The sequence below is a fragment of the Cebidichthys violaceus genome, unplaced genomic scaffold (genome assembly GCF_023349555.1).
Source record: "Cebidichthys violaceus isolate CVI_PGR_0920_01 unplaced genomic scaffold, fCebVio1.0.p SCAF_19, whole genome shotgun sequence".
Classification (NCBI taxonomy): domain Eukaryota; kingdom Metazoa; phylum Chordata; class Actinopteri; order Perciformes; family Stichaeidae; genus Cebidichthys; species Cebidichthys violaceus.
Genome location: NW_027176361.1, coordinates 12,473,920 through 12,545,641, shown reverse-complemented (window position 1 = coordinate 12,545,641; position 71,722 = coordinate 12,473,920). Strand labels below are relative to the sequence as shown.

The 71,722-nt window shown below is 42.3% G+C and overlaps 2 protein-coding genes, 1 long non-coding RNA gene and 2 other non-coding genes across 14 annotated transcripts; 2 read left to right on the top strand and 3 right to left on the bottom strand.

The window, feature by feature from the left end:
* The first annotated feature begins 16,852 nt into the window (after window positions 1-16,852).
* Window positions 16,853-23,955, top strand: LOC137874775 (uncharacterized). 5 transcript variants are annotated; one of them, XM_068713714.1, is made up of 8 exons: window positions 16,853-17,506; window positions 17,917-18,267; window positions 18,344-18,534; window positions 18,625-18,723; window positions 18,844-18,952; window positions 19,043-19,141; window positions 19,250-19,269; window positions 19,878-23,955. In XM_068713714.1, exons 1-6 carry the CDS (start codon window positions 17,438-17,440, stop codon window positions 19,115-19,117), a joined length of 894 nt encoding a protein of 297 aa, XP_068569815.1. In that variant the 5' UTR covers window positions 16,853-17,437; the 3' UTR covers window positions 19,118-19,141; window positions 19,250-19,269; window positions 19,878-23,955. The 5 variants fall into 5 exon arrangements, 4 of the variants coding, with proteins under 4 accessions (XP_068569815.1, XP_068569816.1, XP_068569814.1 ...); XR_011103340.1 differs by having other exon boundaries at window positions 19,043-21,238; window positions 21,395-23,955; XM_068713715.1 differs by lacking the exon at window positions 19,250-19,269 and having other exon boundaries at window positions 23,798-23,955.
* LOC137874970 (U6 spliceosomal RNA) lies at window positions 23,470-23,575 on the bottom strand. Its single transcript, XR_011103363.1, has one exon. It is a non-coding gene; the product is annotated as a U6 spliceosomal RNA (small nuclear RNA).
* Window positions 23,956-33,374: 9,419 nt separating the features above from the next.
* On the bottom strand, window positions 33,375-33,920 carry LOC137874790 (uncharacterized). Its single transcript, XR_011103343.1, has 3 exons — window positions 33,837-33,920; window positions 33,539-33,722; window positions 33,375-33,431 (listed from the first exon to the last, which is right to left on the bottom strand). It is a non-coding gene; the product is annotated as an uncharacterized lncRNA (long non-coding RNA).
* An 8,554-nt stretch (window positions 33,921-42,474) lies between these two features.
* On the bottom strand, window positions 42,475-50,286 carry LOC137874774 (uncharacterized). Of its 6 annotated transcripts, none has more exons than XR_011103339.1 (8): window positions 49,630-50,284; window positions 49,315-49,337; window positions 48,869-49,219; window positions 48,602-48,792; window positions 48,413-48,511; window positions 48,184-48,292; window positions 45,924-48,093; window positions 44,842-45,767 (listed from the first exon to the last, which is right to left on the bottom strand). XR_011103339.1 is itself a non-coding variant. In XM_068713710.1 (7 exons), exons 1-6 carry the CDS (start codon window positions 49,699-49,701, stop codon window positions 48,019-48,021), a joined length of 897 nt encoding a protein of 298 aa, XP_068569811.1. In that variant the 5' UTR covers window positions 49,702-50,284; the 3' UTR covers window positions 42,475-42,632; window positions 47,995-48,018. The 6 variants fall into 6 exon arrangements, 3 of the variants coding, with proteins under 3 accessions (XP_068569811.1, XP_068569810.1, XP_068569812.1); XR_011103338.1 differs by lacking the exon at window positions 49,315-49,337 and having other exon boundaries at window positions 45,924-47,886; window positions 47,995-48,093; XM_068713710.1 differs by lacking the exons at window positions 44,842-45,767; window positions 49,315-49,337 and adding an exon at window positions 42,475-42,632 and having other exon boundaries at window positions 47,995-48,093.
* On the top strand, window positions 42,855-42,960 carry LOC137874969 (U6 spliceosomal RNA). Its single transcript, XR_011103362.1, has one exon. It is a non-coding gene; the product is annotated as a U6 spliceosomal RNA (small nuclear RNA).
* Window positions 50,287-71,722: the final 21,436 nt, after the last annotated feature.

The window sequence follows — 71,722 nt, the reverse complement described above, 5'->3', positions numbered from 1 at the left end:
CTGGCAAGTAAAGAGTTGCAGTAGTCCAGACGGGAGATGACAAGAGCCTGGATGAGAACCTGCGCCGTCTCGTCAGACAGGAAGGGACGAGTCCTCCTGATGTTGTAGAGCAGGAATCTGCAGGAGCGTGTAACGGATGAAATGTTTGCCAAAAATGACAGTTGGTCATCCAGGGTCACACCCAGGTTCCTCGCAGTCCGAGTTGGCGTCACTACGGTACGCCAGACTCTTATTGGTGAATTCTTCCCACGGACACTTTAAAACCAGTATGTCTCATATGTTCAGAGACCGTGACGATTACTAAAAGCGGTAATGTGAAGCACCACTACGAGACAAAGCACAACTCTTGAGCAAACGTACCCACTCGCATCTGAAATGAAGTCACAGAAAGTAAAGCTAAGAGCCAAATATGATCAGAATCTTAACACATTAATTCATGACCAACAATGATGTTAACAGAGAATAGAGCTGAAACAAGTGGTTTATTAACCACAAATAAAGTCACTGCACACAGATTTATCTTGTTAGAAGATGAGAAAAATATAATGTGACTCTTTTGATTGATATTACTTCACACCTGAATTAACTGAATTTAAAGCTGCAGGGCAATTCAGTGAAATTAATCTTTCTAAAATTAAGTACTTTATTTTAAGATGCACATTTTTCAAAAGCTTTCCGTTATGTCAGTTATTCTTTAAATCCAGTCCTTATTTTACTTGAAATTAGAACATTTATTTATGTATTTCCATGTATTATTTATAATCCATCCAGTTAAATTTGAAAAGTGAGAATAATAATTGTTAAAATATAATTGACGTGTACTTCACATGACAGTTACATGATGTTGTCTACACTTGATATAGAGCAACATAATGCATGTTGACGCGTGTTGTTTAGTGCCACACAGTGGTTACAGGAAGTGGTGGACTATTTGCAAAGCATAATTTCCAGGGTCAAATACTCCAAGCAGGAAAAAAAACAAAAACGTCTAACTTGTGGTCGCGGTGTCCGCAAACACTCGGCCGAGTAAGCTGAGGTCTCGCAAGTACCCCCAACGTATGCAAAGGTGCTCGGGCCCTAATTAAAGCTGCAAGCAGTGATGAACGGGCCGACGTAGTCGGAGCGGAGGACCTATTGTTCTTCTAATGTTTATTATTATTCTGTCTTTGAAGGGGAAAAGGAGGTGCTTGGGATACTTTTAAGATCCTGAAATTTTGCACGCAAGCCAGAATTTGCGAAGCTCGCAGAACAATTGACGTTTCCAGCTGCGGTATGAAAAATTGGCTCGATAGCGACCGCTATTGAGTAGCCTCAACATTGGGTTTCACCAAGCTGTATGAAATTTGGTACGTAAGTGGAACTTGATGGGACGTAGAAAAAAAAAAAAAAATCCTCTTGGAGTTTTTCAATAAACCAAACAGGAAGTCGGCCATTTTGAATTTTATGACGTTTTTTGGACCGTTTCAAGGAGTCATACTTTAACGAACTCCTCCTAGAGATTTAACCCAATTGCCTTCAGATTTGGTCAACCTTTACCAGATTTCACATGTTTGATGAGACTCCAGTCCTGAAGACATCTACAGACCAATTTTGTATAACAGTCATAGCGCCACCTACTGGTAACAGGAAGTTAAAGTCTTTATACTGGCATGTTTCTGTTAGTAGATACATCTGATCAACATCAAATTAGTTCCACACAAATGGAAGAAGTTCATAATGCCAGTTCATGAAGCTTTTGATGTTTCGTCATACGCCGTTCCCGTGGCGACAGTCTTCGCCGTGAAAAACGAAGGTGTTTTTGAGGGGCTGAAAATACTCAAAACATAATCAAACTTGTCACACACACACACACACACACACACACACACACACACACACACACACAATCCTGTATGTAGTTATCTGATGTGATTTTAATGCTTCAGAGTGTTAAATTGGCTCGATAGCGCCACAGATTTACAAAATTTGGTAGGCACATTTATCACATGTGGAACTAAAAAAAAAAAGTCTCTTGGGGCCATGCCCTAAAGCCAACCGGAAGTCAGCCATTTTTAATTTTGTGTGAATTTCTCGTGGTTTTTTTGGTCATTTTCAGGCGCTCTACTTTAACCTTAATAAGACCTTAGTGATTAAAAGCTATAAAAAGCTTGAGGCTTCATGGAATGTTGAGAACGTGGTGTGGCGGCCATTTTACATGGTTCGCCAGCATACATCAAGCTGTTGTAGCTCGACTGTACTTTTTCAAAACTGTTCCAAACTTGATATGCTTGATGACCGTCATGGCTTTAGAACTTCAGCATGCCAATATTAGCTCATAGCGCCACCTTCTGGCAACCATGGCCGTAAGCAGGATTCTAAAATTACAGCTGTCCAAACAATTCAATTAAATATTCTTGGGCACACCACCAGAAATTAAGACTTCTCTGATCTAAATATGTTCAAAGTGAGATGTTTGGAGAACGTTCGGCCATTTCTCCTCGACTGTTCCCGCTTTGAGTCACTCAGCAGTGATTTTCAGAGCTACCTGCACAAACAGTCTGTTTTGAGACCTGTATTTACTTTGACAGTCTGTTATGTTACACTGAAGCGCATTCACAAACAATGATCTTTTTGTCAATCTTTACAGGCTTAGATTTAGGATTGTATTTAGAGATGCACTCAAATCAATCAAGTCTTAAGACCTGACAAAATTACCTGGCTACGACGCTGGTACCACAGGAAATATCGTCTAACTCGTGCATGCAATGTATGATGGTCACAGAACTGAATGGCCACATCAACCAGAGTCCTGCCAGTACCGTCGACATGCGTGAAGATACGAGGGCCCGATCAATGCTGCTTGCAGCTTTAATTTAATTTGTGTTTCTCAGAACTCAGTGGCTATAAATCTTTAAAAACACAAATTCTTATCATCAACTTACATTTCTGCATTTAGGGTTTTTCAGTCTTTTTATTGTCCAACATGGTTCTATAATTTGTTTACCAATTTATTTTGTCACTTTTTGTTGAATCACTTTGTATTAAAGTTTTTAAATTCCTGCACAAATACATATATAAATTATAACTAAATTAGTTTTTCCACCAGAAACAAGTGTAGCTGCAGTGAAGCTGATAACCTGCTGTTGTTTCATGTCTGTGAGATTCAAACCATCAGCTTGCTTGTTAATGAATGAACTCTTATTTTTAAATTAACTCCATTAATAAACTGATGTCGGTTCATTAAGCTTTGTCGTAATTGTCAAGATGCTGCAGACTTTGGCTGTACGTAGACAAGAATTTATGTCATCAACGTGTGGGGTTAGCTCATGCTACACTATTAAAACTCTCCAGGTTGTATTTAAAAAAGTTTTTAAGAGGTGTGCTTTTTCAGAGTGTTTTATTATCAGACTTCTCTGAGCAGCGGCTAAAATGTTTTTATGTGGTGCTGCGACACATCCAACCTGTTTCAGTCACCATCACAACACGAGTTCATGCAAACTGCAGAGCATCAAACTAATGGTGGCAAAGAGGGAAACAGAATCTCTACAAAGCTTTTACTTTGGCCAGCAGCAGGCAGGAAGCTAAAATCTAGTAAAAGTTTAACATGAAGAGGCGCTGAGAGTCAAACAGACTGAAGCAGAGAAGCTCTGATATTCTCTCTCAGGATGCTGCAGAGACTCAACTATCTACCAGTGAGACTCAAACTGATGCATACTATTCACTCATCAAACTTAACTGTTTAATACAGTTATCTGGATGTGTTGGTGCTGATTTTCCAGACTTCAGCTTATCAGGGAAAAAACCTTGAGAACCAGTTCAAACCACTTAATTCAGACATTTTTAATTGGAGACAAATCTCTTAACAAAAAATTATTTAATGAAAAACAAATGTCTCTTTTAAAATAAATCTGTTCTTTAATATGATCTATAGCTGGTTGCACAAGGCTCTGAATCAGCCTCAGACAGAACAGGTGAGACATTAAAGACATCTCAAAGGACCTAAACAGCACAGTTTGTGTTGCAGTCTGCTAACATGAGGTTTTCATTCAGTGTGCAAAGGATCAAAGAGTCCCGTGAGCCCACTTCTCCTCCTCTCTTAAACCTTAAAGAAAGGACAACATCACAATCTGATTGGCTAAGAGGAGGGACGAACCAAGCTGCTCTCAGGTCTTCGTCAGGAGGCAACAGGTGATCTGAATAAAATCCAATCAGCTCAGAGAACTAAGACGTTCAGCTGAAAGGAGTTTGGAAAAGAGAAACGACAGCGAGTACCAAAGAATGACGGACCGCTACAACCCCCCTCCCCCCAATATAGTAAACACCCAGTCTTCTATCTGTCAGTTATTTACCTTGAAAACATGAATCCATCCTTATAAAATGTGCATGACAGCTTCCCTGTCACAGGCTGGATAACTTCTTCAAATCACACACAACTGCTGTAGATCCTGTCCCGTGTCCTCGAGGACAATTCTGTAATTCACAGGAAACTCTTCTCAACAATGGTATGAATCCTGTGTGGGACAAGTCAGCCATATAATCTTTAGAAGCCTGGAACTGATGACTGACGGTTTAATTATGCAATTATCTGTAAAATTCAACAATTCAGGTTAAATAAATGTTTCAAGGAAAATTAAAACTGTATGACTCCAATGGGTTAATGTAAAAACGCAGAGAAAATTCTATCAATAAGACTTTATTTGTTTAGTAGTTTTAATACAAATTAAATGTAACGCAAAGTGCTTCCCACAATACAATGAATCAAATCAAATCTGCAAATTAAATAAGACCATAAAGAGCTTAATTATATTCAATATAACAACATTAAAATCAGTTCTGAAGCAAACAGGTAGCCAGTGTAGAGACTTTAATATTGCTGTAATGTGGACTCTCTTTCTGGTTCTAGTCAATCCAGCTGAGCTTTGCAGTCATTCTGATTGAGATATATTTATTTTTTAGGAGGACCAGAACGTAGAGCACCGCAGTAGTCAATCCTGCAAGTAATAAAGGCATGCGTTCATGTTTCTGTATTGACCTGAGAGAGAAACGGTGGCACTCTGTCAATATTAAGACGGTAAAATTCATTCTGAGTTATTTTTTTACTTGATGACAGGGGTTTTCACATTAAAAAGGAGTATCTATTGGCACTGAGTCGGGAGACACGGCAATATAAAGCTGTGTGTCATCAGCATAGCGATGGACATTTACGCCATATCTCCTGATGACGTTTTTAAGTGGCAGCATGTAAAGGTTAAAAAGTGTAGGACCACAAATAATTGTATTTTGTGCAAAATGTTCTCTGTTGGTAAGATTATATTTGAACCAATTAAAATCAGTTCCAGAGCACCAGGCCAATCAGACCTTAGAGAATCAACCTGATCTCACAGAAATACATGAAATGACCACGACCTCTTAACAGAGCATTACGTAGTGGTGGCACGTTGTGTTCAAATAACAAGTCAGCGAAACAATGTAATGGAAAGTCAATTTGCATCCTTTATCAGGGTGGAGATAGAAATTAAATCCAAGTGAATATGCAATGCTCAGAGCTAGTGCTGTAGTTTAAAGAGTGACGGAAGGGGAAGTGGATGGTTCAAACAAACAGGACTTTCAACCAGGAGACCGGTGTTAGAGAGCACTGTTCGTGTCCCATAGTGTTTCTGAGTTAGTGTGAAGTCGCATTAGTGATGTGGTTATGTATTTTACCACAATGTTTTTCCTGAACCTAACATAGTGGTTTTGTTTTCTAAACCTCATGTAAAATTGTTTCCATGGTGCCAACATGTCAATTTTAAGACTTTCCGTGCCACCACCACTAAATGTGCTGATAGGAAGTTGTGATGATTTCACATTGAAAATAATGGAGTGATTTACTGTATCACTAGTAATTAAGTCAAGTAGTACTAATACACAGAGTTTTCATATCCCACGGAACGGAAAGTTAATAAAATGAGAGATGTTTTAGTTAGTTTTTGTTGAGGGGGGATGTGCACAAGCATATATGAATAAATCCGCCAAAAGAACACTATCAACTTATTTCAATTCATACTGAGAATACTTGGACTGGGACAGCAAAGACACAGAAACATATTTAATCTTAAATTACATCCGCAGAGAAACAATACAAGCACCAGCGAACAGAAAAGGGTTTGTATCGCTGCGTTAAACAGTAAAAGTTGATACATTTATTAAAACTTAATTGTTTAAGAGAGGGAAAGAGACTATTGGATTGTTTTTGGCAGATACTTGAATTGCGGTATCTGTAGATATCAGTGGCGGGCCGTGCATTTTATACCTGGGCCTTCTGTGCTGTCCTTCTACAGTTGAACTACCTCCTAATAACGTCATTGTGATGCCACAGATACGGTTATTATTTGTTTCTAGGGTTGTAACAATACACGCATTCGTATTAAACCGTTCGGTACGACACTTATAAACCGAACAATACGTTTGAATAATCGCATAAACACGCCCACCCCGGAAACAAAACATCAGCTATGTCTCAATTCAGGGGCTGCATCCTTCGGAGGACCCAGCGTTCGCAGTCTACGTCGGCCGCGTCCTCTGAGGACCGCGAAGGCTAGACCGTGTGGTCTCCGAAATGAGACGGCCTACGCTACAGAGGACTTCCTGTTTGCATCACCAGCTGTTCCAGCCTCCCCCCCCCTCTTGTTGCTCCATCGCAGAATCCCTGCTCAACAGGATTATATATATATATATATATATATATATATATATATATATATATATATATATATATATATAAAAAAAAAATCCCTGTTCAGCAGGATTATAAATGTATATATACATTAAACTAAAGCCTTTTCAGTATATATATACTTTAAAGGTTTTAGATTACTGTTTTTAATCAGTTTTTTAATCATATATTCAACGATTCATTCATAGTTCTTTTTCATAATATTGTTTTTCTAAATGAATCAGTTAATGAAATCAGTTACTATGTTAAATAACTAATTGTCAATCAGTTATAGTTATTGTAATTAAAATAATGTATTTATCATTAACTTTATTTTATTTCATTCACACATACATATATATTAACATACACACATATATATTGCAATCCTAAGGTAGAGGAAATCAATCAAGACAGTTAACATTAACAGCAGCAGAACAAAAGTCAGCAACGTATGCACATACTTAATATTTTTTTATATATTTATATTTTTTGGTCAAATATATTTGATGGTCAAATGGCAATTTTACAAAAGGACTAATGTCTTAATTCCAAGCCATGGTTGCTGAATGTTTGTCCATCATTTTCCACCCTCAGCTCCTGGCTCCCTGTAACAAAACAAGAACAAAATTTGCAAAATACTCAAATTCAGTGTATTCGTTTAATTAATCTCAACGTTTGTAACATTACTGGACTCAAAGTGATATTTCAGGTTGTTAACCTGTCTACCTGAGCTCACGTTGGTCCGTTTAAGGACAAAATATGATATGTATAAATCATCTGTAAAATCGTCACAAACTCAGTAAGATATCAGTGAACCTCTGAAGTTTGAAAGTGAAGTTATAAAAAGTTACTTTACAAGGCTAACTACAGTCGGATGCAGGCAGACGAGCTGCCGCGAATAGCGCAGCGGCTAACGCTAGTTAGCTTGTCAGTTACGAATGTCACAAAATTTAACCGATCATTTTAACACACATGTGATGTTATAAGGTCGCTTATTTTGCTTTAACATTAGTATCGGTGACATTCTAGTGAGTTGAAACCCAATACTTACATTTAAAAGTGAATACTGCTGTTTCTCCAGCTCCCGCATCACTCGCCGCCATGTTGATTCAAATAAAATCTTCATCGGCACGCACTGCATCTTGGGATATGCTGGGCCGCGAAGGATACGTCAGATGTGTCCTCCAAATCTTGGACCTGAAGGCTGCATTCGTCGGCTGCATTCAAAGGAGTCTTCAACAAACTTGCAAAATGGGACAGCCTAGTCGCAGCCGTGTGACGCAACCGGTCTACGAATGCAGCCTCCGAAGGATGCAGCCCCTGAATTGAGACACAGCTATTGTACCCTGCTGAGGCACGTGTGTTCTGGGAGGCGTGCTAAATTAGCTTAGCAGGAAAACCAACACACTACAAATTCTCCCCGCAGCGTTTAGCTGTTCCCTACTGATTCAAACAGGGCTAAAGCAATCGCCACACAATACCCATTTCTCCAGACCATAATTCGTGCTTTGTAAAAGAAAACAAAACCCCACAGAGACAGAGAATCAAATGTCCGACCCTAACCCCACGCATGACGGGATGCTTCGTCATTAACGGACAATGCATATAGTCAAAATCAATGTAATTAACACAATGACAAGAGCAAACTCAGAAGAACCAGTCACATATATATGACAACAAAGCAAGACAAATCAATCCAGCAACACTGCTAAAACACTTATTCATCCACACACTGAAGAGCACGAGCCATTCAAATATGATTCACATCAGAGGGAACAATATTAACCATATCATAAAAACGACACGATAGACTGCAGATGGAAAAACACAAAAGTAGTTCACTTACCAGAGATGCTGTTCACTTTAAGACAAAGTCCATTCTCCTTTCTTTGATTACAAAGAGTTCAATACCACGGTTGTACAGAACATCAGTGCGGTTCAGTTCCAGCCAGAGGTCCTCCTGCGAACGTGTTCGTTGAGTTGTAGATCCAGTCGGGTCTCAGCAAAAGTTTTCAAAAGCACCGTAAGTTAGTAAGTGTAAGTGTCCTGCTGTGCTATGGTGTCGTTTTGCTGCCTTGCTTAGCCACCTCAGGTTAGCGTAGCGTAGCTCCAAACACCAAGACGCTCAGTTGCAAATGAAACTCATTCCCAGCCATAAAATGTGCAACGGTTCTCCGACGCTGTCAGCCAGAAATACTGTTTGTACAAATCCTTTTCCATGCTGGGACAGGGCTGCTTGCTGTGGGGTTGGCCATTTTTTCCTGAAATGTCCTTCTCCAGAAAGGCGTTTGCCAGTAACTCTGCCACCAAATCCGTTTTGTCCTCCAGCCATTGAATCTTAAAAAAACAAAGTTAGGTAAAAAAAAAAAAAGTATCTACACAAAACAAAACGCTAAAAATGTCATAACTTCTTACATATCTTTCAACTTGAACTCTTACTACTAATACTAACTTCTGCTAGCTAGCTTTCCGCTTCACAACAGTGACGCTAGCCCACTGACCTATCACGCTTCACGTTAATGCTGACGTAGTTGTAGGCTACCTAGAATGCTCCGACATGTCAAAGAATACGCCCAACATGTCAAACTAAAAATCTGATTGGTTGAAGACTATGACATTCAACAATATCGTCCCTATTTACTTAAACTGCAAAAATTTCCTAGCAGGCCTCAGGCCTTTCTTCTTACCTAGAGACATAGGGGTGAAATCTGATTAGATAAAACCTCCACTTAAAACAAGCTGCACTGCAAGCAGCGCTGCAGGCTGGAAGCAGAGCAGCAGAGGAAGACAGTAGCTGTGCAATGAGAAAATAAGCTAATGGGAAAAATAATTACAATACATGTAGTGTATTTATGAAAAATTATGAAATTATAAAATAGCTATAACTTTGTGATTCTCTTTAGGCCAGCTGGCCCACCACTGGTCTAATGAGGCTAAACACAGATTTTTTACATTTTCACACCTACATTTTGTACGAATATACAACACAGTCTCACTGAAGTTTATGAAATGGTAACATTTCATAAACATACATTTTTAGCTCATGATTTGGGTACAATTTTTCTTTTTTTTCCCAGTTGCTCAGCACAACTTTCAAACTGATGTATTTCAGTTGGAAGAATCTTTTGTGCCAGAGACACTTTTTTTTCTGCCAGTCAGAACGACATGAAACAAAACCAACTTTAGGTTCAGGCAGCAAAAGCACTCATTTAGGTTCAAGAAAGACATCATGGATGGACTTTCAGGCATCATGGATGGACTTTCAGGCATCATGGATGGACATTAAATATATATATATAAACTTGGGTTTAGGCAACAAAAAAAACAACAACACTTTGATAGATTTTGGAAAATCCCATCACAACCAAGTCTGTTTCACGTCAGGGTTGCAGCTGAAAGAATAAGGCTAAAATATTGTTATACAATTCATAAGAATATCTTAGCAGCACGTTCATTTAACAGAACATGTAATAATAGTCAAATCTATGGGCAGTGATATTATGAGCCTATTTCTTTGTGCATTAACACAGTCTGTGATTTTGTTCCCCCTCCGGAGCAGGTTATGTGTTAATCATAAATTACCATGGTATCTATAAAGATGTAGATTAATGTCACTTGACACTCTTTTAAAATATTGACTCATCTGATAATGTGCAGGCATTAAATCTATTAATGTATCAGCTACGTACAAACAACAGCACACAGGTTTAATGTAATCACTTTTTATTTCCAGGTCACCTGCTTGTTCACTGATAGTTGAAACAGGTGTGCGTCTTTAGGACGTCTCAGCAGGAGGTGATCTGTCAAATGTTGGAAGAAAAGGTGAAACTGTTCTTCGCTACATGACAATCTGTTAAAAGTGCTTCACTTGTGTGTTTGTGCACAGCTTCATTTCAATGTCAGCAGAAACTAAGAAGTCTTATTCTTATTTTATTATGTTTAGTGTATTCTGTTAATCTTTTGCACCTGTCTAGCTCACCCCGCTCACCTGTACGTTCCAGTGTAATGGTAATTTTTTACATAGTATATATTTCTACTCTGTATATTGTATTCATGCATAAGTAATTTTGCTCTGGACTTTGTTGAACTTCACCATGTCTCTGTTGTGCAGAAGAAGGATTCTCCCTTGCCTGTTCACAAAGATAACTAACTGTGTTGTATGAGAATGTTCCATGCCAAGGCCTTTGGGCCGCTTGTTTTAGTTGCTGGCCGTTTGTATTTGAATGTTGTTCCTATCAGTCTGAGACCAAAAGTCTGAGACCGAAATGTCTGTAACATTGGTCATCGGCCCCCACCTTTGCTCATTCTGTATAAAGAAAGCTTGTTCACTTTTTTCGAGGTTCTTCCTCACTGAGACTGTACGCATTCTGTTGTGATGATTGAACCTTCTCTGTGCAGAGAATAAATACTTAAAAGACAACCTGGTTTTTGGTATTATGTATTTCAGCATGAAAAGACTCATGCAAAGCGGGTATAGGATTTTTTTCCACCACACCAGTCAATCTGTAGTAGAGCTGGAGGTTTGACATGTTTAGTGACTAAGTGGAAGAAGAGCAACATGCTTCATCATCCTCCTAAAATGTGAAGATGTAGGCGACACAAAGATGAATTCAAGAAGTGATAATTGTGTTGATGCTACGCGTTAATGATTTTTACAGGAAATTAACAAACATCTACCAGAATTTTATTGCTGAGTAGGTTTTCACATACAAGGAATGTGTCTCTGTGTTTTGATGCATTAACATTAAACATAATGCAAAAAGTAGAAATTTATTTGACATGGGGATATGCAAAAGCTTGTAATATGAAGTATAAAGAAACTAATCTGTGTTTGTTACAGCAGCAAAAATAATTAATGACCTGGAGAAGACCAATAAATATGTTTAATGAAAATGCTAGACATTTAACAGAAAGTAAAAGATTCTAATTATCCACCAAACTGCAGCAGAGTTGCTGAAGTTTCAGGAATAATATCCACAAGCTAACAGGCTAATGACGAAACAAGCTGTGAGTCTCTGCTGCAGAAACAAACCTGTTCTCTGAGTCCATCTCTTTTGTATTCTTCAACGTACAGACTGAACTTTGTCACAAAGTCCTGAGTGAGTTTGTAACACAGGTTGGAGGTGTGATGCTTCCATTTATGTGACTGACAGCTTGGTAACATACAAAAGAGGATTTTAATCCATTTCATGGAGGCAAACACTTTACAAATCAAACTCTTTAAAGTATCCGTAGAAAAGAATTGTTGAAGTCTCCACACATCTGTCTAATGCAGTGGCGGGCCATGCATTTTATGCCTGGGCCTTCAGTGCTGTCCTACTACAGTTGAACCACCTCCTAATAACCTCATTATGACGCCACAGCTAAGGGTTATTATTTGTTTCTAAGGGTGTAACAATACACGTATTTGTATTAAACCGTTCGGTACGACACTTACAAACTGAACAATACTACTAGTGCATTTGGCAAATGCAGAAGCTTAAATTGTGGGAAATACAATGTTCTTTTGGTGGAGCCACTGCACTCAACCCATCCAGCGTAACAGACTGTCTGACCAGTGTTGCCAACAGTGTTGACAGCTATTGGCTGTCCTAAAAGTCGCTAAATGATGTCATTGCCTAATTTGCATAATTGTACAAAGTGTGTAAAAAACACCCTAAATATGTTTAGAACTACAAATGTACTTTCTTCTGTTGATTCTTTTTTTATTTTGCCATTGAAATAGGGCATCACTTCTTGTGGACCCCATTGTTAATCATCGTTATAACGGAGGCATTGTCAGTCCGTATACCCAAGAGTTTCTCTGTTTTTAAAAATATTCACTGTTACATCCCGCTCCGTAAGCCATGGTGGGATCTGCGGCGGCTATGCGCATGCGTGATTTATTTGCAGTTGGACGCGGAGAGTGTCACCTCTCTGCTCTGACTGCAGCTGGTAGTGCTGCGCGAGCCTGTGAGTGCTTTAGGGCGGCCCACGGTAACACCCACTACTAATTTACGACAGTAACTGTAGAACGGTACGTGCTTTCACGTCAGAGTCAAAACACCAGAAAAGTCTCCAACACCACCAGAAAAAGTTGCTAGATTTGTCGCTAGTATCTTTTGACCAAAAAAGTCGCCAAGAGGGTTCGGAAAGTCACCAGATCTAGCGAGCAAGTCGCCAAGTTGGCAACACTGTGTCTGACACGCCCACCACGGAAGAAAAGCATTGTACTCTGCTGAGGCATGTGTGTTCTGGGAGGCTATGCTAAACTAGCTTAGCCGGAAAACAACAGCCGCACACAAGCTACAAACTCTCCCCGTATCATTTAAGTAGCTGCTCCCTGGCTTCCAGTTATGACGCGCAACAGAGCCGACGTGTGGAGCAAGGCTCCGGCGAAATGAATATACTTTACTAACTAAATCAAGCTATTTGTGACCTAAAATATTTCTTAAGATACATTTCACGCGATGACGAAAAACCGAGGGTGTAAATAACCCCATGGAAGGTTTATTGTTTTGGGTTGATTGTTTTGTATTTGTCTTATTGCCTAGATGATACTGTATTGTTAGAAGAATGTATAGACGTTTTATGCTACTTTATCTGTAATAGATAAATCCGACTTGTTTTATGCTTGAATGTGAGCTTGACGGTACGGCTACAGATCCTGTTACGCGGATGCGTGTTTATACAGCTAAAAGTGTTATAGTTTAATGGACCCGTATGAGGCTAAAGCTCTTATGGTGGTGACAGTTTACAAGTTTAAGGAATATATTGTGACCCAACGGAAAACAATAAAGGAGTAATTTCACCAGCAGTAAGTTTCACGCCACTTCATATATGGGGAAATATGGGGACAGAGGGAAAGGCCGACCTCCTAAAGATGACAAAAAGACAGACTTTGAAACTCTACCTGAGGAAGACATGGAAGAGGTAACTAGCGATATGCTAAGCCATGAGGAGGCTAGCAGCAATGAGAGCCAGATTCTATCGGCCATACAGTCCATGAGGAACGATTTTTCCACTAAGCTACATGAAGTAATTTCCTCCAACCGAGAGATAAAAGAAGCTCTAGGGGCATTTTCTGAAAGACTCACAGAAGCAGAAACTCGCATTAGCACTGCGAAAGACCAGATCACTTCGCTAGCAAAGCAAGCCGACACCACGTGGAAAAGAGTCCACAAGTTCACCTCACAGATGGAAGAGTACTGAGAAGAATGAGTCATTATTCTCTGTCTCAAATTCTCAATTGTGTGTCAACTTTCAAGACCCTGTGTCAATTTCCAGGAGCCAATCAGAGTATCCAAGTTATTGGCATCCAATCAGATGGCTGCGTTGTGTCAATTTCTAAATCTGGAGCCGCCATCTTGGATCCTCGCTACCGAACGCTCAGTTCAAGTTGAGACCTGTCAGCTATTACCACGTAAGTACAATACTTTCAATTTTATTCAATTGTATTGATATAGCGCTTGTTAATTTGTGTTAGATATGAAAGTGAAACACAGTAAAACTCATATAAACGTCGGACATTGGTCACACTGAGTTTACTGCACTGCCGTTATCTGAGTGATGGTCACAAGACCATAACGTTACAGTCGGAGCTTTACAGGTCCTACTATGTCAAACTTTAATATTAATGTAGCTGAGGGTTTATATTGCGCCTATACCTTAGAATAATAATAAAATAGCAGACACGGGGCTCCGTATTCGGCGCCAAGATGACCGCCACTTTAATCCTTCTCACACCCTTCTCAGAAAACACTTTCCTCTCTCTCTTTCCGTCTCCTCCTCCACAATAAAAGCACAAAACACATACACCGGAACACTCAACATAATAGCTTAATAGCTTAATAGCTCCATAAAGAAACGTCCTCGTTTCTAAACATTCTGAATGCAAAAAAAAAAAATATCACATTTTCCAACCCTAGTAACATGTCTTTCTAACACAACATTTGGTAATAAACAACATTATACATCCTTCTATCACCCAACTGCACAGCCTCCAGAAAATATGCCCCACTAACCCCAATAGACACCAGACATAGCTGATACCCCATAGTGTTTGGACACACCATCCATATAAAGCATGTCCTGCTACAATGAAGAAACATGTTAACAGACATATTCACTCATCTATCACTCAAAAAAAAAAAAAAATCAGTTAGTGATATGTGACAAAGTCCTTTAAATATGCTGGTTGTCTCATAAATCTCTTTGAACGAGACACAGTCTGTTGTGGTTCACTGGTGCCTGTCACCAGAACAGTCTCTGTGCCACCAATGACCCATGGCTCCTCAACCCCACAGTCCTCCTCTGGAGACCCCTCGTCCTGCAGCGAAGGAGCATGGTGAGGAGAAGCTGGGAGGCTACTTGAAGAACCAGCAGGCCGTAGCAAAGTGTACGGTTTTAGTCTGTCATAATGAACAACCCGCTCCGGTCCGTGGAGGTCCAAAGGACTGTCAATGCGATAGATGAGTCCCTGTTCTCCTTGAGAGTCCAACACAGCCAGGACCCTGAAGGGTCCCTTCCAGTGGGGAGCAAGTTTCATGCGGTCCTCCGTGGGATTATGCAGCCATACGAGGTCCCCTTCTCGATACGGCTGATGACGGGCCGTTCCATCATAGTACAGTTTTTGTTTTTCATGGGCATCAGCACCACACTGCCTGGCACCACAAAAAGCCGTCTCCAGCCTTTCCGCCAGAGAGGTCACAAAGTCAGCATGAGAAAGAGGCAAGTCCAAGCGCACCCTTTGCGATGGCACCAACACATCCACTGGTACACGAGCTTCCCGTCCGTGAGTTAAAAAGTAAGGAGTGTAGTTCGTGGAAGCATGAACAGATGTGTTATATGCAAAAGCCACCTGTTTCAGATACTCATCCCATTCACCTCCGCAGGCAAGCAGTGATTTGGCCAGTTGATCGATGAGAGTCCGATTAAATCTTTCGACCATGCCATCGGATTTGGGATTATACGGCGTGGTGCGTGTTTTCTTAATCCCTAAAAGTTGACACAGTCTTTGAACAACCCCAGATTCAAACTGCCGGCCCTGGTCACTGTGAACCACTTCTGGAACGCCATGTACCAGCACATAATCCTCAAACAGACACTGTGCTACTGATTGGGCCATTTGATTAGGAAGCGCATACAGGTTTACAAACTTGGAAAAGTAGTCTTCTACTACCAACACATATCTGTTGCCCTTAGCAGTCACTGGTAATTCAAGAATGTCCATTGCCACTCTCTGGAATGGTCGAGTTGCTTGGGACCCGCCCATTGGTGCCCGGTGTTTGGGCACAGGGGCTCTGCGGGTCTGACATGGGAGGCACTGCTCGCCGGCACTCTCCGGCAGAGTAGGCCATTCACCACAGAAAGACGAGGACATTCAGTCCATAACTTTCGCAGCCACCTGGAGCTGCCTCTCATCTGTCCTCGAGGTGGTCGAGAACCCCTCCAATCCAACACTGTAGCAATATCTGGGTCAGCTTGTTGTAGTTCTTTCAGTCCAGTCCCATCATGTGAAAGTGTATGAATGAAAGACCGGTCATTTATCGCACTGTCCGGTTGCGACGGCTGCCCCCCCTGCGATGAGGTCAGAGGTCGGGAGGTTCACCGCGGATGGCGGTGTCAACAGACTGTCGGCTTGGGGAACACCTGACTCCTTGTCTGAGCCTACTGCATTCACCTGTGTGGTGTCATTCACCGTACCAGCCACAGGACCCTGTGGCCGCCGTGAGAGAGCATCAGCATTAGTATGCTGTTTTCCATCCTTATGTTGAATGACCCAGTTGAAAGGATCCAGCTCCAATATCCCACCGCTGCCACCAATGTAGCCGAGGGTTTATATTGCGCCTATACCTTAGAATAATAATAAAATAGCAGACACGGGGCTCCGTATTCGGCGCCAAGATGACCGCCACTTTAATCCTTCTCACACCCTTCTCAGAAAACACTTTCCTCTCTCTCCTTCCGTCTCCTCCTCCACAATAAAAGCACAAAACACATACACCGGAACACTGCTTCTTAACATACTCAACATAATAGCTTACATTAATACCTGAAGTTATAACATTACACTCTTTATCTGTGCTTTGTTTTAACCAGCTGACGTTGGTGCTGTTTGAACCGTTTTATCAGCTGTTGGCTGGACTCTTATGTCGCTAACGCACCGCTGTCTGTTAGATAAATAATGGACGTCAGCTAGACCGTAATGTTGCAATCGGAGCTTTACAGTTCCTACGATGTCAAACTTTAATATTAATACCTGAAGTTATAACGTTACACTCTGTATGTGTGCTTCGTGTTAACCAGCTGACGTTGGTGTTGTTTGAACCGTTTTATCAGCTGTTAACGTCGCTAGCGCACCGCTGTCTGTTGGATAAATAATGGACGTCACCTAGACCGTAACGTTACAGTCGGAGCTTTACAGGTCCTACTATGTCAAACTTTAATATTAATACCTGAAGTTATAACGTTACACTCTTTATCTGTGCTTCGTGTTAACCAGCTGACGTTGGTGCTGTTTGAACCGTTTTATCAGCTGTTGGCTGGACTCTTACGTCGCTAGCGCACCGCCGTATGTTATACATGGGAATGTAAATAATGGACGTCAGCTAGACGGCGTTATTTAAGTCGCAAGTTTGGGAGCATTTAGTCTACCCTGTAACTCATAATGACGGATAATTGTGGTGGGCAAAACCGTTACGGTATGTAGGCGTTGTTTAGAGAGAAAGACATACGATAACGGCAAAACATCGGGCATGTCCATACATATGAAGCGCCACCATGCCTGTCTATCAGCGACGGGGGCCAAGGCACAACAACAACAACAACAACAACAATAACAACAACAAGGTATCATTGCGGGGCATTTAAGAGACAGTTTGTGGCAGAATCAGACCGGGCTAAAGCTATTTCAACATCTTTTTGGTAGCCCCGGTCTGCTCTGCTTTCTTTCTTTATTTATTTTTCACATTTTTAATGCTGTAGACACACTGGCTGTTTCTTTCTTTTAATATTGATCAAAGGAAGAGGGTATCAACATACCTCATGTTGCTCTTAAACTTAACAGAATTGAATATTCTTGAATGTTTTATTTGTATTTATTATTATTATTATTTATGTCCTCCTCTCTGTCCTATTATAGAGTTCACGTTATAAATGATGAGTGTAAGTGTCGCATGTCATTTCTTCATTAATTTTTCTTCCGTATGATCTTGAAGTATTTAGTGCAGTATTCTGCTAATGTTTATATTTATGTTTAGATGGAACATCCAACTTTCAGGAGGGCTCCGAATGGGACCCTCCTTTTGAAGGCTTCCCCACAGGCCCAGGCCCTTGGCCCTCGGCAGGTAGCCGGGGGCCAAGCTGCATACAGGGCGAAGAAGGCAGAGGAGGTGGATGCCGAGGCCTGGGCCCACGTCGCCTCTGAGGGTGGCGACACCACCAACGCCACCCTCGTCCTGAGCCGGTGGAAGACGCAGTTTGGTCGATATCAGGGCAAGATCTTCCACTGGCTCTTGAAGAACGTCGTGGGCTACAGCGTAAATCTGGTGTCCTCCCACCAGAAGGAGCGAGAGAGGGCAGGGTCTCAGTCCCCCCTGTTGGCCAACAAGGTGGAGTACTTCAGTACAAGTTAATTTTATTCAAAAAGAGTGATGACGGTTTTAACCTCCCTTTGTGACCTTGCAGGACGCCTTTACCCGCTACTCCTTAGCATACCCTGAGTTTGCGGAGGCAGTCAGGTTCCACCGGGCGTTTGAGGAGGCGCGGGTGAAGTCCCTCCAGCACGGTCAGGAGGGACAGGCGCTTGTTGGCTTCGGGGACCATAAATTTGAGACCCTGCAAAGCCTGTACGAGTCTGAGGACTCCAAAAAGATCCGGTACATCTTTGTAACATTTGGACTATAATATAGTTGCTGTGCTGACCATCGATTAATAGAATCATGTGACAAATTGTCTGATTTGTACAGATTTGTCAACTCCCTCCGAAGGAAGGCACCAACTCCGGGTATGCAGATGGAGACTGCCGTCCAGTACATCCGGAGCCAGAGAGCCAAGAGTGCATCACAGTACGTGTTTTACTGTAAAGCTCTCTGACATTGATGTACCTGGATGACCTCCCCGAAGAATGTTAGTATTTGTAATGTCTCATTATTAATGTTGCTGTGTGTCATTTATTCTTACTATAGGATTCTTGGTTCAGCACTTGCGGACTTTGTCTCTGGGCGGCGTTCTCTGTCTACGTGGAAATGCAGGCCCGTGTTAGAAAGATGGTGGTCCCTAGGCCTGCATTTCCAGGCAAGTCCAGCCTAAACTAATACAGAGTTAGTTGAACTTTATTGAAATTCCTGTGTTCACTGTTTATGTTCTGTCATCATGTGATTACAGCCTCCCACTTCAGCCCCTTCAGGCCAGCTCTGCCCTCCTCCAGGTCTGAGGAGCCTTCGGATGCAGAGCTGGTAAAGGCGGTAATTGACTTGGAGAAGTGTAAGTAAAAAGTAAAGTTATATTCAGGTCACGATTTGATAAGAACAGAAAGACTTGAATTTATTGTTGACACTTTTTTTTTTTACTTTAAAATGCTTCTTTAATCAGAGGAGGAGAGTAAACGACTGGTAAGTTTGGGTTGAATTAAAAACTATCTGATGTCTGCCACGGGAGCAAAACCCGTCGGCCGACTACGCAGTACGTCTGTACAAAGTGTGGCCAACCCAAAACGCTGGCTACTGGACACACTCGCCTGTATGGTGTGGCGTACTGCGCGTCTGTCGGCGGGAAAACTGTGGAGGAGTGGAGAGAGGAAATGACCAAGAAACACAAGGGGGGGCGATGAGGGAGTTTGTTTTGTCTTTATTTATACCTTTGTTTATTTATTTATCATTTTTAAAGTGTTTTTTTATTTAATTTGTTTTATATATATATATATATATATATATATATATATATATATATATATATATATATATATATATATATATATATATATATATACACATATATACATGATGAGCTGCTGATGCACTTGGGGGCCAAAGGTCACAGTGGTAGTGATGTGTCGGTCGCGAACGAAACGGCTCTGAGAGCCGGCTCTTTGACGTGAACGACGGGAACCGGCTCCTGATTGGGAGCCGCTTTGTTTTTTTGTTTCTCTCTCTCTTTCTCAATCTCTCTCTCTCTCTCTCTCTCTCTCTCTCTCTCTCTCTCTCTCTCTCTCTCTCTCAAGCCGCATTTGATTGGTCAATATGTGTGGTGTCGTCTCTGTGCCTGCGCTGAGCAGAAGGGGGAGGGGCGGGAGTTACACACACAGCACACAGCAAGCACACGAACAGGAGGGAGGGAGACGAGTCACGAGAGAGAAAGAGAGCAACGGACTGGAAAGGTAAAAAAAAAAAAAGTTGAGAAAACTCATTTTCTCAACTTTTTTTTTTTTACCTTTTCCAGTCCGAATGCGTTTCCTGTTGACTCATGTCAACAGGAAACGCAGCAAAATCTGGACACATTTCAATTACATTGACCAAACTAAGACAGAATGTAGAGTCTGCAAGACTAAAATCTCATATCGAGCTGGCTCCACAAACAACCTGCACAGGCACATGAGAACTGTTCATCCATCAGTGCAATTGGAAGAAAAAACACAAGCAAGTGAACCTGATATTAATGAAGGTGCCAGTATGTCTACTGCAACTGTTGCTGCAACTGCAGTGTCTACAGCATCGTCCAGTACACCACCACAACCACCTAAAAGTACAACCCAGAGCTCTATGAGCCAATTTTTGCAAAAGTCTATGACCGCAGCAAGACAGAAGACAATTGATGAAGAACTGGCCAAAATGATTGCATGTGATTTCCAACCATTTTCAGTTGTGGATGACAAAGGATTCAGAAGGTTTATTCATGCACTCAATCCAATGTATGCAATTCCAAGTAGGAAAACACTCTCCCAAGGAATCATCCCAGGCCTGTATGACAGAGAACGTTCTTCACTGCAAGAGAGGGTTAAAAAAGCCACAGCAGTTTGTCTAACAACAACTGACACCTGGACATCCCGTACCACCACATCCTACTTGTCAGTCAGTGGAGTTTTTCCACAGGAGCACAACAGCCACACACAAGCTCAAATCTACCCAACTACAGATGGGCATGCCTGAGCTGAAGCTCACTAGGGTGACCGTGGCTAAGTGGAGAGCAGGCCGCCTTTCAATCAGAGGGTCAGCGGTTCGATCCCCGGCTCCTGCTCCGCTAGTCTCATGTCAATGTGTCCTTGAGCAAGACACTTAACCCCAAAATTGCTCCCGTAGCTGCGTCTACGGTAGATAGATACTGAATTGTAAGTCGCTTTGGATAAAAGCGTCTGCTAAATGACCGTAATGTAACGTAATGTAAACAAGACTGTGTCACAAGGTGGAACTCCACCTTTCATATGACAAAACGGATTCTGGAGTCCAAGGATGCAGTCATCTCTACCCTGGCTGTTATGAATGCATCAGTTGATCCTCTGAGCCAAGAGGAATGGGAGGTACTGCAGGAGGCATGCACTGTTCTGGAGCCATTCGAGCAGGTCACTGTGGAGATCAGTGCAGACAGGTGTAGTGTACAAATGTTATCACATTATTATTATTATTAGTTGTTGTTGTTGCATTATTGGTATGAAAAGCGAATTAGACATGACCAGAAGTAATAATATATACTGCTAAATAAAACAAAGCATAATTTTAACACTTATTGTTTACTCTTTTTCAGCTATGTTACAGCCTCCAAAATGTTAATCCTGTGCAAAGGTCTGCAGAGAGTGACAGCTGAGCACCAGACCAGAGTAACCACAGGGAAAGTGACAGAGTTAGTGGCTGCTCTCTGTGCATCCATGGACAGAAAGTTCCACAGAATTGAATACAACACTGTTCTCTCAGAATCCACCATTCTTGACCCAAGATTCAAGAAGCTGGCCTTTAATGACAACAGAGCGGTTGATGAAGCTCTTCAGAGAGTAACTGCAGCAGCAGCAAGATCCAGCCAGCCAACTTCACTGCCAGAGGGCCAAGAGGGAGAAGAGGCAGCAGAGCACGAACAAGAGGAGCCACAAGCATCTGCTGTTTGGAGGTTCTTTGAAGAACGAGCAAGTGGAGACACTACAAGAAGGAATCCTTCAGCAGATTCGATTCTGGAAGTGAGATCCTACCTTGAGGAGCCCCTTTTCCAGAGAAGTGCAGACCCACTGAGCTGGTGGGAGACCAAGGCTTCAGTGTACCCACGCCTTACTCATGTGATGGCACGGAGACTGTGCATTGTAGCAACTTCAGTCCCCTCAGAGAGAATCTTCTCCAAAACAGGGCAGATAATTACGGAGAGAAGAAACAGGATCAGCCCCTCAAAGCTGAGGCACTTGGTCTTTCTCAATGTAAATCTTCACTGAAGGACAAAACTCTGGATGCTGATTTTTTTTCTTTTTGTTTTACACATTTTAATTTATATTTTGTTGTGTGATTCTGTAAGCTTCTGTATGTTGTTTCACTTTAAATTTGTTAAGTATTAAAAAGCTAAAAGTTTAAAATAGTTAAAAGTTAGTTAAGTTCATTTGTAAATAGTTAAACGTTTGTTTTTGCACTTTCTAATTTATTTTTTTATCACTCTGTAGAGTGTATAAATACAAGTGTATCATATAATAAACATTTGATATAGTGCATGTTTTTTTTACATTAGTAATTCATATTGCGCATAATTTTACATTATTGTTGGTAATAAATTAATTTAAGCACCAAAAAATCTGAAGAGCCATTTGGGAGCCGAAAGAGCCAGCTCTTTTTAGTGAGCCGAGCCAAAAGAGCCGGTTCTCTAAAAAGAGCCGGAGTTCCCATCACTACACAGTGGTCAAATGTGCTAAATAATGAAAAGTAAACAAACAATTACTAACTTTGTCAACAGAGACCATGTTTGAATGAGCAGAATGATACCAAGAACACCTGAAATGATCTCATTAGAACTTTTTAGATATGAGTAGCATGTTCAATGCTGGTGTCTCTAAAGATCATATGTAGTCCAGCTGATGAGACAAGGACAGATGTTACAGCTGAGGAGATGTTACAGCTGAGGACACAGGGACAGATGTTACAGCTAAGGATGTTACAGCTGAGATGTTACAGTTGAGGATGCTACAGCTGAGGATGTTACAGGATGTTACAGCTGAGGATGCTACAGCTGAAGAGACAGGGACAATGTTACAGCTGAGGATGTTACAGCTGAGGATGCTACAGCTGAGGAGACAGGGACAGATGTTACAGCTGAGGATGTTACAGGATGTTACAGCTGAGGATGCTACAGCTGAGGAGACAGGGATAGATGTTACAGCTGAGGATGTTACAGGATGTTACAGCTGAGGATGCTACAGCTGAGGAGACAGGGACAGCTGTTACAGCTGAGGATGCTACAGCTGAGGAGACAGGGATAGATGTTACAGCACAGAAATGTGCTTAAATATATTTTTACATTTATATAACTGCATGTACAATCTTTTCACACTTGAATAAACAATAATCAAATGCAGAGGCATTATTTAACAATATGTTAGGGAGTAGTTACATTTATACAGTCTTACAGTTACAACCAACTCTTTGAGGGCGACAATGATGCTGATGTGGCCCGAGGTGAAAATGAGTTTGACACCCCTTGTCTAGGACCTTGGGAAGAGGTAATAAATTGAGATTTGTGAAATTAGGGTTAGGTTTAGGTTTGGTTAGGGGCGCAGCCCTCCTAAGAGGGCCACTGGCACAAGGGGGCTGCCCTTTAAAAAACGCTTTGGTAAAAGACCCCAAAAATAAATTAGCAATAAGGAACGCTTCACGAATTTGCGTGTCATCCTTGCGCAGGGGCCATGCTAATCTTCTCTGTATCGTTCCAATTTTAGTATATGTGCTATCGAAATAACACAACTAACCAATGTTCCTAGGGGCTTCTTATAGGTCCACACCCGGGTAGACACTCTAAGAGGGTAGCAGAGCATGTGGGGCATGTGAGGGAGCCTAAAACCGGGTTAGAATGTCTCTATCTGGGCAGAAAACACAAGTATGAAGACGTCTGGTGTGCTGCGATGTGAACCCTGAACCCTTCACTGGCTCCAGAATCTGTCTGAAACAGTCTGACCCACTTCAGGTCCCGTCTGCCCTGCTTGAGGAGCCCACGAGGCTGATGGGAAATCCATTCAGCGAGCGCTGACGTCAGTCGGACAGGATTGGTGAGCTGCAGACGAGAGAACAAAAGGATCTACTCACAGCTCTGCCTGCATTCCTCACAGACCCAGAGAGAGAGAGACGGGGGAGGGGGGAGGACACAGAGAGAGAGAGATGGGGGAGGACAGAGAGAGAGACGGGGGAGGACACACAGAGAGAGACGGGGGAGGGGGGAGTACACAGAGAGAGAGAGAGAGAGAGAGAGAGAGACGGGGGAGGACACACAGAGAGAGAGAGAGACGGGGGAGGGGGGAGGACACACAGACACACAGGCTGCAACACGTGACTGGCTCTTTCACCCGGACGCTCTCGTCCTCGGCTCCTGAACGAAGGACTCGTGGAGCAGTTGAAGGTTTCTGCTGACTCGGACACTCCGGAGCAGACAGAGACGGCTTGAGGATCCACAACGAGACAACGAGCCTGAGACCAGAAGCTGAGAGAGGAGAGATGAACCAGGAGGAAACAACACAGAGTCTACATCTGGAGCTTTATGTCTTCATCATGTTGTTCTGCTGCAGATAAACTCTTCAGGACTCTATATGAAGAACCCTGAACCTCTTTATGTTCAGTCTGTGTTCTAAACATGATCAGGACTGAAGGGGACAAGAGGGACATGTAGTCCACCTCATTCAGACTCATTCTAGAGTCCACATGTGTGTGTGTGTGTGTGTTTAAGAAGCACAACTGTTTTTATAAACTCTGTTCTTTATTTTCACACGATGTGGTTTCTTCCTGCTTCCTGTTTTCGTTCAAAAAATGCCGGTGCAGTTTCACAAACTCACCAGCAGGTGTTGTTCTATGACCAGTCTATGGAATGAGGGGCGCTGTGGTCTGACTGCAGAACATGGAGGGAAACACACAAAGTACTGCATGAAACATGAGTCACAACTACTTATTTATATGTCCTTCATATGCATTGATGAAGTACGCAGGGCAATCGACAAACTGTATTACATTAAAAAAAGTGGTTTGCCTTTTTTATAAAGAATTCTCACCTCTAAAAACATGAATTAGGATAGTTTTCATCGTGAGATTAGATTAGAGAATTCGGCTTTCAACCAACACACAAATTAGCTCTTATTTTAATCAAAACAACTTTTTGTACCGTTAGCACCGCTGCTCTCATCTATACAAGATTTTTTTAAATGTCCCATGCAGTTTCACAAACTCCCAATTATGAATAAAATTATCCAAACGATATGTATTACTCATATCCATATGAGTAAAAAATCATAAATGTTAATTATTGGGCAGCTTGGAACCCAGAGTCAGATTATTTTATATGCTGCCTAAAATCCACAAGGACCCTGCTAAGTGGAGCTAACCACACAAAATTCCTCCAGGTACACCCACTGTGTCTGACTGCAGCAGTGATTAGTAGTGCTATTCCTAGCTTTGGCCAGCAGAGGTTACTCTAAGACCTTCCTTAGAAAATGTCACAGGACATTTCGGCAAACTAAACCTATAGTTTCCCCTTAGTAAGCACATATTCCCTGTCTACTGTTCAGCTTGTCAGAGTGATCAGAAGGAACTTTCACAATCATACTACAGGTACCCCAGCATGACAGGACCATAGTTTTATTGCAGCGTACAGGGGTAGACATCACTCAAAAATGTCCCCTCAATACACAAAAATATTCTATATTGATGTGAATCAAATAATTGTCAGAAATGTTTCCTTAACATGTACAGTTTAAATGAAATAGGTAGACATCACTCAAAGATACAAGTCCCCAGATACAAGTCTCCTCTTGGCAATTTCTTTAAAAAAATAATCAAAAAGCACATTTGAAGTAATATACTGGTTAAAGACCTTAAAAGTAAATTTTCTATTCCATTTTTTTTTTTTTAAATGACCAGAAACACAAGTTCCCACTTGGTTAGAGTAGCATGACAGTGCACTGTTGGTAAGGTACACGTGTGTGTGTGTGTGTGTGTGTGTGTGTGTGTGTGTGTGTGCACTTGCCTACCTAGCTAACAGTGGCCTTAGGCGTCGTTACACAGTCACTAACAGGGGACGGCGTCCCAAAAAGGGGACATTTTGGAGGTCTTCTGATGGTCATACTGTAAATCAAGCTAAAATCATGTCTAAAATCCTCTGGTATAATTTTTGCCAAGTGGGGACTTGAACGTGTGTGAGTGTTTAAGCCCATGCCCAGCACTGATCCTGCAGGCTGGAGCGGGGATTTTAACGACTCATTCACACGCGTTGTTTTAAACATGCCTCCATTGTGTGAATGTGTGAATGGCTTGCAGCCCCAAGACTGTCTTTCAGACTGTGGGGGGGGGGGGGGGGGCTATTAACAGGCCACTTAGACTACATCCACACTACTCTGTTTTCGTTTGGAAACACATATGTTTTGCTACGTTTACACTGAGCGTCCACACTACGCCGGCGTTTTCGAGCACCGTAAACGGAGGAGTTTAGAAACGATCCCGAAGCCGGATAACTTCGGAAACTCCGGGTAGCGTATTCGTGTGGACGGACGGAAACGCATAAGTTTGGAAACGATGACGTGGACACCCGTAATCGACTACCAGGTTAATTTAACGCGGACAACTGATTACAGGCATTGCTGACCTTGTTGTCTTTACTAGCAGCTGTTGTCCAGTTAAAGTCTGCATGTCTGCGGAGGAAACAGCTGTTATTGTAGCGATCAGTGGGCGGCGTGAGAGAGAGATCAGTGAGCGGAGAGAGGGAGAGAGAGACCCGCAGCGCTGTCACTAACGTTAAGTCTGAAAAATAAAACTTATACAACTTTCCACGAACTGTATCTGTTTGAGTTTATAGAGGAAGATTTTAGAGAAGATCTTAAGTATCAAATACGTACTTACGATCATTAAAGACTACTTTATTACTCTGGTTGCTTAGTTACAAAATACGACAATATACTTCCTGTTTACATCGGCGCATGTCCAGTGTACGTGAAGAGTCACGTGATATTCGTTTTCAGGCGTGTGGAGTGGACGGAGATCATTTCGGAAACGATGGCTGAAACGCAGTGTGGACGGAGATCGTTTTTATGTTTCCAAACGAAAACGGAGTAGTATGGATGTAGCCTTAGGCCATGTCCATATAAGGTTATTAGCATTAACGAAAACTAAGGAAAAAATTAAAACTAGGTGTGAATTTTTTTTCCGTTAACTGAAATAAAAATAAAAACGAGGCTTTATAAAAAAACAATAACTAACTGAAACTGTATTGTGTCTTTACAAAACTAACTGAAATAAAATAGAATTATAGAGAAAATGTCTTTAGTTTTCGTCTTTGTCAATGTATTTCATAGATGTCAATTTATTTCATACATAGGCTAAGTCTATCTTCCGCTGTACCACTTTTAGTACACGCCCCTCGCCTGGTATCATGGCGGCAAAAGTCGGGAGAAAGCGACAGAGTCCTATTTCGGATTACTTCGAAAATGAATGTCGCAAATAAGAGCAAGTGCCTTGCAATGGAAGATGATAAGATATGTGGAGCATTTATCAAGGGGAAAAATCCCACAAATCTAAAAGTGCATTTGAAAAGCTCAGAGTCGGAGGAGTCGGACGCAGAGGGTGAGGAGAGTGGAGGCCTTGGTGAGTGTTGGAGTTTGACATTTTTTTCCTATGTGGACCGCCTGCCGCTGGAAGTTATGCTTTGCAAATACTCCACCAGGGACGTGTGGTCAGGGGACCTCACCTGTCATCATGAAAAGTAAAAAACAAATAATGCTAAAATAAATATTAATATTTCTCTACTGATCTGTGCTATAAATGTAATTTCTATATGATTCCAATCATTTCAAGCATTTTTATAATCAAAATCGCTGAATCAGCGCATGTCCTGTTCAAACAGAGAGGAGACAGTGAGGTGAGGCAGCGACGAGCTGTGCCTCACCTCAGATTGTGAATCCCTCACTAACTGGGTTGAGCGCGTGTCTTTTGCTTTCTCATTGTTTGTCACCACTGTAATATCTGTAGACACTTTTATTATATGTCCTTTCTTAGCATACCTCACCGCACGTCACTGTACTCCACCGCTTTCTGTATCCTCTGTGTGGAGCTACAGAACACGCCCAAACATGCGTTATGTTGCTCTATATCAAGTGCAAACCACATAGTGTAAAAGTCATGTAAATTGGATGCTGTTTGTCAGAAAACGCAGATTTACTTGGTCTGTTGCATTCCATGGTAAAGACTACAATTAATACTGAAACTAATAAAAACTAAACTCAAACTAAGCATTTTCAAAAAACAAAAACTAAACTAAACTAGCAAACCCGCTTTAAAAACTAATTAAAACTAAACTGAAATTGAAAACAAAAAGTCAAAACAAAATGAAAATAAAAACTAGTGAAAAATGCAAAACTATAATAACCTTGGTCCATAATACTCCGTTTTCGTTTGAAAACGCATATGTTTTGCTACGTTTACACTGAGCGTCCACACTACGCCGGCTTTTTCGAGCACCGAAAACGGGGGACTTTGGAAACGATCCCAAAGACGGATAAATTTGAAAGCTCCGGGTAGCGTATTCGTGTGGACGGACGGAAACGGATATGTTTAGAAACGATCACGGCCATACCCGCGTTCGTTACTTGATTGGTTCTTAGCAGTCATGACGTGTCCTTCCCTGATTCGTCACACATATATCACGTGACCCTTACCCGGAAGAAAACAAACAGCCAGGGCTACCAGTGATTAATTTCAACATGGATAATGAATCGTTGCTTGCTTTGTGTCTATACTAGCAGCTGTTGTGCAGTTAAATTCTGCATTTTTTAATGCTACTACTGCCTACACGCGGAGGAGGCAAGCTATTATTCGAGCGCTATGCGACAATTCCCGTGTCCAGAGGCGTTATCAGCCCTACATGGAGTGACGGTTTTGGGTGAGGCCAGGAAGAACGAGCGCCTGGTGGAGTAATTTCATCAATGAAGTTATGATTCCCGAAGAACGGCAAGAAAACTTTCGTATGTCCAGATCGCCATTGATGAACCTTCGCGAAATGTTACGTCCGCATGTGGAGAGAGCAACAACCACGATGAGGGGGCCCGTGGATGTACTTACAAAGGTAGCGTGCACGTTGTATTACCTGAGTGACGAGGGCAGACTCCGGAAAACCACTAATGCATTTGGGCCATCTCGACAAGTTGTTTCAGTTATCATCCGACAAGTCTGTAAGGCCATCGCCATCTTCCTGGGTCCCAAGTACATCCGAAAACCGAGTACAGAGCCCGAAGTCAGGGACCTTGTGGTCAACTTCTACCAAAGACACGGTATGCCACAATTCTTGGGGGCCATTGACTGTACACATATCGAAGTGAAACAACCACATGCTAAATCTCTAGACTACATCAACAGAAAGGGGAAACATTCTTTGAATGTACAAGCCGTGTGTGACTACAAATACTGTTTCATGGACGTTGTTGTGAAATGGCTGGGAAGTGTGCATGACGCCCGTATATTTGCCAACTCGAAATTTAGTTGTGACCTAAAAGATGGGGCAATTCCCCCATGCCCTAAAGAAGTGATAGAGGGCGAAGATGCTGTCCCTGTTTTTCTGCTGGGTGATCCAGCTTATCCCCTGATGCCGTATCTCATGAAGGAATACCCCAATGGTGGCGTTACACGACAGGAGCAGTATTATGGGCTATCACTTTGCATTGGTAAGGGGTTGTCACAACTTCAGCCAGGCTTTAGTTTTTCATTTGTCTGCCTCCTGTTTTGCCACACTAACTCTCATATCATTTCAGAATCTGCCACTCCCTCCTGCTCTGCACTAATTGCTGATTTCATTTCACCTGGCCTGCCCCACCTCCATACTCACCTGCTCCTCATCAGCAATCAGCCCCTCAGTGTATATGTATCGGTCCATTTCCCTCAGTTCTTTGCCAGATTGTCTAGTGTGTTTCCCTAGTTATCCAGCAACCTATCATTCTGATTCTGATCCTGATCGTTCGTGTATTGACCTGCCTTTTTGGACTTTGGACCTTCTCTTTTGCCTGCTCCCACTGGATTTGTTTGCTATGCGGGTTACTACCTGGTTTGACCTCTGCTGGTTATTAAACCCTGTTTCTACACCTGAACTGTTTTCTGTGTTGTGCTATTGGGCTCTTGTCTGTCGTTTTGTGAAACCTGACAGGGGTTATAACTTATCCTTCACAAGGAGATCTTGTCAATTTGTGTTTCTCCTTAGTGTTTAGCTACAGTGACATTTAACATGAATGACAGAGAGGATTAGAGGTGACATTTAGTTATCTTCTTAACCATGACATGAGAAGCTTCAAATCATAATTTTGCTCTGCTGTCTGCGTCCCGCCTAAAATGTTGTCATATAAAACATTTTGAAGTTACATTTAAAGATTGATCACAAGAGTAAGTGTAATTTTCTCCGTCGTGAATTTATATTCTGCTGTGGAATTGTTGGTCATTTTTATGACCTGTTTGGAATGGTAAATTATGCATTTTAAAGAGTTCCCTTTATCCTGTGGATTACATTTAATTTTGTATTTGCTCTTAATAACCCAGTCGTAGGCAAGTTTTGAATCATGCATCGACTACACTTTTTTGTGGCTGTCTTGGCATCTTCAGGGCATTCATTTTAAATTCATTCATGAATATAGCAAGGTCAGATTAAACATACTGATTTACTTTTTAATATGGATAATTTGCTGTGCTAATTTGCTCTTTATTCATCCATAATTGCAAATCAATGTTGCTTCTATAACAGTACAAGACCTACTAGTCAAATCTAAATTGTGTATAAATGCTCTGGACAACACACATTATGTGGATACAATCTTGCATCGCTGGAATCTATCTTGCAGAGAAAACATATTCTATATTGATGTGAATCAAATAGTTGTCAGAAATGTTTCCTTAACATGTACAGTTTTTATGAAATCAGAGTTTCTAATGATGTAGATTTTATTTTATTTATTCATTATTTGTCAGTGGCAATGGATACAGACTGTTTATGCATGCACACAGGCATGCATGCAGTTACCAGCAGTCTGCAAGCATTTCTGCGTGCAGGTAAACGATTCAATAAAGGTTGTCTGACAAATTATTTGTTTCCATCTGCAGAGACAGAGCAGTAACCATTATCTTTATGAAAGCAAAAAGTTATCAAATGCTAGTTTTTTTTTTGCCAAACTGTCACAACACAAAGATTGTCTTTTTCTGTACTAGTGTAGAGTGTGAGCGTCACTCCATGCCATTTAACAGGGAACCAGTGTCATTTTGTTCAAGTTAAGAGGGGACTTCAGTCATTCTGTACAGTCCAAGCGGGAACAATTTTTTCTGTTTTAGAGCACAAGTACAAACCATACATCAGAACCGTTTATTGTCAATGTATGTTGCACATACAAGGAATTTGTCATGGTGGGTGGTGCATAACAAACAATAACATTGAACAATCAACACAGTGCAAGAAATAGAAACATTTTAAAATTTACAATATAATATAAAAGAATATAAAATAAAGTGCACAACAAACAGATAACAGTATTATAAACAAGTATGATAAAGTGAAATGTTAATACGCATAATTTGCTGTGCTAATTTGCTTCTTATTCATCCATAATTGTATATCAATCTTGCTTCTGTCAGTCTCAACAGTGCAAGAGGGGACCTACTACAGTTTTTTTTGATTGCTTAAGCACGATTTTCAAAACAGGGCCCATGTTTTCAAAACACTACACACAATTAGCACAACCACACACCCAATTAGCAAAACACTACAGATCCTTTGCAAAATTAAACACTCTTGTAAAAACTATACACTTCTTTTTAAAAACCACACTTTGTTACCATATGAAACACACATGTTTCACATTACTATACTCTGATTGCACGAGTTACACTCTGCTGTGATAAACCTAAAACACTTTTAGCACTTTTACTTCCCTATGATTAGAGTAGGCTACTATCAACAAAGTACAAATATAATGTAAATTCACCAAACACTACACAAGACCAATGTTGCAGACTGAAGAAACTCATTTATTTCTCAACACGCCCAAAATGTTGACATGGAGATTCATAATACTGAAACCAAACGTCACTTTACGTATTGTAAGTTACAGTAAAAAAACAACAACTAGACATCGTCTCTTCGCCTAGCTGGATCTGGCCAGAGAATTTCATCAACATCGCAGGCAATGTTGTCATTAGCAAGACACCTTGGAAAGAAACGCCTTGAATGACGAATCCATCCTTGCATTGCTGCTACCTCCATCTGGTCACAGGCCTCCTCCATGGCTTGGATGAGGGGTACCTCAGCCTGGAGACGGAGATCATATACCTTCCACAGCCATGCCGAGAAAAACTCTTCTATAGGGTTGAGGAATGGAGAGTATGGTGGAAGATATAGGACGGTGAAATGTGGATGTTGCTGAAACCAGTTCTGAACCAGAGCAGAGCGGTGGAAAGACACATTGTCCCAGACAACAATGTATTGCATATGATCGATTTGATTTGCTGCTGTTATGTTGTGCAATTGGTCCAAGAATGTAAGTATGAGTGCTGTGTTGTAAGGGCCCATATGGGCATGGCGGTGGAGGACCCCATTCTGTGTAATGGCTGCACAGAGTGTTATATTACCCCCACGTTGCCCTGGGACATTGACTATAGCCCTGTGGCCAATGATGTTTCTTCCCCTCCTTCATGTTTTCGTCAGGTTGAACCCAGCCTCATCTACGTAAATGAACTCATGCTGGATCTCCTCTCCATCCATTCGTAAAACTCTCTGAAAAACAGTGTCAGGCAAAATTGTGTAGTTCAGTGTAGATCTAGTATACATATTACAGTACAGTAAAAGATTATGAGACACTATGCAAGATCACACTGCTAAAGTGAATACATACCTCTGCATAATCATGCCGCAGTCGTTTCACCCTTTCGGAATTGCGCTCGAAAGGCACTCGATAAATTTGCTTCATTTGAATATGTTTTTTTTTTTTAGGATGCGTGCCAGTGTTGATGTTGAGACCAGATGGATATCGTTGAAAATGGCGTGGTTATTGACAATGTTAGCTTGGAGCTGATTGAGTGTTATAGCATTGTTGGCCCTGATGAGGACCTGTCCGTGCTCGTTACTGACGTTGGTAACCCAGGCGGCCGTGTCGGAGGCGGTACCCGCGAGCTTCTTCGTCACCTGGAGAAAGAGAGAGATGTCTATGAGAGAGCATTAACATGCAGCTGTGGTGTCAAAGCAGCTGGAAGAAAACATGAAACAGCAACAAACTTTACTCGCCTTCTTGGTGGAATCCATCTTCAAGATGGATCCGAAGGTGGACGTGATCCTGGCCTTGTACTCGTCCAGCCGTGTCACCACATTGTAGCCGTAGACGGTCAGCAGCCAGACGGGGGACAGGAGAGGGGGCATCTGGGGCGGTGGTGGACTCTGCCCCCTCGTCGAGCACAAGGCCAGGAACTGATCGCACACGCCGATGTACTGGATCGCTCTTTGCATCCAGTCCGAGTGCTGCTCCCGCAGGGTGTTGTACAGCCGAGTGGCACTGTTGCCCAGAGTGCGAGACTTCAGCTGCACTATACTCATGTCACAGGACAGCCTGCAGAACCACAACACAAGCATTATGTACAACTTTGTCACCACAGAATGACATCAAACAGGATGTTCAACACAAACAAATATCAAGATAATAATATAATTTCTTACTTGTACGTCAGTACAGTTGGAAATTGGCAGCTGTAGGTGGGGGACAGCTGCCTTACGAGGGGGGTACCACCAGAGATTCAGCTCACTGATGAGCCGAGACCTCCCCCTGCTGTCCCTGGTAAACAGCACCCGACCGATCCACTGCTGCTGCAGTGAGAGCTGCCCGCCAGGACTTGGGCAGCAACTGGTGAGACAGCAACACAAACATACAAGACAATTTCAATATCTGAGGACAGCACTTCATGAGGGAGGGCAGCAGTGACACCTGAGGCCTCATATGTTTGACAGACAGCCTCACCTCAGCACCGCCAGCAGGTGGTGGGGGAGGGAGCAAGGCTGGACCAGGCAACTCCTCCTGGTCCTCCATGGCGACGACCTGACAGGCTGCAGGCGGCGTCAGGGTGGCAGCTGCAGGCGGCAGTGAGGGAGCTCGAAATTTGTACGAGGTGTTCTTGGTCCAGCATGGCCTCCAGCAGCTCCTCGTCTGTGGGCTCGTCCAGCACAGCAGAGACACCAGCCCCCTGATGTGGTGCAGCTGAGGTGGAGGGGGCAAGAGGAGGTGGCGGGAGCAAAAGAGGGGCCTGTACATCTGAGGCTGAAAGAGAAATAAAATGTTACAGTAAGATTAAAGGATGAGATTGTTGTGTTAATATTGTGAGACGGACACACAAATTGAGCCAAGCTGCATATAAAAACTACAGGAGCACAGAAGGGGGTTTTGAAGAGAAAATTATGACGACGACGATAATGACGACAACAGATTAGACATGTTGATTAGACATGTTGAGTGAGTGATGCAGGCAGCGGACAGGTGACTAGTGAAAGCATGGTGAAGAAAATGTTACTCTGCAGGTGGTCCCATTAGTGATGATTTGAAAGGTGCTTGGTTGGCAAGTGGGTTAGTGACCTGAGACCAGGCAGATATCAGATAGTTTTTAATTCAACCCAAACTTACCAGTCGTTTACTCTCCTCCTCTGATTAAAGAAGCATTTTAATTAAAGTTAAAAAAAAGTGTCAACAATGAATTCAAGTCTTTCTGTTATTATCAAATCGTGACCTGAATATAACTTTACCTTTTACTTATACTTCTCCAAGTCAACTACCGCCTTTACCAGCTCTTCATCCGAAGGCTCCTCAGACCTGGAGGAGGGCAGAGCTGGTCTGAAGTGGGAGGCTGTTATCACATGATGACAGAACATAAACAGTGAAGACAGGAATTTCAATAAAGTTCAACTAACTCTGTATTAGTTTAGGCTGGACTTGCCTGGAAATGCAGGCTTAGGGACCACCAACTTTCTAACACGGGCCTGCATTTCCACCGCAGACAAAGAACACCGTCCAGAGCCAAAGTCCGCAAGTGCTGAACCAAGAGTCCTATAGTAAGAATAAATGACACACAGCAACATTAATAATGAGACAACATTACAAATACTAACATTCTTCAGGGAGGTCATCCAGGTACATCAATGTCAGAGAGCTTTACAGTAAAACATGTACTGTGATGCACTCTTGGCTCTCTGGCTTGCGGCCGAGACAGAGGCTGTGCTGCTGCTGGTGGTGGCGTCAACAGCAGCCGTGGTGGTGGATGAAGCAGCAGCAGCAGAAGCTCTGGTCCTCTGTCTGTCTCTGCTGTCAGGGAGATGGAGACTGGACGGCAGTCTCCATCTGTGTACCTGGAGTTGGTGACTTCTTTCGGAGGTAGTTGACAAATCTGTACAAATCAGAGAATTTGTCACATGATTCTATTAATCGATGGTCAGCACAGCAACTATATTATAGTCCAAATGTTACAAAGATGTACCGGATCTTTTTGGAGTCCTCAGACTCATACAGGCTCTGCAGTGTCTCAAATTTATGGTCCCCGAAGCCAACAAGTGCCTGTCCCTCCTGAACGGGCTGGAGGGACTTCACAAGCGCCTCCTCAAAACGCAAACTCAGGGTACGCCAAGGAGTAGCGGGTGAAGGCGTCCTGCAAGGTCACAAAGGGAGGTTAGAACCATCATCACTCTTTTTGAATAAAATTAACTTGTACTGAAGGACTCCACCTTGTTGGCCATCAGGGGGGACTGAGACCCTGCTGGTGGGAGGACACCAGATTCACGCTGTAGCCCACGTCATTCTCCAAGAGCCAGTGGAAGATCTTGCCCTGTTACCGACCAAACTGCATCTTCCATCGGCTCAGGACGAGGGTGGCGTTGGTAGTGTCGCCACCCTCGGAGGTGGGCCTCGGCATCCACTTCCTCTGCCTTCTTCGCCCCGTAAGGAGCTTGGCCCCTGGCTACCTGCCGAGGGCCAAGGGCCCTCCTGAATGTTGGATGTTCCATCTAAACATAAAGATAAACATTAGCAGAACACTGCACTAAATACTTCAACACTTATCTTTTATAAAGTGAACTCTGTAATAGGACAGAGAGGAGGACATAAATAATAATAAATACAAATAAAACATTCAAGAATACTCAATTCTGTTAAGTTTTTAAGTGCAACATGAGGTATGTTGATACCCTCTTCCTTTGATCAATATTGAAAGAAAGAAACCAGCCAGTTTTTTTACAGCATTAAAAATGTGAAAAATAAATAAAGAAAGAAAGCAGAGCAGACCGGGGCTACCAAAAAGATGTTGAAATAGCTTTAGCCCGGTCTGATTCTGCCACAAACTGTCTCTTAAATGCCCTGCAATGATACCTTGTTGTTGTTGTTGTGGCTTGGCCTGATAGACAGGCATGGTGGCGCTTCATATGCGTGGACATGCTCGATGTTTTGCCGTCATCGTATGTCTTTCTTTTTAAACAACACCTACATACCGTAACGGTTTTGTCCACCACCCTTATTCGTCATTATGAGTTACAGGGTAGACTAAATGCTCCCAAACTTGCGACTTAAATAACGCCGTCTAACTGACGTGCATTATTTATTTAACAGACAACGGTGCGTTAGCGACGTTAGAGTCCAGCCAACAGCTGATAAAACGGTTCAAACAGCACCAACATCAGCTGGTTAACACAAAGCACAGATAAAGAGTGTAACATTATAACTTCAGGTATTAATATTAAAGTTTGACATAGTAGGAACTATAAAGTTCCGACTGTAACGTTACGGTCTAGTGACCATCCATCACTCAGATAACAGAAGTGCAGTAAACTCAGTGTGACCAATGTCCAACGTTTATATGAGTTTTACTGTGTTTCACATTCATATCTAGTTTCTTAGTGAATATCACAGTAGTTGTGTAGCACAAAACAAGCATAGATGACAAAGGGAAGGTCCTAAATGTTTATGATCATTGCCCTCCTTAAAGTTGCAAATCTTACCGTCAAACGTCTGAATAAACATTCAATCACCATGCGTGCCTTGCAAAGTGATAGCCCATAATACTGCTCCTGTCGTTTAACGCCACCATTGGGGTATTCCTTCATGCGATACGGCATCAGGGGATAAGCTGGATCACCCAGCAGAAAAACAGGGACAGCATCTTCGCTCTCTATCAATTCTTTAGGGCATGGGGGAATTGCCCCATCTTTTAGGTCACAACTAAATTTCGAGTTGGCAAATATACGGGCGTCATGCACACTTCCCAGCCATTTCACAACAACGTCCATGAAACAGTATTTGTAGTCACACACGGCTTGTACATTCAAAGAATGTTTCCCCTTTCTGTTGATGTAGTCTAGAGATTTAGCATGTGGTTGTTTCACTTCGATATGTGTACAGTCAATGGCCCCCAAGAATTGTGGCATACCGTGTCTTTGGTAGAAGTTGACCACAAGGTCCCTGACTTCGGGCTCTGTACTCGGTTTTCGGATGTACTTGGGACCCAGGAAGATGGCGATGGCCTTACAGACTTGTCGGATGATAACTGAAACAACTTGTCGAGATGGCCCAAATGCATTAGTGGTTTTCCGGAGTCTGCCCTCGTCACTCAGGTAATACAACGTGCACGCTACCTTTGTAAGTACATCCACGGGCCCCCTCATCGTGGTTGTTGCTCTCTCCACATGCGGACGTAACATTTCGCGAAGGTTCATCAATGGCGATCTGGACATACGAAAGTTTTCTTGCCGTTCTTCGGGAATCATAACTTCATTGATGAAATTACTCCACCAGGCGCTCGTTCTTCCTGGCCTCACCCAAAACCGTCACTCCATGTAGGGCTGATAACGCCTCTGGACACGGGAATTGTCGCATAGCGCTCGAATAATAGCTTGCCTCCTCCGCGTGTAGGCAGTAGTAGCATTAAAAAATGCAGAATTTAACTGCACAACAGCTGCTAGTATAGACACAAAGCAAGCAACGATTCATTATCCATGTTGAAATTAATCACTGGTAGCCCTGGCTGTTTGTTTTCTTCCGGGTAAGGGTCACGTGATATATGTGTGACGAATCAGGGAAGGACACGTCATGACTGCTAAGAACCAATCAAGTAACGAACGCGGGTATGGCCGTGATCGTTTCTAAACATATCCGTTTCCGTCCGTCCACACGAATACGCTACCCGGAGCTTTCAAATTTATCCGTCTTTGGGATCGTTTCCAAAGTCCCCCGTTTTCGGTGCTCGAAAAAGCCGGCGTAGTGTGGACGCTCAGTGTAAACGTAGCAAAACATATGCGTTTTCAAACGAAAACGGAGTATTATGGACCAAGGTTATTATAGTTTTGCATTTTTCACTAGTTTTTATTTTCATTTTGTTTTGACTTTTTGTTTTCAATTTCAGTTTAGTTTTAATTAGTTTTTAAAGCGGGTTTGCTAGTTTAGTTTAGTTTTTGTTTTTTGAAAATGCTTAGTTTGAGTTTAGTTTTTATTAGTTTCAGTATTAATTGTAGTCTTTACCATGGAATGCAACAGACCAAGTAAATCTGCGTTTTCTGACAAACAGCATCCAATTTACATGACTTTTACACTATGTGGTTTGCACTTGATATAGAGCAACATAACGCATGTTTGGGCGTGTTCTGTAGCTCCACACAGAGGATACAGAAAGCGGTGGAGTACAGTGACGTGCGGTGAGGTATGCTAAGAAAGGACATATAATAAAAGTGTCTACAGATATTACAGTGGTGACAAACAATGAGAAAGCAAAAGACACGCGCTCAACCCAGTTAGTGAGGGATTCACAATCTGAGGTGAGGCACAGCTCGTCGCTGCCTCACCTCACTGTCTCCTCTCTGTTTGAACAGGACATGCGCTGATTCAGCGATTTTGATTATAAAAATGCTTGAAATGATTGGAATCATATAGAAATTACATTTATAGCACAGATCAGTAGAGAAATATTAATATTTATTTTAGCATTATTTGTTTTTTACTTTTCATGATGACAGGTGAGGTCCCCTGACCACACGTCCCTGGTGGAGTATTTGCAAAGCATAACTTCCAGCGGCAGGCGGTCCACATAGGAAAAAAATGTCAAACTCCAACACTCACCAAGGCCTCCACTCTCCTCACCCTCTGCGTCCGACTCCTCCGACTCTGAGCTTTTCAAATGCACTTTTAGATTTGTGGGATTTTTCCCCTTGATAAATGCTCCACATATCTTATCATCTTCCATTGCAAGGCACTTGCTCTTATTTGCGACATTCATTTTCGAAGTAATCCGAAATAGGACTCTGTCGCTTTCTCCCGACTTTTGCCGCCATGATACCAGGCGAGGGGCGTGTACTAAAAGTGGTACAGCGGAAGATAGACTTAGCCTATGTATGAAATAAATTGACATCTATGAAATACATTGACAAAGACGAAAACTAAAGACATTTTCTCTATAATTCTATTTTATTTCAGTTAGTTTTGTAAAGACACAATACAGTTTCAGTTAGTTATTGTTTTTTTATAAAGCCTCGTTTTTATTTTTATTTCAGTTAACGGAAAAAAAATTCACACCTAGTTTTAATTTTTTCCTTAGTTTTCGTTAATGCTAATAACCTTATATGGACATGGCCTAAGGCTACATCCATACTACTCCGTTTTCGTTTGGAAACATAAAAACGATCTCCGTCCACACTGCGTTTCAGCCATCGTTTCCGAAATGATCTCCGTCCACTCCACACGCCTGAAAACGAATATCACGTGACTCTTCACGTACACTGGACATGCGCCGATGTAAACAGGAAGTATATTGTCGTATTTTGTAACTAAGCAACCAGAGTAATAAAGTAGTCTTTAATGATCGTAAGTACGTATTTGATACTTAAGATCTTCTCTAAAATCTTCCTCTATAAACTCAAACAGATACAGTTCGTGGAAAGTTGTATAAGTTTTATTTTTCAGACTTAACGTTAGTGACAGCGCTGCGGGTCTCTCTCTCCCTCTCTCCGCTCACTGATCTCTCTCTCACGCCGCCCACTGATCGCTACAATAACAGCTGTTTCCTCCGCAGACATGCAGACTTTAACTGGACAACAGCTGCTAGTAAAGACAACAAGGTCAGCAATGCCTGTAATCAGTTGTCCGCGTTAAATTAACCTGGTAGTCGATTACGGGTGTCCACGTCATCGTTTCCAAACTTATGCGTTTCCGTCCGTCCACACGAATACGCTACCCGGAGTTTCCGAAGTTATCCGGCTTCGGGATCGTTTCTAAACTCCTCCGTTTACGGTGCTCGAAAACGCCGGCGTAGTGTGGACGCTCAGTGTAAACGTAGCAAAACATATGTGTTTCCAAACGAAAACAGAGTAGTGTGGATGTAGTCTAAGTGGCCTGTTAATAGCCCCCCCCCCCCCCCCACAGTCTGAAAGACAGTCTTGGGGCTGCAAGCCATTCACACATTCACACAATGGAGGCATGTTTAAAACAACGCGTGTGAATGAGTCGTTAAAATCCCCGCTCCAGCCTGCAGGATCAGTGCTGGGCATGGGCTTAAACACTCACACACGTTCAAGTCCCCACTTGGCAAAAATTATACCAGAGGATTTTAGACATGATTTTAGCTTGATTTACAGTATGACCATCAGAAGACCTCCAAAATGTCCCCTTTTTGGGACGCCGTCCCCTGTTAGTGACTGTGTAACGACGCCTAAGGCCACTGTTAGCTAGGTAGGCAAGTGCACACACACACACACACACACACACACACACACACACACACACACACACACACACACACACACGTGTACCTTACCAACAGTGCACTGTCATGCTACTCTAACCAAGTGGGAACTTGTGTTTCTGGTCATTTAAAAAAAAAAAAATGGAATAGAAAATTTACTTTTAAGGTCTTTAACCAGTATATTACTTCAAATGTGCTTTTTGATTATTTTTTTAAAGAAATTGCCAAGAGGAGACTTGTATCTGGGGACTTGTATCTTTGAGTGATGTCTACCTATTTCATTTAAACTGTACATGTTAAGGAAACATTTCTGACAATTATTTGATTCACATCAATATAGAATGTTTTTGTGTATTGAGGGGACATTTTTGAGTGATGTCTACCCCTGTACGCTGCAATAAAACTATGGTCCTGTCATGCTGGGGTACCTGTAGTATGATTGTGAAAGTTCCTTCTGATCACTCTGACAAGCTGAACAGTAGACAGGGAATATGTGCTTACTAAGGGGAAACTATAGGTTTAGTTTGCCGAAATGTCCTGTGACATTTTCTAAGGAAGGTCTTAGAGTAACCTCTGCTGGCCAAAGCTAGGAATAGCACTACTAATCACTGCTGCAGTCAGACACAGTGGGTGTACCTGGAGGAATTTTGTGTGGTTAGCTCCACTTAGCAGGGTCCTTGTGGATTTTAGGCAGCATATAAAATAATCTGACTCTGGGTTCCAAGCTGCCCAATAATTAACATTTATGATTTTTTACTCATATGGATATGAGTAATACATATCGTTTGGATAATTTTATTCATAATTGGGAGTTTGTGAAACTGCATGGGACATTTAAAAAAATCTTGTATAGATGAGAGCAGCGGTGCTAACGGTACAAAAAGTTGTTTTGATTAAAATAAGAGCTAATTTGTGTGTTGGTTGAAAGCCGAATTCTGTAATCTAATCTCACGATGAAAACTATCCTAATTCATGTTTTTAGAGGTGAGAATTCTTTATAAAAAAGGCAAACCACTTTTTTTAATGTAATACAGTTTGTCGATTGCCCTGCGTACTTCATCAATGCATATGAAGGGCATATAAATAAGTAGTTGTGACTCATGTTTCATGCAGTACTTTGTGTGTTTCCCTCCATGTTCTGCAGTCAGACCACAGCGCCCCTCATTCCATAGACTGGTCATAGAACAACACCTGCTGGTGAGTTTGTGAAACTGCACCGGCATTTTTTGAACGAAAACAGGAAGCAGGAAGAAACCACATCGTGTGAAAATAAAGAACAGAGTTTATAAAAACAGTTGTGCTTCTTAAACACACACACACACACATGTGGACTCTAGAATGAGTCTGAATGAGGTGGACTACATGTCCCTCTTGTCCCCTTCAGTCCTGATCATGTTTAGAACACAGACTGAACATAAAGAGGTTCAGGGTTCTTCATATAGAGTCCTGAAGAGTTTATCTGCAGCAGAACAACATGATGAAGACATAAAGCTCCAGATGTAGACTCTGTGTTGTTTCCTCCTGGTTCATCTCTCCTCTCTCAGCTTCTGGTCTCAGGCTCGTTGTCTCGTTGTGGATCCTCAAGCCGTCTCTGTCTGCTCCGGAGTGTCCGAGTCAGCAGAAACCTTCAACTGCTCCACGAGTCCTTCGTTCAGGAGCCGAGGACGAGAGCGTCCGGGTGAAAGAGCCAGTCACGTGTTGCAGCCTGTGTGTCTGTGTGTCCTCCCCCCTCCCCCGTCTCTCTCTCTCTCTGTGTGTCCTCCCCCGTCTCTCTCTCTCTCTCTCTCTCTCTCTCTGTGTACTCCCCCCTCCCCCGTCTCTCTCTGTGTGTCCTCCCCCGTCTCTCTCTCTGTCCTCCCCCATCTCTCTCTCTCTGTGTCCTCCCCCCTCCCCCGTCTCTCTCTCTCTGGGTCTGTGAGGAATGCAGGCAGAGCTGTGAGTAGATCCTTTTGTTCTCTCGTCTGCAGCTCACCAATCCTGTCCGACTGACGTCAGCGCTCGCTGAATGGATTTCCCATCAGCCTCGTGGGCTCCTCAAGCAGGGCAGACGGGACCTGAAGTGGGTCAGACTGTTTCAGACAGATTCTGGAGCCAGTGAAGGGTTCAGGGTTCACATCGCAGCACACCAGACGTCTTCATACTTGTGTTTTCTGCCCAGATAGAGACATTCTAACCCGGTTTTAGGCTCCCTCACATGCCCCACATGCTCTGCTACCCTCTTAGAGTGTCTACCCGGGTGTGGACCTATAAGAAGCCCCTAGGAACATTGGTTAGTTGTGTTATTTCGATAGCACATATACTAAAATTGGAACGATACAGAGAAGATTAGCATGGCCCCTGCGCAAGGATGACACGCAAATTCGTGAAGCGTTCCTTATTGCTAATTTATTTTTGGGGTCTTTTACCAAAGCGTTTTTTAAAGGGCAGCCCCCTTGTGCCAGTGGCCCTCTTAGGAGGGCTGCGCCCCTAACCAAACCTAAACCTAACCCTAATTTCACAAATCTCAATTTATTACCTCTTCCCAAGGTCCTAGACAAGGGGTGTCAAACTCATTTTCACCTCGGGCCACATCAGCATCATTGTCGCCCTCAAAGAGTTGGTTGTAACTGTAAGACTGTATAAATGTAACTACTCCCTAACATATTGTTAAATAATGCCTCTGCATTTGATTATTGTTTATTCAAGTGTGAAAAGATTGTACATGCAGTTATATAAATGTAAAAATATATTTAAGCACATTTCTGTGCTGTAACATCTATCCCTGTCTCCTCAGCTGTAGCATCCTCAGCTGTAACAGCTGTCCCTGTCTCCTCAGCTGTAGCATCCTCAGCTGTAACATCCTGTAACATCCTCAGCTGTAACATCTATCCCTGTCTCCTCAGCTGTAGCATCCTCAGCTGTAACATCCTGTAACATCCTCAGCTGTAACATCTATCCCTGTCTCCTCAGCTGTAGCATTCTCAGCTGTAACATCGTCCCTGTCTCCTCAGCTGTAGCATCCTCAGCTGTAACATCCTGTAACATCCTCAGCTGTAGCATCCTCAGCTGTAACATCCTGTAACATCCTCAGCTGTAACATCGGTCCGTCTCCTCAGCTGTAACATCCTCAGCTGTAACATCCTGTAACATCCTCAGCTGTAACATCTGTCCCTGTCTCCTCAGCTGTAGCATTCTCAGCTGTAACATCGTCCCTGTCTCCTCAGCTGTAACATCCTGTAACATCCTCAGCTGTAGCATCCTCAGCTGTAACATCCTGTAACATCCTCAGCTGTAACATCCTGTAACATCCTCAGCTGTAACATCGGTCCGTCTCCTCAGCTGTAACATCCTGTAACATCCTCAGCTGTAGCATCCTCAGCTGTAACATCCTCAGCTGTAACATCTGTCCCTGTCTCCTCAGCTGTAACATCCTCAGCTGTAACATCCTGTAACATCCTCAGCTGTAACATCCATCCCTGTCTCCTCAGCTGTAGCATTCTCAGCTGTAACATCGTCCCTGTCTCCTCAGCTGTAACATCCTGTAACATCCTCAGCTGTAGCATCCTCAGCTGTAACATCCTGTAACATCCTCAGCTGTAACATCGGTCCGTCTCCTCAGCTGTAACATCCTGTAACATCCTCAGCTGTAGCATCCTCAGCTGTAACATCCTCAGCTGTAACATCTGTCCCTGTCTCCTCAGCTGTAGCATCCTCAGCTGTAACATCCTCAGCTGTAACATTGTCCCTGTCTCTTCAGCTGTAGCATCCTCAGCTGTAACATCCTCAGCTGTAACATCCTGTAACATCCTCAGCTGTAGCATCCTCAACTGTAACATCTCAGCTGTAACATCCTTAGCTGTAACATCTGTCCCTGTGTCCTCAGCTGTAACATCTCCTCAGCTGTAACATCTGTCCTTGTCTCATCAGCTGGACTACATATGATCTTTAGAGACACCAGCATTGAACATGCTACTCATATCTAAAAAGTTCTAATGAGATCATTTCAGGTGTTCTTGGTATCATTCTGCTCATTCAAACATGGTCTCTGTTGACAAAGTTAGTAATTGTTTGTTTACTTTTCATTATTTAGCACATTTGACCACTGTGTAGTGATGGGAACTCCGGCTCTTTTTAGAGAACCGGCTCTTTTGGCTCGGCTCACTAAAAAGAGCTGGCTCTTTCGGCTCCCAAATGGCTCTTCAGATTTTTTGGTGCTTAAATTAATTTATTACCAACAATAATGTAAAATTATGCGCAATATGAATTACTAATGTAAAAAAAACATGCACTATATCAAATGTTTATTATATGATACACTCTACAGAGTGATAAAAAAATAAATTAGAAAGTGCAAAAACAAACGTTTAACTATTTACAAATGAACTTAACTAACTTTTAACTATTTTAAACTTTTAGCTTTTTAATACTTAACAAATTTAAAGTGAAACAACATACAGAAGCTTACAGAATCACACAACAAAATATAAATTAAAATGTGTAAAACAAAAAGAAAAAAAATCAGCATCCAGAGTTTTGTCCTTCAGTGAAGATTTACATTGAGAAAGACCAAGTGCCTCAGCTTTGAGGGGCTGATCCTGTTTCTTCTCTCCGTAATTATCTGCCCTGTTTTGGAGAAGATTCTCTCTGAGGGGACTGAAGTTGCTACAATGCACAGTCTCCGTGCCATCACATGAGTAAGGCGTGGGTACACTGAAGCCTTGGTCTCCCACCAGCTCAGTGGGTCTGCACTTCTCTGGAAAAGGGGCTCCTCAAGGTAGGATCTCACTTCCAGAATCGAATCTGCTGAAGGATTCCTTCTTGTAGTGTCTCCACTTGCTCGTTCTTCAAAGAACCTCCAAACAGCAGATGCTTGTGGCTCCTCTTGTTCGTGCTCTGCTGCCTCTTCTCCCTCTTGGCCCTCTGGCAGTGAAGTTGGCTGGCTGGATCTTGCTGCTGCTGCAGTTACTCTCTGAAGAGCTTCATCAACCGCTCTGTTGTCATTAAAGGCCAGCTTCTTGAATCTTGGGTCAAGAATGGTGGATTCTGAGAGAACAGTGTTGTATTCAATTCTGTGGAACTTTCTGTCCGTGGATGCACAGAGAGCAGCCACTAACTCTGTCACTTTCCCTGTGGTTACTCTGGTCTGGTGCTCAGCTGTCACTCTCTGCAGACCTTTGCACAGGATTAACATTTTGGAGGCTGTAACATAGCTGAAAAAGAGTAAACAATAAGTGTTAAAATTATGCTTTGTTTTATTTAGCAGTATATATTATTACTTCTGGTCATGTCTAATTCGCTTTTCATACCAATAATGCAACAACAACAACTAATAATAATAATAATGTGATAACATTTGTACACTACACCTGTCTGCACTGATCTCCACAGTGACCTGCTCGAATGGCTCCAGAACAGTGCATGCCTCCTGCAGTACCTCCCATTCCTCTTGGCTCAGAGGATCAACTGATGCATTCATAACAGCCAGGGTAGAGATGACTGCATCCTTGGACTCCAGAATCCGTTTTGTCATATGAAAGGTGGAGTTCCACCTTGTGACACAGTCTTGTTTACATTACGTTACATTACGGTCATTTAGCAGACGCTTTTATCCAAAGCGACTTACAATTCAGTATCTATCTACCGTAGACGCAGCTACGGGAGCAATTTTGGGGTTAAGTGTCTTGCTCAAGGACACATTGACATGAGACTAGCGGAGCAGGAGCCGGGGATCGAACCGCTGACCCTCTGATTGAAAGGCGGCCTGCTCTCCACTTAGCCACGGTCACCCTAGTGAGCTTCAGCTCAGGCATGCCCATCTGTAGTTGGGTAGATTTGAGCTTGTGTGTGGCTGTTGTGCTCCTGTGGAAAAACTCCACTGACTGACAAGTAGGATGTGGTGGTACGGGATGTCCAGGTGTCAGTTGTTGTTAGACAAACTGCTGTGGCTTTTTTAACCCTCTCTTGCAGTGAAGAACGTTCTCTGTCATACAGGCCTGGGATGATTCCTTGGGAGAGTGTTTTCCTACTTGGAATTGCATACATTGGATTGAGTGCATGAATAAACCTTCTGAATCCTTTGTCATCCACAACTGAAAATGGTTGGAAATCACATGCAATCATTTTGGCCAGTTCTTCATCAATTGTCTTCTGTCTTGCTGCGGTCATAGACTTTTGCAAAAATTGGCTCATAGAGCTCTGGGTTGTACTTTTAGGTGGTTGTGGTGGTGTACTGGACGATGCTGTAGACACTGCAGTTGCAGCAACAGTTGCAGTAGACATACTGGCACCTTCATTAATATCAGGTTCACTTGCTTGTGTTTTTTCTTCCAATTGCACTGATGGATGAACAGTTCTCATGTGCCTGTGCAGGTTGTTTGTGGAGCCAGCTCGATATGAGATTTTAGTCTTGCAGACTCTACATTCTGTCTTAGTTTGGTCAATGTAATTGAAATGTGTCCAGATTTTGCTGCGTTTCCTGTTGACATGAGTCAACAGGAAACGCATTCGGACTGGAAAAGGTAAAAAAAAAAAAGTTGAGAAAATGAGTTTTCTCAACTTTTTTTTTTTTTACCTTTCCAGTCCGTTGCTCTCTTTCTCTCTCGTGACTCGTCTCCCTCCCTCCTGTTCGTGTGCTTGCTGTGTGCTGTGTGTGTAACTCCCGCCCCTCCCCCTTCTGCTCAGCGCAGGCACAGAGACGACACCACACATATTGACCAATCAAATGCGGCTTGAGAGAGAGAGAGAGAGAGAGAGAGAGAGAGAGAGAGAGAGAGAGAGAGAGATTGAGAAAGAGAGAGAGAAACAAAAAAACAAAGCGGCTCCCAATCAGGAGCCGGTTCCCGTCGTTCACGTCAAAGAGCCGGCTCTCAGAGCCGTTTCGTTCGCGACCGACACATCACTACCACTGTGACCTTTGGCCCCCAAGTGCATCAGCAGCTCATCATGTATGTATGTATGTATATATATATATATATATATATATATATATATATATATATATATATATATATATAAAACAAATTAAATAAAAAAACACTTTAAAAATGATAAATAAATAAACAAAGGTATAAATAAAGACAAAACAAACTCCCTCATCGCCCCCCCTTGTGTTTCTTGGTCATTTCCTCTCTCCACTCCTCCACAGTTTTCCCGCCGACAGACGCGCAGTACGCCACACCATACAGGCGAGTGTGTCCAGTAGCCAGCGTTTTGGGTTGGCCACACTTTGTACAGACGTACTGCGTAGTCGGCCGACGGGTTTTGCTCCCGTGGCAGACATCAGATAGTTTTTAATTCAACCCAAACTTACCAGTCGTTTACTCTCCTCCTCTGATTAAAGAAGCATTTTAAAGTAAAAAAAAAAAGTGTCAACAATAAATTCAAGTCTTTCTGTTCTTATCAAATCGTGACCTGAATATAACTTTACTTTTTACTTACACTTCTCCAAGTCAATTACCGCCTTTACCAGCTCTGCATCCGAAGGCTCCTCAGACCTGGAGGAGGGCAGAGCTGGCCTGAAGGGGCTGAAGTGGGAGGCTGTAATCACATGATGACAGAACATAAACAGTGAACACAGGAATTTCAATAAAGTTCAACTAACTCTGTATTAGTTTAGGCTGGACTTGCCTGGAAATGCAGGCCTAGGGACCACCATCTTTCTAACACGGGCCTGCATTTCCACGTAGACAGAGAATGCCGCCCAGAGACAAAGTCCGCAAGTGCTGAACCAAGAATCCTATAGTAAGAATAAATGACACACAGCAACATTAATAATGAGACATTACAAATACTAACATTCTTCGGGGAGGTCATCCAGGTACATCAATGTCAGAGAGCTTTACAGTAAAACACGTACTGTGATGCACTCTTGGCTCTCTGGCTCCGGATGTACTGGACGGCAGTCTCCATCTGCATACCCGGAGTTGGTGCCTTCCTTCGGAGGGAGTTGACAAATCTGTACAAATCAGACAATTTGTCACATGATTCTATTAATCGATGGTCAGCACAGCAACTATATTATAGTCCAAATGTTACAAAGATGTACCGGATCTTTTTGGAGTCCTCAGACTCGTACAGGCTTTGCAGGGTCTCAAATTTATGGTCCCCGAAGCCAACAAGCGCCTGTCCCTCCTGACCGTGCTGGAGGGACTTCACCCGCGCCTCCTCAAACGCCCGGTGGAACCTGACTGCCTCCGCAAACTCAGGGTATGCTAAGGAGTAGCGGGTAAAGGCGTCCTGCAAGGTCACAAAGGGAGGTTAAAACCGTCATCACTCTTTTTGAATAAAATTAACTTGTACTGAAGTACTCCACCTTGTTGGCCAACAGGGGGGACTGAGACCCTGCCCTCTCTCGCTCCTTCTGGTGGGAGGACACCAGATTTACGCTGTAGCCCACGACGTTCTTCAAGAGCCAGTGGAAGATCTTGCCCTGATATCGACCAAACTGCGTCTTCCACCGGCTCAGGACGAGGGTGGCGTTGGTGGTGTCGCCACCCTCAGAGGCGACGTGGGCCCAGGCCTCGGCATCCACCTCCTCTGCCTTCTTCGCCCTGTATGCAGCTTGGCCCCCGGCTACCTGCCGAGGGCCAAGGGCCTGGGCCTGTGGGGAAGCCTTCAAAAGGAGGGTCCCATTCGGAGCCCTCCTGAAAGTTGGATGTTCCATCTAAACATAAATATAAACATTAGCAGAATACTGCACTAAATACTTCAAGATCATACGGAAGAAAAATTAATGAAGAAATGACATGCGACACTTACACTCATCATTTATAACGTGAACTCTATAATAGGACAGAGAGGAGGACATAAATAATAATAATAATAAATACAAATAAAACATTCAAGAATATTCAATTCTGTTAAGTTTAAGTGCAACATGAGGTATGTTGATACCCTCTTCCTTTGATCAATATTAAAAGAAAGAAACAGCCAGTGTGTCTACAGCATTAAAAATGTGAAAAATAAATAAAGAAAGAAAGCAGAGCAGACCGGGGCTACCAAAAAGATGTTGAAATAGCTTTAGCCCGGTCTGATTCTGCCACAAACTGTCTCTTAAATGCCCCGCAATGATACCTTGTTGTTGTTATTGTTGTTGTTGTTGTTGTTGTTGTTGTGCCTTGGCCCCCGTCGCTGATAGACAGGCATGGTGGCGCTTCATATGTATGGACATGCCCGATGTTTTGCCGTTATCGTATGTCTTTCTCTCTAAACAACGCCTACATACCGTAACGGTTTTGCCCACCACAATTATCCGTCATTATGAGTTACAGGGTAGACTAAATGCTCCCAAACTTGCGACTTAAATAACGCCGTCTAGCTGACGTCCATTATTTACATTCCCATGTATAACATACGGCGGTGCGCTAGCGACGTAAGAGTCCAGCCAACAGCTGATAAAACGGTTCAAACAGCACCAACGTCAGCTGGTTAACACGAAGCACAGATAAAGAGTGTAACGTTATAACTTCAGGTATTAATATTAAAGTTTGACATAGTAGGACCTGTAAAGCTCCGACTGTAACGTTACGGTCTAGGTGACGTCCATTATTTATCCAACAGACAGCGGTGCGCTAGCGACGTTAACAGCTGATAAAACGGTTCAAACAACACCAACGTCAGCTGGTTAACACGAAGCACACATACAGAGTGTAACGTTATAACTTCAGGTATTAATATTAAAGTTTGACATCGTAGGAACTGTAAAGCTCCGATTGCAACATTACGGTCTAGCTGACGTCCATTATTTATCTAACAGACAGCGGTGCGTTAGCGACATAAGAGTCCAGCCAACAGCTGATAAAACGGTTCAAACAGCACCAACGTCAGCTGGTTAAAACAAAGCACAGATAAAGAGTGTAATGTTATAACTTCAGGTATTAATGTAAGCTATTATGTTGAGTATGTTAAGAAGCAGTGTTCCGGTGTATGTGTTTTGTGCTTTTATTGTGGAGGAGGAGACGGAAGGAGAGAGAGGAAAGTGTTTTCTGAGAAGGGTGTGAGAAGGATTAAAGTGGCGGTCATCTTGGCGCCGAATACGGAGCCCCGTGTCTGCTATTTTATTATTATTCTAAGGTATAGGCGCAATATAAACCCTCGGCTACATTGGTGGCAGCGGTGGGATATTGGAGCTGGATCCTTTCAACTGGGTCATTCAACATAAGGATGGAAAACAGCATACTAATGCTGATGCTCTCTCACGGCGGCCACAGGGTCCTGTGGCTGGTACGGTGAATGACACCACACAGGTGAATGCAGTAGGCTCAGACAAGGAGTCAGGTGTTCCCCAAGCCGACAGTCTGTTGACACCGCCATCCGCGGTGAACCTCCCGACCTCTGACCTCATCGCAGGGGGGCAGCCGTCGCAACCGGACAGTGCGATAAATGACCGGTCTTTCATTCATACACTTTCACATGATGGGACTGGACTGAAAGAACTACAACAAGCTGACCCAGATATTGCTACAGTGTTGGATTGGAGGGGTTCTCGACCACCTCGAGGACAGATGAGAGGCAGCTCCAGGTGGCTGCGAAAGTTATGGACTGAATGTCCTCGTCTTTCTGTGGTGAATGGCCTACTCTGCCGGAGAGTGCCGGCGAGCAGTGCCTCCCATGTCAGACCCGCAGAGCCCCTGTGCCCAAACACCGGGCACCAATGGGCGGGTCCCAAGCAACTCGACCATTCCAGAGAGTGGCAATGGACATTCTTGAATTACCAGTGACTGCTAAGGGCAACAGATATGTGTTGGTAGTAGAAGACTACTTTTCCAAGTTTGTAAACCTGTATGCGCTTCCTAATCAAATGGCCCAATCAGTAGCACAGTGTCTGTTTGAGGATTATGTGCTGGTACATGGCGTTCCAGAAGTGGTTCACAGTGACCAGGGCCGGCAGTTTGAATCTGGGGTTGTTCAAAGACTGTGTCAACTTTTAGGGATTAAGAAAACACGCACCACGCCGTATAATCCCAAATCCGATGGCATGGTCGAAAGATTTAATCGGACTCTCATCGATCAACTGGCCAAATCACTGCTTGCCTGCGGAGGTGAATGGGATGAGTATCTGAAACAGGTGGCTTTTGCATATAACACATCTGTTCATGCTTCCACGAACTACACTCCTTACTTTTTAACTCACGGACGGGAAGCTCGTGTACCAGTGGATGTGTTGGTGCCATCGCAAAGGGTGCGCTTGGACTTGCCTCTTTCTCATGCTGACTTTGTGACCTCTCTGGCGGAAAGGCTGGAGACGGCTTTTTGTGGTGCCAGGCAGTGTGGTGCTGATGCCCATGAAAAACAAAAACTGTACTATGATGGAACGGCCCGTCATCAGCCGTATCGAGAAGGGGACCTCGTATGGCTGCATAATCCCACGGAGGACCGCATGAAACTTGCTCCCCACTGGAAGGGACCCTTCAGGGTCCTGGCTGTGTTGGACTCTCAAGGAGAACAGGGACTCATCTATCGCATTGACAGTCCTTTGGACCTCCACGGACCGGAGCGGGTTGTTCATTATGACAGACTAAAACCGTACACTTTGCTACGGCCTGCTGGTTCTTCAAGTAGCCTCCCAGCTTCTCCTCACCATGCTCCTTCGCTGCAGGACGAGGGGTCTCCAGAGGAGGACTGTGGGGTTGAGGAGCCATGGGTCATTGGTGGCACAGAGACTGTTCTGGTGACAGGCACCAGTGAACCACAACAGACTGTGTCTCGTTCAAAGAGATTTATGAGACAACCAGCATATTTAAAGGACTTTGTCACATATCACTAACTGATTTTTTTTTTTTTTTTGAGTGATAGATGAGTGAATATGTCTGTTAACATGTTTCTTCATTGTAGCAGGACATGCTTTATATGGATGGTGTGTCCAAACACTATGGGGTATCAGCTATGTCTGGTGTCTATTGGGGTTAGTGGGGCATATTTTCTGGAGGCTGTGCAGTTGGGTGATAGAAGGATGTATAATGTTGTTTATTACCAAATGTTGTGTTAGAAAGACATGTTACTAGGGTTGGAAAATGTGATATTTTTTTTTTTTGCATTCAGAATGTTTAGAAACGAGGACGTTTCTTTATGGAGCTATTAAGCTATTAAGCTATTATGTTGAGTGTTCCGGTGTATGTGTTTTGTGCTTTTATTGTGGAGGAGGAGACGGAAGGAGAGAGAGGAAAGTGTTTTCTGAGAAGGGTGTGAGAAGGATTAAAGTGGCGGTCATCTTGGCGCCGAATACGGAGCCCCGTGTCTGCTATTTTATTATTATTCTAAGGTATAGGCGCAATATAAACCCTCAGCTACATTAATATTAAAGTTTGACATAGTAGGACCTGTAAAGCTCCGACTGTAACGTTATGGTCTTGTGACCATCACTCAGATAACGGCAGTGCAGTAAACTCAGTGTGACCAATGTCCGACGTTTATATGAGTTTTACTGTGTTTCACTTTCATATCTAACACAAATTAACAAGCGCTATATCAATACAATTGAATAAAATTGAAAGTATTGTACTTACGTGGTAATAGCTGACAGGTCTCAACTTGAACTGAGCGTTCGGTAGCGAGGATCCAAGATGGCGGCTCCAGATTTAGAAATTGACACAACGCAGCCATCTGATTGGATGCCAATAACTTGGATACTCTGATTGGCTCCTGGAAATTGACACAGGGTCTTGAAAGTTGACACACAATTGAGAATTTGAGACAGAGAATAATGACTCATTCTTCTCAGTACTCTTCCATCTGTGAGGTGAACTTGTGGACTCTTTTCCACGTGGTGTCGGCTTGCTTTGCTAGCGAAGTGATCTGGTCTTTCGCAGTGCTAATGCGAGTTTCTGCTTCTGTGAGTCTTTCAGAAAATGCCCCTAGAGCTTCTTTTATCTCTCGGTTGGAGGAAATTACTTCATGTAGCTTAGTGGAAAAATCGTTCCTCATGGACTGTATGGCCGATAGAATCTGGCTCTCATTGCTGCTAGCCTCCTCATGGCTTAGCATATCGCTAGTTACCTCTTCCATGTCTTCCTCAGGTAGAGTTTCAAAGTCTGTCTTTTTGTCATCTTTAGGAGGTCGGCCTTTCCCTCTGTCCCCATATTTCCCCATATATGAAGTGGCGTGAAACTTACTGCTGGTGAAATTACTCCTTTATTGTTTTCCGTTGGGTCACAATATATTCCTTAAACTTGTAAACTGTCACCACCATAAGAGCTTTAGCCTCATACGGGTCCATTAAACTATAACACTTTTAGCTGTATAAACACGCATCCGCGTAACAGGATCTGTAGCCGTACCGTCAAGCTCACATTCAAGCATAAAACAAGTCGGATTTATCTATTACAGATAAAGTAGCATAAAACGTCTATACATTCTTCTAACAATACAGTATCATCTAGGCAATAAGACAAATACAAAACAATCAACCCAAAACAATAAACCTTCCATGGGGTTATTTACACCCTCGGTTTTTCGTCATCGCGTGAAATGTATCTTAAGAAATATTTTAGGTCACAAATAGCTTGATTTAGTTAGTAAAGTATATTCATTTCGCCGGAGCCTTGCTCCACACGTCGGCTCTGTTGCGCGTCATAACTGGAAGCCAGGGAGCAGCTACTTAAATGATACGGGGAGAGTTTGTAGCTTGTGTGCGGCTGTTGTTTTCCGGCTAAGCTAGTTTAGCATAGCCTCCCAGAACACACATGCCTCAGCAGAGTACAATGCTTTTCTTCCGTGGTGGGCGTGTCAGACACAGTGTTGCCAACTTGGCGACTTGCTCGCTAGATCTGGTGACTTTCCGAACCCTCTTGGCGACTTTTTTGGTCAAAAGATACTAGCGACAAATCTAGCAACTTTTTCTGGTGGTGTTGGAGACTTTTCTGGTGTTTTGACTCTGACGTGAAAGCACGTACCGTTCTACAGTTACTGTCGTAAATTAGCAGTGGGTGTTACCGTGGGCCGCCCTAAAGCACTCACAGGCTCGCGCAGCACTACCAGCTGCAGTCAGAGCAGAGAGGTGACACTCTCCGCGTCCAACTGCAAATAAATCACGCATGCGCATAGCCGCCGCAGATCCCACCATGGCTTACGGAGCGGGATGTAACAGTGAATATTTTTAAAAACAGAGAAACTCTTGGGTATACGGACTGACAATGCCTCCGTTATAACGATGATTAACAATGGGGTCCACAAGAAGTGATGCCCTATTTCAATGGCAAAATAAAAAAAAGAATCAACAGAAGAAAGTACATTTGTAGTTCTAAACATATTTAGGGTGTTTTTTACACACTTTGTACAATTATGCAAATTAGGCAATGACATCATTTAGCGACTTTTAGGACAGCCAATAGCTGTCAACACTGTTGGCAACACTGGTCAGACAGTCTGTTACGCTGGATGGGTTGAGTGCAGTGGCTCCACCAAAAGAACATTGTATTTCCCACAATTTAAGCTTCTGCATTTGCCAAATGCACTAGTAGTATTGTTCAGTTTGTAAGTGTCGTACCGAACGGTTTAATACAAATACGTGTATTGTTACACCCTTAGAAACAAATAATAACCCTTAGCTGTGGCGTCATAATGAGGTTATTAGGAGGTGGTTCAACTGTAGTAGGACAGCACTGAAGGCCCAGGCATAAAATGCATGGCCCGCCACTGCATTAGACAGATGTGTGGAGACTTCAACAATTCTTTTCTACGGATACTTTAAAGAGTTTGATTTGTAAAGTGTTTGCCTCCATGAAATGGATTAAAATCCTCTTTTGTATGTTACCAAGCTGTCAGTCACATAAATGGAAGCATCACACCTCCAACCTGTGTTACAAACTCACTCAGGACTTTGTGACAAAGTTCAGTCTGTACGTTGAAGAATACAAAAGAGATGGACTCAGAGAACAGGTTTGTTTCTGCAGCAGAGACTCACAGCTTGTTTCGTCATTAGCCTGTTAGCTTGTGGATATTATTCCTGAAACTTCAGCAACTCTGCTGCAGTTTGGTGGATAATTAGAATCTTTTACTTTCTGTTAAATGTCTAGCATTTTCATTAAACATATTTATTGGTCTTCTCCAGGTCATTAATTATTTTTGCTGCTGTAACAAACACAGATTAGTTTCTTTATACTTCATATTACAAGCTTTTGCATATCCCCATGTCAAATAAATTTCTACTTTTTGCATTATGTTTAATGTTAATGCATCAAAACACAGAGACACATTCCTTGTATGTGAAAACCTACTCAGCAATAAAATTCTGGTAGATGTTTGTTAATTTCCTGTAAAAATCATTAACGCGTAGCATCAACACAATTATCACTTCTTGAATTCATCTTTGTGTCGCCTACATCTTCACATTTTAGGAGGATGATGAAGCATGTTGCTCTTCTTCCACTTAGTCACTAAACATGTCAAACCTCCAGCTCTACTACAGATTGACTGGTGTGGTGGAAAAAAATCCTATACCCGCTTTGCATGAGTCTTTTCATGCTGAAATACATAATACCAAAAACCAGGTTGTCTTTTAAGTATTTATTCTCTGCACAGAGAAGGTTCAATCATCACAACAGAATGCGTACAGTCTCAGTGAGGAAGAACCTCGAAAAAAGTGAACAAGCTTTCTTTATACAGAATGAGCAAAGGTGGGGGCCGATGACCAATGTTACAGACATTTCGGTCTCAGACTTTTGGTCTCAGACTGATAGGAACAACATTCAAATACAAACGGCCAGCAACTAAAACAAGCGGCCCAAAGGCCTTGGCATGGAACATTCTCATACAACACAGTTAGTTATCTTTGTGAACAGGCAAGGGAGAATCCTTCTTCTGCACAACAGAGACATGGTGAAGTTCAACAAAGTCCAGAGCAAAATTACTTATGCATGAATACAATATACAGAGTAGAAATATATACTATGTAAAAAATTACCATTACACTGGAACGTACAGGTGAGCGGGGTGAGCTAGACAGGTGCAAAAGATTAACAGAATACACTAAACATAATAAAATAAGAATAAGACTTCTTAGTTTCTGCTGACATTGAAATGAAGCTGTGCACAAACACACAAGTGAAGCACTTTTAACAGATTGTCATGTAGCGAAGAACAGTTTCACCTTTTCTTCCAACATTTGACAGATCACCTCCTGCTGAGACGTCCTAAAGACGCACACCTGTTTCAACTATCAGTGAACAAGCAGGTGACCTGGAAATAAAAAGTGATTACATTAAACCTGTGTGCTGTTGTTTGTACGTAGCTGATACATTAATAGATTTAATGCCTGCACATTATCAGATGAGTCAATATTTTAAAAGAGTGTCAAGTGACATTAATCTACATCTTTATAGATACCATGGTAATTTATGATTAACACATAACCTGCTCCGGAGGGGGAACAAAATCACAGACTGTGTTAATGCACAAAGAAATAGGCTCATAATATCACTGCCCATAGATTTGACTATTATTACATGTTCTGTTAAATGAACGTGCTGCTAAGATATTCTTATGAATTGTATAACAATATTTTAGCCTTATTCTTTCAGCTGCAACCCTGACGTGAAACAGACTTGGTTGTGATGGGATTTTCCAAAATCTATCAAAGTGTTGTTGTTTTTTTTGTTGCCTAAACCCAAGTTTATATATATATATTTAATGTCCATCCATGATGCCTGAAAGTCCATCCATGATGCCTGAAAGTCCATCCATGATGTCTTTCTTGAACCTAAATGAGTGCTTTTGCTGCCTGAACCTAAAGTTGGTTTTGTTTCATGTCGTTCTGACTGGCAGAAAAAAAAGTGTCTCTGGCACAAAAGATTCTTCCAACTGAAATACATCAGTTTGAAAGTTGTGCTGAGCAACTGGGAAAAAAAAGAAAAATTGTACCCAAATCATGAGCTAAAAATGTATGTTTATGAAATGTTACCATTTCATAAACTTCAGTGAGACTGTGTTGTATATTCGTACAAAATGTAGGTGTGAAAATGTAAAAAATCTGTGTTTAGCCTCATTAGACCAGTGGTGGGCCAGCTGGCCTAAAGAGAATCACAAAGTTATAGCTATTTTATAATTTCATAATTTTTCATAAATACACTACATGTATTGTAATTATTTTTCCCATTAGCTTATTTTCTCATTGCACAGCTACTGTCTTCCTCTGCTGCTCTGCTTCCAGCCTGCAGCGCTGCTTGCAGTGCAGCTTGTTTTAAGTGGAGGTTTTATCTAATCAGATTTCACCCCTATGTCTCTAGGTAAGAAGAAAGGCCTGAGGCCTGCTAGGAAATTTTTGCAGTTTAAGTAAATAGGGACGATATTGTTGAATGTCATAGTCTTCAACCAATCAGATTTTTAGTTTGACATGTTGGGCGTATTCTTTGACATGTCGGAGCATTCTAGGTAGCCTACAACTACGTCAGCATTAACGTGAAGCGTGATAGGTCAGTGGGCTAGCGTCACTGTTGTGAAGCGGAAAGCTAGCTAGCAGAAGTTAGTATTAGTAGTAAGAGTTCAAGTTGAAAGATATGTAAGAAGTTATGACATTTTTAGCGTTTTGTTTTGTGTAGATACTTTTTTTTTTTTTACCTAACTTTGTTTTTTTAAGATTCAATGGCTGGAGGACAAAACGGATTTGGTGGCAGAGTTACTGGCAAACGCCTTTCTGGAGAAGGACATTTCAGGAAAAAATGGCCAACCCCACAGCAAGCAGCCCTGTCCCAGCATGGAAAAGGATTTGTACAAACAGTATTTCTGGCTGACAGCGTCGGAGAACCGTTGCACATTTTATGGCTGGGAATGAGTTTCATTTGCAACTGAGCGTCTTGGTGTTTGGAGCTACGCTACGCTAACCTGAGGTGGCTAAGCAAGGCAGCAAAACGACACCATAGCACAGCAGGACACTTACACTTACTAACTTACGGTGCTTTTGAAAACTTTTGCTGAGACCCGACTGGATCTACAACTCAACGAACACGTTCGCAGGAGGACCTCTGGCTGGAACTGAACCGCACTGATGTTCTGTACAACCGTGGTATTGAACTCTTTGTAATCAAAGAAAGGAGAATGGACTTTGTCTTAAAGTGAACAGCATCTCTGGTAAGTGAACTACTTTTGTGTTTTTCCATCTGCAGTCTATCGTGTCGTTTTTATGATATGGTTAATATTGTTCCCTCTGATGTGAATCATATTTGAATGGCTCGTGCTCTTCAGTGTGTGGATGAATAAGTGTTTTAGCAGTGTTGCTGGATTGATTTGTCTTGCTTTGTTGTCATATATATGTGACTGGTTCTTCTGAGTTTGCTCTTGTCATTGTGTTAATTACATTGATTTTGACTATATGCATTGTCCGTTAATGACGAAGCATCCCGTCATGCGTGGGGTTAGGGTCGGACATTTGATTCTCTGTCTCTGTGGGGTTTTGTTTTCTTTTACAAAGCACGAATTATGGTCTGGAGAAATGGGTATTGTGTGGCGATTGCTTTAGCCCAATCAGTAGGGAACAGCTAAACGCTGCGGGGAGAATTTGTAGTGTGTTGGTTTTCCTGCTAAGCTAATTTAGCACGCCTCCCAGAACACACGTGCCTCAGCAGGGTACAATAGCTGTGTCTCAATTCAGGGGCTGCATCCTTCGGAGGCTGCATTCGTAGACCGGTTGCGTCACACGGCTGCGACTAGGCTGTCCCATTTTGCAAGTTTGTTGAAGACTCCTTTGAATGCAGCCGACGAATGCAGCCTTCAGGTCCAAGATTTGGAGGACACATCTGACGTATCCTTCGCGGCCCAGCATATCCCAAGATGCAGTGCGTGCCGATGAAGATTTTATTTGAATCAACATGGCGGCGAGTGATGCGGGAGCTGGAGAAACAGCAGTATTCACTTTTAAATGTAAGTATTGGGTTTCAACTCACTAGAATGTCACCGATACTAATGTTAAAGCAAAATAAGCGACCTTATAACATCACATGTGTGTTAAAATGATCGGTTAAATTTTGTGACATTCGTAACTGACAAGCTAACTAGCGTTAGCCGCTGCGCTATTCGCGGCAGCTCGTCTGCCTGCATCCGACTGTAGTTAGCCTTGTAAAGTAACTTTTTATAACTTCACTTTCAAACTTCAGAGGTTCACTGATATCTTACTGAGTTTGTGACGATTTTACAGATGATTTATACATATCATATTTTGTCCTTAAACGGACCAACGTGAGCTCAGGTAGACAGGTTAACAACCTGAAATATCACTTTGAGTCCAGTAATGTTACAAACGTTGAGATTAATTAAACGAATACACTGAATTTGAGTATTTTGCAAATTTTGTTCTTGTTTTGTTACAGGGAGCCAGGAGCTGAGGGTGGAAAACGATGGACAAACATTCAGCAACCATGGCTTGGAATTAAGACATTAGTCCTTTTGTAAAATTGCCATTTGACCATCAAATATATTTGACCAAAAAATATAAATATATAAAAAAATATTAAGTATGTGCATACGTTGCTGACTTTTGTTCTGCTGCTGTTAATGTTAACTGTCTTGATTGATTTCCTCTACCTTAGGATTGCAATATATATGTGTGTATGTTAATATATATGTATGTGTGAATGAAATAAAATAAAGTTAATGATAAATACATTATTTTAATTACAATAACTATAACTGATTGACAATTAGTTATTTAACATAGTAACTGATTTCATTAACTGATTCATTTAGAAAAACAATATTATGAAAAAGAACTATGAATGAATCGTTGAATATATGATTAAAAAACTGATTAAAAACAGTAATCTAAAACCTTTAAAGTATATATATACTGAAAAGGCTTTAGTTTAATGTATATATACATTTATAATCCTGCTGAACAGGGATTTTTTTTTTTTATATATATATATATATATATATATATATATATATATATATATATATATATATATATAATCCTGTTGAGCAGGGATTCTGCGATGGAGCAGCAAGAGGGGGGGGGAGGCTGGAACAGCTGGTGATGCAAACAGGAAGTCCTCTGTAGCGTAGGCCGTCTCATTTCGGAGACCACACGGTCTAGCCTTCGCGGTCCTCAGAGGACGCGGCCGACGTAGACTGCGAACGCTGGGTCCTCCGAAGGATGCAGCCCCTGAATTGAGACATAGCTGATGTTTTGTTTCCGGGGTGGGCGTGTTTATGCGATTATTCAAACGTATTGTTCGGTTTATAAGTGTCGTACCGAACGGTTTAATACGAATGCGTGTATTGTTACAACCCTAGAAACAAATAATAACCGTATCTGTGGCATCACAATGACGTTATTAGGAGGTAGTTCAACTGTAGAAGGACAGCACAGAAGGCCCAGGTATAAAATGCACGGCCCGCCACTGATATCTACAGATACCGCAATTCAAGTATCTGCCAAAAACAATCCAATAGTCTCTTTCCCTCTCTTAAACAATTAAGTTTTAATAAATGTATCAACTTTTACTGTTTAACGCAGCGATACAAACCCTTTTCTGTTCGCTGGTGCTTGTATTGTTTCTCTGCGGATGTAATTTAAGATTAAATATGTTTCTGTGTCTTTGCTGTCCCAGTCCAAGTATTCTCAGTATGAATTGAAATAAGTTGATAGTGTTCTTTTGGCGGATTTATTCATATATGCTTGTGCACATCCCCCCTCAACAAAAACTAACTAAAACATCTCTCATTTTATTAACTTTCCGTTCCGTGGGATATGAAAACTCTGTGTATTAGTACTACTTGACTTAATTACTAGTGATACAGTAAATCACTCCATTATTTTCAATGTGAAATCATCACAACTTCCTATCAGCACATTTAGTGGTGGTGGCACGGAAAGTCTTAAAATTGACATGTTGGCACCATGGAAACAATTTTACATGAGGTTTAGAAAACAAAACCACTATGTTAGGTTCAGGAAAAACATTGTGGTAAAATACATAACCACATCACTAATGCGACTTCACACTAACTCAGAAACACTATGGGACACGAACAGTGCTCTCTAACACCGGTCTCCTGGTTGAAAGTCCTGTTTGTTTGAACCATCCACTTCCCCTTCCGTCACTCTTTAAACTACAGCACTAGCTCTGAGCATTGCATATTCACTTGGATTTAATTTCTATCTCCACCCTGATAAAGGATGCAAATTGACTTTCCATTACATTGTTTCGCTGACTTGTTATTTGAACACAACGTGCCACCACTACGTAATGCTCTGTTAAGAGGTCGTGGTCATTTCATGTATTTCTGTGAGATCAGGTTGATTCTCTAAGGTCTGATTGGCCTGGTGCTCTGGAACTGATTTTAATTGGTTCAAATATAATCTTACCAACAGAGAACATTTTGCACAAAATACAATTATTTGTGGTCCTACACTTTTTAACCTTTACATGCTGCCACTTAAAAACGTCATCAGGAGATATGGCGTAAATGTCCATCGCTATGCTGATGACACACAGCTTTATATTGCCGTGTCTCCCGACTCAGTGCCAATAGATACTCCTTTTTAATGTGAAAACCCCTGTCATCAAGTAAAAAAATAACTCAGAATGAATTTTACCGTCTTAATATTGACAGAGTGCCACCGTTTCTCTCTCAGGTCAATACAGAAACATGAACGCATGCCTTTATTACTTGCAGGATTGACTACTGCGGTGCTCTACGTTCTGGTCCTCCTAAAAAATAAATATATCTCAATCAGAATGACTGCAAAGCTCAGCTGGATTGACTAGAACCAGAAAGAGAGTCCACATTACAGCAATATTAAAGTCTCTACACTGGCTACCTGTTTGCTTCAGAACTGATTTTAATGTTGTTATATTGAATATAATTAAGCTCTTTATGGTCTTATTTAATTTGCAGATTTGATTTGATTCATTGTATTGTGGGAAGCACTTTGCGTTACATTTAATTTGTATTAAAACTACTAAACAAATAAAGTCTTATTGATAGAATTTTCTCTGCGTTTTTACATTAACCCATTGGAGTCATACAGTTTTAATTTTCCTTGAAACATTTATTTAACCTGAATTGTTGAATTTTACAGATAATTGCATAATTAAACCGTCAGTCATCAGTTCCAGGCTTCTAAAGATTATATGGCTGACTTGTCCCACACAGGATTCATACCATTGTTGAGAAGAGTTTCCTGTGAATTACAGAATTGTCCTCGAGGACACGGGACAGGATCTACAGCGGTTGTGTGTGATTTGAAGAAGTTATCCAGCCTGTGACAGGGAAGCTGTCATGCACATTTTATAAGGATGGATTCATGTTTTCAAGGTAAATAACTGACAGATAGAAGACTGGGTGTTTACTATATTGGGGGGAGGGGGGTTGTAGCGGTCCGTCATTCTTTGGTACTCGCTGTCGTTTCTCTTTTCCAAACTCCTTTCAGCTGAACGTCTTAGTTCTCTGAGCTGATTGGATTTTATTCAGATCACCTGTTGCCTCCTGACGAAGACCTGAGAGCAGCTTGGTTCGTCCCTCCTCTTAGCCAATCAGATTGTGATGTTGTCCTTTCTTTAAGGTTTAAGAGAGGAGGAGAAGTGGGCTCATGGGACTCTTTGATCCTTTGCACACTGAATGAAAACCTCATGTTAGCAGACTGCAACACAAACTGTGCTGTTTAGGTCCTTTGAGATGTCTTTAATGTCTCACCTGTTCTGTCTGAGGCTGATTCAGAGCCTTGTGCAACCAGCTATAGATCATATTAAAGAACAGATTTATTTTAAAAGAGACATTTGTTTTTCATTAAATAATTTTTTGTTAAGAGATTTGTCTCCAATTAAAAATGTCTGAATTAAGTGGTTTGAACTGGTTCTCAAGGTTTTTTCCCTGATAAGCTGAAGTCTGGAAAATCAGCACCAACACATCCAGATAACTGTATTAAACAGTTAAGTTTGATGAGTGAATAGTATGCATCAGTTTGAGTCTCACTGGTAGATAGTTGAGTCTCTGCAGCATCCTGAGAGAGAATATCAGAGCTTCTCTGCTTCAGTCTGTTTGACTCTCAGCGCCTCTTCATGTTAAACTTTTACTAGATTTTAGCTTCCTGCCTGCTGCTGGCCAAAGTAAAAGCTTTGTAGAGATTCTGTTTCCCTCTTTGCCACCATTAGTTTGATGCTCTGCAGTTTGCATGAACTCGTGTTGTGATGGTGACTGAAACAGGTTGGATGTGTCGCAGCACCACATAAAAACATTTTAGCCGCTGCTCAGAGAAGTCTGATAATAAAACACTCTGAAAAAGCACACCTCTTAAAAACTTTTTTAAATACAACCTGGAGAGTTTTAATAGTGTAGCATGAGCTAACCCCACACGTTGATGACATAAATTCTTGTCTACGTACAGCCAAAGTCTGCAGCATCTTGACAATTACGACAAAGCTTAATGAACCGACATCAGTTTATTAATGGAGTTAATTTAAAAATAAGAGTTCATTCATTAACAAGCAAGCTGATGGTTTGAATCTCACAGACATGAAACAACAGCAGGTTATCAGCTTCACTGCAGCTACACTTGTTTCTGGTGGAAAAACTAATTTAGTTATAATTTATATATGTATTTGTGCAGGAATTTAAAAACTTTAATACAAAGTGATTCAACAAAAAGTGACAAAATAAATTGGTAAACAAATTATAGAACCATGTTGGACAATAAAAAGACTGAAAAACCCTAAATGCAGAAATGTAAGTTGATGATAAGAATTTGTGTTTTTAAAGATTTATAGCCACTGAGTTCTGAGAAACACAAATTAAATTAAAGCTGCAAGCAGCATTGATCGGGCCCTCGTATCTTCACGCATGTCGACGGTACTGGCAGGACTCTGGTTGATGTGGCCATTCAGTTCTGTGACCATCATACATTGCATGCACGAGTTAGACGATATTTCCTGTGGTACCAGCGTCGTAGCCAGGTAATTTTGTCAGGTCTTAAGACTTGATTGATTTGAGTGCATCTCTAAATACAATCCTAAATCTAAGCCTGTAAAGATTGACAAAAAGATCATTGTTTGTGAATGCGCTTCAGTGTAACATAACAGACTGTCAAAGTAAATACAGGTCTCAAAACAGACTGTTTGTGCAGGTAGCTCTGAAAATCACTGCTGAGTGACTCAAAGCGGGAACAGTCGAGGAGAAATGGCCGAACGTTCTCCAAACATCTCACTTTGAACATATTTAGATCAGAGAAGTCTTAATTTCTGGTGGTGTGCCCAAGAATATTTAATTGAATTGTTTGGACAGCTGTAATTTTAGAATCCTGCTTACGGCCATGGTTGCCAGAAGGTGGCGCTATGAGCTAATATTGGCATGCTGAAGTTCTAAAGCCATGACGGTCATCAAGCATATCAAGTTTGGAACAGTTTTGAAAAAGTACAGTCGAGCTACAACAGCTTGATGTATGCTGGCGAACCATGTAAAATGGCCGCCACACCACGTTCTCAACATTCCATGAAGCCTCAAGCTTTTTATAGCTTTTAATCACTAAGGTCTTATTAAGGTTAAAGTAGAGCGCCTGAAAATGACCAAAAAAACCACGAGAAATTCACACAAAATTCAAAATGGCTGACTTCCGGTTGGCTTTAGGGCATGGCCCCAAGAGACTTTTTTTTTTTAGTTCCACATGTGATAAATGTGCCTACCAAATTTTGTAAATCTGTAGCGCTATCGAGCCAATTTAACACTCTGAAGCATTAAAATCACATCAGATAACTACATACAGGATTGTGTGTGTGTGTGTGTGTGTGTGTGTGTGTGTGTGTGTGTGTGTGTGTGTGTGTGTGTGTGTGTGACAAGTTTGATTATGTTTTGAGTATTTTCAGCCCCTCAAAAACACCTTCGTTTTTCACGGCGAAGACTGTCGCCACGGGAACGGCGTATGACGAAACATCAAAAGCTTCATGAACTGGCATTATGAACTTCTTCCATTTGTGTGGAACTAATTTGATGTTGATCAGATGTATCTACTAACAGAAACATGCCAGTATAAAGACTTTAACTTCCTGTTACCAGTAGGTGGCGCTATGACTGTTATACAAAATTGGTCTGTAGATGTCTTCAGGACTGGAGTCTCATCAAACATGTGAAATCTGGTAAAGGTTGACCAAATCTGAAGGCAATTGGGTTAAATCTCTAGGAGGAGTTCGTTAAAGTATGACTCCTTGAAACGGTCCAAAAAACGTCATAAAATTCAAAATGGCCGACTTCCTGTTTGGTTTATTGAAAAACTCCAAGAGGATTTTTTTTTTTTTTTTCTACGTCCCATCAAGTTCCACTTACGTACCAAATTTCATACAGCTTGGTGAAACCCAATGTTGAGGCTACTCAATAGCGGTCGCTATCGAGCCAATTTTTCATACCGCAGCTGGAAACGTCAATTGTTCTGCGAGCTTCGCAAATTCTGGCTTGCGTGCAAAATTTCAGGATCTTAAAAGTATCCCAAGCACCTCCTTTTCCCCTTCAAAGACAGAATAATAATAAACATTAGAAGAACAATAGGTCCTCCGCTCCGACTACGTCGGCCCGTTCATCACTGCTTGCAGCTTTAATTAGGGCCCGAGCACCTTTGCATACGTTGGGGGTACTTGCGAGACCTCAGCTTACTCGGCCGAGTGTTTGCGGACACCGCGACCACAAGTTAGACGTTTTTGTTTTTTTTTCCTGCTTGGAGTATTTGACCCTGGAAATTATGCTTTGCAAATAGTCCACCACTTCCTGTAACCACTGTGTTGTGGTGCACTGCATTATGTTGCTCTATATCAAGTGTAGACAACATCATGTAACTGTCATGTGAAGTACACGTCAATTATATTTTAACAATTATTATTCTCACTTTTCAAATTTAACTGGATGGATTATAAATAATACATGGAAATACATAAATAAATGTTCTAATTTCAAGTAAAATAAGGACTGGATTTAAAGAATAACTGACATAACGGAAAGCTTTTGAAAAATGTGCATCTTAAAATAAAGTACTTAATTTTAGAAAGATTAATTTCACTGAATTGCCCTGCAGCTTTAAATTCAGTTAATTCAGGTGTGAAGTAATATCAATCAAAAGAGTCACATTATATTTTTCTCATCTTCTAACAAGATAAATCTGTGTGCAGTGACTTTATTTGTGGTTAATAAACCACTTGTTTCAGCTCTATTCTCTGTTAACATCATTGTTGGTCATGAATTAATGTGTTAAGATTCTGATCATATTTGGCTCTTAGCTTTACTTTCTGTGACTTCATTTCAGATGCGAGTGGGTACGTTTGCTCAAGAGTTGTGCTTTGTCTCGTAGTGGTGCTTCACATTACCGCTTTTAGTAATCGTCACGGTCTCTGAACATATGAGACATACTGGTTTTAAAGTGTCCGTGGGAAGAATTCACCAATAAGAGTCTGGCGTACCGTAGTGACGCCAACTCGGACTGCGAGGAACCTGGGTGTGACCCTGGATGACCAACTGTCATTTTTGGCAAACATTTCATCCGTTACACGCTCCTGCAGATTCCTGCTCTACAACATCAGGAGGACTCGTCCCTTCCTGTCTGACGAGACGGCGCAGGTTCTCATCCAGGCTCTTGTCATCTCCCGTCTGGACTACTGCAACTCTTTACTTGCCAGAGCCCCGGCGTCGGCCATCAGACCTCTGGAGCTTGTCCAGAAAGCCGCAGCTCGCCTGGTGTTCAATCGCCCCAAGTTCTCCCACACAACTTCCATTCTCCGTTCTCTACACTGGCTACCTGTAAGAGCTTGCATCCAGTTTAAGACTCTGGTGCTAGCCTACAGGGCAGTGAAAGGAACAGCTCCTTCTTATCTCCAGGCCATGGTCAAGCCTTACACCCCCGCCCGACCACTTCGCTCTGCTGCCCTGGGGCGATTTGCTGCCCCGTCGCTCAGAGGTCCTGGCGGCCGATTGACCCGGTCACGGCTGTTTTCTGTCCTGGCCCCACAGTGGTGGAATGAACTTCCCACTGACGTCAGGACAGCAGAGTCGCTGCCCATCTTTCGGCGCAGGCTGAAAACCCACCTCTTCAGGAAGTGCTACCCTGAGCCTTCCACTTAGCACTTATTGTATTCATACTAGCTTGTTGCACTTATTGTATTCATATTACTTATGGCACTAACTGTTTTTCTTGTTTCTGCACTGTACTTTGGCTCTGAGTTATGCTCTGCTTCATGCTCTTAGATGCTTGTTTGGGAAAGGAAAGGTACTTATGACTTCTGGTGACTAGTAGTTCTTTTGATTACCAATGTTGAATGCACTTATTGTAAGTCGCTTTGGATAAAAGCGTCTGCTAAATGACTGTATTGTAATGTCCATTATTGGTTAAAGACTCTGGTCTCTCTGACCACTTTTCTCTCTTTGGAGAACGTCATGTGAAATAACCGCTCTGACGTAATAATTGTCCTCGTTCTCATTCCTCGTCTCCCCTGTGTGTGTACATCTCACTCGAGTCAGGAAACTTGTCAGAATACCCATATTTAATTGGCTGAGCTACATTACGTGATGTGATTTACGCCGCCGAACAAGTGCCGTAAAGGCTGAAAGAGCTGCGCCGGTTAAAATGCAAGTGCTCTGTTTTAGGTCCTGGGTCCAGACACAACGGCGTCTGGGTCTGGATCCGGACCGCGGTCTGCCTATTGGTGACCCCTGGTTTAGAGCATGGTCCCAAGAGACTTAAAAAAAGTATCCATAAGATACATGTGCCTACCAAGTTTCATACATGTAGGTCAAACGTAGCACTCGGGCTGGTCTTTTGAAATATTGTAAGGGGCGTTCTGGAGGCAATTTACTACAACCAAGCCAAAAACCCATATAAAATGTCTTCCTATGACACATGTACAAAGTTCCATGAGTTGTTGAGCATCCAAAGCCGGTTGTTGAGCATTTCGGTGCTCGGGCCCTAATGATAATTAACCCGATGAGGTTCCTGGTTGCTCATCGGGGACATTGAAGGGGAAAGGCTGTGCTTGTCCCACCTGAACAGAGGACAGCCCTTTAGCTGGAGGGAGAGACTGGACTGTAAACAGCTGCTACAGGGACGACGCCAGTTGCCTGCAGCAGCATATCCCTCCCTTTTTATCCCTCTGCCGCTGAGAGAACCTGGGAGACAAACACAGATTGTTATTAGGCTCTTCATCAAACGATAAATCTCAGATTACAACCCATCAAAACTTTAATGCTTCATGTTGAACCCTTACCACTGGGTCAGGGTCCTCTGATTCAGCTCAACGAGCTGGATCTCCATCTGAGGCATCAGCCTCCGGCTGGCTAGCACCGTCTCTCTGATGGCCACGTAGTCCGTGATGATGAGGGACCACCGAGTCCTCGTGACCCCATGTGGCCGCTGAGTGGAGCTGGCAGAGCCGACTGCAAATGGTTGGCTGAAAAAGTCACGGAGAGCAAAGTGTGGGTTCATTTTACACCCGAGGCCTATTTGCAGGCCTCAGCTAGAATAAAGATAAGAAATACCTAATTAATTGTATAAAAAAAAAAATATATATATATATTTTTTTTAATATATTTTTGAGATGAGAAAAATCATGGAACTATCAGAATACATGTTACAGGTTCACATAAGATAAGGATGGAACACAGCACAACTTGGAAAACTCAAAAGCTCGATCTGGAAAAACAGCACTTTTAGGGTATTGTTTTTTGGAAAGTATGGGTATCCAAGACTTTTAATATGCTGGGCTCTTAGAACAACTGATATAGGCTCTATATACACAGCTATACATAGATGCAGTGAAACATTTATAAAATATAGAGCATATAAAATTAGAAAACTGATCAAATATTCCAATATTTGAATAAAAAAGTATTTTTTAAATTCAAAAACACTCTATATCACTTCTATGTATCACTCATGATGTTCAATGAATCAATAGACAGAAGATTGGACCTTTTTTGAGTGTTTTAAGCTCTTTCTAAGCCCTTTTTAGTTTAGTTTAAGGTCAAATACTGCTTCAGACTCAGCCATTCTCTCTGTTCAGGGCTGTATCTCAGCCCCCCCTTCTCCGATTTTCACCATTGAGACATCCTTCGAACCGTAGGAGCCAATAGAATTGCCTGGAATTGAAAGCTAGATGATTGACAGCACTATTAGCCAATAAAGCTCAAAAACGTCCCAGCTCTGAAATCTGATTTGCTGAGCTTCCAACCCTCCCAAGAATCCGAGGAGTGTCGGAGAGACACGAATCGAACGGATTCACACGGAGCACCAGCAGCTGGACAAACATGCAGTGGAAGTACGGAGATATTCCATTTTTTTCGCTGAGATTCGACCAAAAGTAAGTACAATATTCGATGAAAGCTGTGTGACTTTTTGTGTTCGAAGCTGAATATCTCTGCGATGGTTTACCGGGGAGAGAAATGGAAACTATGTCCGTAATCTCCGTCAGGCGGACATGCTTTTTCATGCTGCATGTTCGTAGGTAGCACGTTGCTAACGGAGTGTAGCAGCTGTTTTCTCCGGTCTGTCCCAGTCATATCGAGTATGATTTATGATATTTTGTTATTTGTTTGCTTGGCTGATGGGAGATGTGTTTGTCTCATGTAGAAGTGACCTAGTTCATGTTGTTCCCAGGACGCTGAGGTTTCTGCAGAACTATAACATCATTATATTCGTTCTTCGTGGGTTCTCTGCCAGTTACTTTTAACACAAAACTCTCTAAGTTTTGATGTACTCTGCGTCCAAATGGGGGACCTACGGGTGTATAAGGTTTATACAGCAGATATTTACAAGAGGATACGTTCATATTTGAAAAAAAATCTTACCGTTGGAGTCCTTGCCAGGACAGGAGGTGTTCTTCCCCTTCGTTGCCTTGAACCGCCCCTTAGGTTGCCTCTCTCGGTATCTGGGAGGGTAGACAACTCGCTGTTTGTCCTGCTCTGGCAATCGATTCCAGAGCACCTTACGGTTACCAGATGACCCTCTTAACCCAGTGAGCCACAGTCGCACCCAAAATAATGACTCCTCTGAGGCGCAAAAGCTGTTTAAGGTTCTTCTTGCGGCCCCCGGTGGATCTCTTTTCTAGTCTCTCTATCACACTTGTTTTATTTATCAACTAAATAAATACCTTCGAGTCATCGAGGATGCTCTCTTTGAAAGCTCTTTGAAATGTGGAGCAAAAGGAGAAACAACTGTTGTTTGAATTCATGGAAGTCAATGAGGCTGGAAATTGTCTTAGTGTCAAAATATTTATTACACAAAGTGTATACACATTACATTAGTCATTTAGCAAGCGCTTCTATCCAAAGCGACTTACAATTCATGTAAGATAGATATATCTACACACCGTAGACGCAGCTACGAGAGCAAGGACACATTGACATGAGACTAGTAGAGCAGTAGCCGGGGATCGAACCGCCAACCCTCTGATTGAAAGGCTGCCCTGCTCTCCACTTTGCCAGATAGATAGATCGATCGATCATTGATTTAATGAGCCATTCGCAGTTTCACTGTACTGGCCGTGTGTACTTGGGTGTGTGGGTGTGGGTGTGTGGGGGTGTGTGGGTGTGTGTGTAGGTGTGTAGGTGTGTATGTGTGTATATATATATATGTGTGTATTCACACAGCACACTATATCAGTCTTTTTTTTGTGTCTTGACTTCGCTTGCCTGAGATCTCCCTGGCCCTCTTTTGTCTGGCCCGGGCGTTCCTCGTCTCCATCTCCCTCTGCTTCCTCTCCCTGCTGGTGACCCCCCCACTCTTCTCTGTGAGCCACTGGTCCACTGTTCTGCCCAGTGGGTCCGACTTTAGGCAGAAAGTCTCCCTGGCTGAGCGGAGGATCGAGTGTCCCGTGGCTTTAATCATCCTCTCACCGCACTTGGCACAGGACCTTATCTTTCTGGGCGGGAAGGTACCAGCTGCCATTGTTGCCCTTTTTTTTTTTTTTTTTTTTTTTTTAACCGCCATATGGTGGTCCTGGGCACCCCTCTGTCCTTCAGCCATTCCTCCAGAGTCTTCCCATCCTCTGCTGTGGCTTCACAATAGACAGACCCCTTGTATGGGAAGTGTTCAGGGGTCTGAACAGAGTCCCCACAGTGAGGACAGGAGGAAGGGCGTTTTTTTAGGTTGTTGGTGGGTGACTTTATCAACTCGTCCAACCGGGGTGGGGACCAGGTCCTGCCCTCGCCGGTCTGTCCCTGGCTGCTCTGAGTCCCAGTTCTCAGTCTCCTGGAGAGGAAGGTCAACGGG

Excerpts from the sequence above, each read along its gene's own strand:
- LOC137874775 (XM_068713715.1), top strand. The coding sequence starts at position 17,438 with ATGCCTGTCTATCAGCGACGGGGGCCAAGGCACAACAACAACAACAAC. Across the intron at positions 17,507-17,916 it reads ACAACAATAACAACAACAAG|ATGGAACATCCAACTTTCAG; the intron begins GTATCATTGCGG and ends ATTTATGTTTAG. Across the intron at positions 18,535-18,624 it reads GAGGACTCCAAAAAGATCCG|ATTTGTCAACTCCCTCCGAA; the intron begins GTACATCTTTGT and ends TGATTTGTACAG.
- LOC137874774 (XM_068713710.1), bottom strand. The coding sequence starts at position 49,701 with ATGCCTGTCTATCAGCGACGGGGGCCAAGGCACAACAACAACAACAAC. Across the intron at positions 48,793-48,868 it reads CCCCCCTGTTGGCCAACAAG|GACGCCTTTACCCGCTACTC; the intron begins GTGGAGTACTTC and ends GTGACCTTGCAG. Across the intron at positions 48,512-48,601 it reads GAGGACTCCAAAAAGATCCG|ATTTGTCAACTCCCTCCGAA; the intron begins GTACATCTTTGT and ends TGATTTGTACAG.